General features: G+C 37.3%; 4 protein-coding genes across 4 annotated transcripts; 3 read left to right on the top strand and 1 right to left on the bottom strand.

The window, feature by feature from the left end:
• Positions 1–549: 549 nt before the first annotated feature.
• LOC115924693 (cholinesterase 1-like) lies at positions 550–15,375 on the bottom strand. Its single transcript, XM_030987440.1, has 10 exons — positions 14,899–15,375; positions 13,952–14,111; positions 13,424–13,501; positions 12,787–12,905; positions 11,827–11,994; positions 11,217–11,351; positions 10,538–10,702; positions 2,017–2,354; positions 1,430–1,617; positions 550–713 (listed from the first exon to the last, which is right to left on the bottom strand). Exons 1-10 carry the CDS (start codon positions 15,289–15,291, stop codon positions 619–621), a joined length of 1,839 nt encoding a protein of 612 aa, XP_030843300.1. The 5' UTR covers positions 15,292–15,375; the 3' UTR covers positions 550–618.
• Positions 15,376–20,674: 5,299 nt separating this feature from the next.
• LOC105444851 (structural maintenance of chromosomes flexible hinge domain-containing protein 1-like) lies at positions 20,675–51,262 on the top strand. The gene is made up of 27 exons (XM_030987330.1): positions 20,675–20,835; positions 23,276–23,357; positions 26,636–26,797; positions 27,214–27,296; positions 28,913–29,058; positions 29,392–29,491; positions 29,786–29,905; positions 30,203–30,381; positions 30,936–31,234; positions 31,661–31,787; positions 32,886–33,069; positions 33,674–33,868; positions 34,381–34,509; positions 35,661–35,764; positions 40,200–40,291; positions 40,832–40,942; positions 42,964–43,041; positions 43,943–44,062; positions 44,792–45,023; positions 45,549–45,724; positions 46,240–46,385; positions 46,706–46,843; positions 47,549–47,729; positions 48,295–48,508; positions 49,227–49,356; positions 49,670–49,909; positions 51,063–51,262. Exons 1-27 carry the CDS (start codon positions 20,722–20,724, stop codon positions 51,234–51,236), a joined length of 4,056 nt encoding a protein of 1,351 aa, XP_030843190.1. The 5' UTR covers positions 20,675–20,721; the 3' UTR covers positions 51,237–51,262.
• A 524-nt stretch (positions 51,263–51,786) lies between these two features.
• LOC115924646 (structural maintenance of chromosomes flexible hinge domain-containing protein 1-like) lies at positions 51,787–56,132 on the top strand. The gene is made up of 5 exons (XM_030987320.1): positions 51,787–51,865; positions 52,534–52,691; positions 53,071–53,257; positions 54,922–54,992; positions 56,119–56,132. The coding sequence occupies exons 2-5, from the start codon at positions 52,559–52,561 to the stop codon at positions 56,130–56,132; spliced, it is 405 nt and encodes a 134-aa protein (XP_030843180.1). The 5' UTR covers positions 51,787–51,865; positions 52,534–52,558.
• A 1,820-nt stretch (positions 56,133–57,952) lies between these two features.
• On the top strand, positions 57,953–69,727 carry LOC105442955 (structural maintenance of chromosomes flexible hinge domain-containing protein 1-like). Its single transcript, XM_030987432.1, has 13 exons — positions 57,953–57,971; positions 58,382–58,513; positions 59,933–60,079; positions 60,512–60,632; positions 61,445–61,564; positions 62,316–62,401; positions 63,786–63,899; positions 64,200–64,393; positions 65,294–65,406; positions 65,954–66,024; positions 67,255–67,420; positions 67,985–68,143; positions 69,110–69,727. The coding sequence occupies exons 1-13, from the start codon at positions 57,954–57,956 to the stop codon at positions 69,259–69,261; spliced, it is 1,593 nt and encodes a 530-aa protein (XP_030843292.1). The 5' UTR covers position 57,953; the 3' UTR covers positions 69,262–69,727.
• The last annotated feature ends 2,362 nt before the right edge of the window (positions 69,728–72,089 follow it).

Below are 72,089 nucleotides of genomic sequence, written 5' to 3'. Positions count from 1 at the left end.
TGAAGATGACGCTGATGTTAAAATTGCTTCCATTCTCATGTAACGCCTGGCTGGAATGCTCCCCAGGGAGTGGAAATTGTGCACATGTTGTGTGCAGGCAAGCACTGAATCCAATGACCGTGGTAATAGTATATTTGTAAAGCGCTTAGAGACATTTATATTAAAGATGAAGTTGAGTTCTGGTCGTGCGATTGCATTGTGAAAGAAACGGTGTAGAATCGACCAAAAAAAGTTGATCATCTAGCATGTAAGAATTTGTGTGTATTGCAAGGTTCTGAAAACATCAAAATGATAAGAAATTTGGCCAAGTCTTGGTAAAGTTACAAACACTGTACACAGAAAGATGGATATGGGACTACACGAACAAATACTACCCCCGAGTTTTACGATGTTACATGACATATTTAGAATATGAAGGCATTTGAAGAGCCATGCTTTTCAGGGAACATATCTTATCTGATGTTCTTCCACACTTGCATAATAAGAATGATACCGCTCACAAATTATTTTTCACCTCTTCCCAGAACTCAACCTTCTCTTTAAGCGCTATATAAACATTAAATATTATAATTATTATTATTATTATGGTGATGACGACGAAGATGTGATCCAATCTTCTCACTGTTCAGGGCAGGATTGAGGGTCGACACACGATGCTTGGCTGGTTTCTTTGACCTTTTCCTCCAAGAGAGACTTTAGGTGCGCCATCTCATCTGTAACAGACAAAAAAAAACCAAGCCAACGTAAGCCAATAAATACACAACTTAAAGTGTTTCTTCAAACATCTTTTTTGCTATAGTGAACCTCTTTCATGTCTCTTCGTCTTGTGCCTTAAATTGGTCTTCTTGGTTTTGTTCTTCCCTCTTTCGAATCTAATTCCTTACTCTTCTTCTCGTTTTTAATCTCAGTAAGAACAGCATAGTTGATCATGAGGCTTCCGTGGATTAATTTTTTTTTTTAATTTCTATTGCTGCTATTATTATTATCAGTGTAATTATTATTACCACTATCATTGTTTAAATTGTTATTATTGTTGTTAGTTAATATTTACCCCTTTTTCTTATACTTCCATCTCCCCATTCTTTCTTTCATCTCCCTCATCTACATCCTCTCCCTTTGATAACTAATTTTAACATTATTGCCCGTAGTTTATTCTCCTCAGTTTTCTATTCTCATAATCTCCAATCTTTTCTTTTCATGTATTCAAATGTCCTATTTTTGTTCTTGAAGTTTATAAAGTGATTATTATAAGTTCAAGAGAAAGTTAGTCAACGTCTTAAAATCACATAATATGTGTTAATGCTCATTAAGTTGTACACAAGCAGCTTCACTTGTTACGTGTGTGTGACAACTATACCGAGATTTTAATTTTAATTTTCAACACACCTAGTTCACCGATTGTGCAAATGAATAAAAATGGATTACAAACCTGCATTTTTAAGGAGGGATGGGACCAATTTATTCAGGAAATAGCACTCCTTTGCATTGGCCGTTCCTGCACGGCTTTCAAAAGATGGAGAGAGTTCCTTGTAACTTGGGTCCGACGGGGTAGATTTGGACCAGAAAGTGTACTTAGAACCAGCGGCATCTTCAAGATTTGAAGACAAATTTGGATCTCTAAACAGGCAAAAGGAACAGAAAAGAAGCCTTGGTAAACTAGAGAAGATGTATAACTTCTGACGAAATTTAAACGGTTTATGACGGGATCAGAGAGCAACAAAATATGACCATTTCAGAATAATCTTTGTTAAAAGGTTTATTTGATATTGTATAAAGATACTGAGCGCATCTTGATACCACATTATTTGCAACTGACAACGCAGCATAGTCTATTTAAAAGTAACTGATGGACATCAGTCAGGATGCAAGGCGAAACTCCGGCAAACCCACAGTTCATTTTGTCCTCGTTTTTCCTTCTTTCTTTCTTTGTCTGAGATTTTAAAGTGTGTGTCCTCCACCCTACCCCAGCAGGAGAAACCTGGATCCGCCATTGGTATACACTTGTCTTAACCTCACCCGGTCTTGGCAAAGTTGGACCAGTATTTCATGGTCTGAAGGGACATCTGGACCTCCTGTTCGTTTCCGAATTTACCAGCCCACTCTGGTGGGTCCTCTGGCAGTCGAAGGAAAGGAGCGCCGAAGACATACGGAATATCCTCAGTATGGGAGGCACCTAACCAGTCGTACTGGCTACCCCAAACAGAGATTGCGGGGTTGTGAGTCATTACGTATGAATAAACGTTTCGGCCAGCCCGCGAAAGGTCCTCGGACATGCCAAATGTAGGACACAACATCATCTTATCACCGATGAGTTTGTTGACCGAAGAAAGGTAGTCTGCATCAGGATCAGCAAGCTAAAAGGAAAAAGTCCAGAAACGCAGAAAATAAGTTAGGCCAAGCATCTGTTAGCACTTAATGAAATTGTTAATTTTGTTTAATGAAATTTGGCGGGGTGGGGGAAGCCCCCGAGGTAGAGAAGGTGAGACTCCCTCATATTAAATTCTCTATAGTGGGGAGAAAACACAACGCACACCCACTGAAGTCCACATACCCAATTCCACACGTCCATACATTATCGTGCATGAATTCGAAAACCAAAATACAACTAGACATATAATACTTGTTTGGAACAAGTATAGGTGGGCTGGTCAAACTGAACTTTGAGACAAAATAGAGCAAAAATAAGCGAGATACTGCTAAAAAAAACAATGTCATGTAGATTAAAGATGTACGAAATTCACCTTCAATAGGCATAACACGCTACTTAAGACATTTCTGATATGTGCCCTTTAATCGTAATTTTCACTATGATGACGTCATCAAAATGAAAAATGGTGATGACTAAGCTTGTAGAAAATTGTCTAAGCTACATCATATCGAAATTTGGAAGAAAATCGATAAATATTTCCAGAGATACAATCAATTTTACATAAATATGCTGACTTCATAATATGCAAATTCCTATTTTGAGATCCAAGGCCATTATGATGATGTCACGATACACTTAATGGCCAAATGAGACATGGAATCATATCTTCGACTCATACTCTATCTAAATATGAAAAAAATTGAAGGTCACGGTTCATTCCAAAGAGCTATAATGGATTTTGTATAGGCATGTTTTTGCCCATATATGCTATGTATTAAAAGAGCTCGCGCGCACGGGCATTTTTCTTGAATTGACGCTCATCTTGTTGTTAATGGACATAAAGAGATAAACATGGTATCAAATTCCTCGAAAAAATATGAGAAATATCATGAAAGAAAAAAAAATGGCGATTCTATGTTGTGTAATGGTGTAACGCGCGAAAACGCGCGCGCATGCTCGTGCGCGCGATTTTTTTATAAAATGCTTAAAATGACCTGAAACGTATGCAAAAAAAATTTAAGACGATTTCGAGCATTTAAAATTTTTGCGCGCGTAATGACGCGCGGACGTACGCGCACGCGCGCGTTTTTTGACCTGAATTTGACCGGACTGATATTGACCTTGATCATGATAAATATGAATGAGATATTACTTTTGGTTATGAAGATATGATCATAAGTTGATTTTCAAAATTTTTCACAAAATGGCGCCTAGATGACGTCATCAGTCAAGGTCAAGGTCGAAAAATTTGCTGTGTTTTGTGAATATGCCTATACATATGTGTGTTAAATTTTAAGATATTTGATTGAGCCATTTTCAAATTATCTTGAACACAAAAAAGTGGGTCGAAATAAGAAAAATAAATAATAAACTAGACATATAATACTTGTTTGGAACAAGTATAGGTGGGCTGGTCAACTTAAATTTGAGACAAAATAGAGCAAAAATAAGCGAGATACTGCTTAAATATTCTTGAAAAACAATATCATGTAGTTTCATGACGTGAACGAAATTCACCTTCTATAGGGATAACGCAAATTATGAAGGCCTTTTGACATGAGGCCTTTAATCGAGATTTTCAGTATGATGACGTCATCAAAATGAAAAATGGTTTTTACGTAGCTGATAGAGAATTGTCTTAGCTACAACATATCGAAATTTTGAAGAAAATCGATCAATATTTACAGAGATACAATCAATTTTCCATAAATATGCTGACGTCATAATATGCAAATTCGTATTTTGAGTTCCAAGGCCATTATGATGATGTCACGATACACCTAATGTCCAAATGAGACATGGAATCATATCTCCCACTCATACTCTATCTAAATATGAAAAAAAATTGAAGGTCACGGTTCATTCCAAAGAGCTATAATGAATTTTGTATAGGCATGTTTTTGCCCATATATGCTATGTATTAAAAGAGCTCGCGCGCACTGACATTTATCTTGAATTGACGCTCATCTTGTTATTAATGGTCATAAAGAGATAAACATGGTATCAAATTCCTTGAAAAAATATAATAAATATCATGAAGAAAAAAAAATGGCGATTCTATGTTTTGTAATGGTGTTACGCGCGAAAACGCGCGCGCATGTGCTTACGCGCGATTTTTTATAAAATGCTTAAAATGACCTGAAACGTATGCAAAAAAAATTTAAGACGATTTCGAGCATTTAAAATTTTTGCGCGCGTAATGACGCGCGGACGTACGCGCACGCGCGCGTTTTTTGACCTGAATTTGACCGGACTGATATTGACCTTGATCATGATAAATATGAATGAGATATTACTTTTGGTTATGAAGATATGATCATAAGTTGATTTTCAAAATTTTTCACAAAATGGCGCCTAGATGACGTCATCAGTCAAGGTCAAGGTCGAAAAATTTGCTGTGTTTTGTGAATATGCCTATACATATGTGTGTTAAATTTTAAGATATTTGATAGAGCCATTTTCAAATTATCTTGAACACAAAAAAGTGGGTCGAAATAAGAAAAATAAATAATAAATAATAATAATAATAATAAAGGCAATTTTAACAAAATTATAAGGTGGTCTGTATTAGATACAGCCCACCTAATAATAACTAGACATATAATACTTGTTTGGAACAAGTATAGGTGGGCTGGTCAACTTAAATTTTAAACAAAATAGAGCAAAAATAAGCGAGATACTGCTTTAAAATTCTTAAAAACAATATCATGTAGTTTCATGACGTAAACAAAATTCACCTTCTATAGGGATAACGCAAATTATGAAATTTTTGGCATGAGGCCTTTAATCGAGATTTTCACTATGATGACGTCATCAAAATGAAAAATGATTATTACTGAGCTTGTAGAGAATTGTCTTAGCTACATCATAACGAAATTTTGAAGAAAATTTATCAATATTTACAGAGATACAATCAATTTTACATAAATATGCTGACATCATAATATGCAAATTCATTTGAGTTCCAAGGCCATTATGATGATGTCACAATATACCTAATGGCCAAATGAGACATGGAATCATATCTCCGACTCATACTCTATCTAAATATGAAAAAAAATTGAAGGTCACTGTTCATTCCAAAGAGCTATATTGGATTTTGTATAGGCATGTTTTTGCCCATATATGCTATGTATTAAAAGAGCTCGCGCGCACTGACATTTATCTTTAATTGACGCTCATCTTGTTATTAATGGTCATAAAGAGATAAACATGGTATCAAATTCCTTGAAAAAATATAAGAAATATCATCAAAGAAAAAAAAATGGCGATTCTATGTTTTGTAATGGTGTTACGCGCGAAAACGCGCGCGAATGCGCGTACGTGCGATTTTTTATAAAATGCTTAAAATGACCTAAAACGTATGCAAAAAAATTTGAGACGATTTTGAGCATTTAACAATTTTGCTCGCGCACTGACGCGCGAACGTACGCGGACGCGCGCGTTTTTTGACCTGAAATTGACCGGACACATATTGACCTTGATCATGATAAATATGAATGAGAAATGAATTACCGTTATGAAAATATGATCATGAGTAAATTTTCAGAAAATTTCACGAAATGGCGCCTAGATGACGTCATCAATCAAGGTCAAGGTTGAAAACTTTGCTGTGCCTTGTTCATATGCCTATACATATGTGTACCAAATTTTAAGATATTTGATTGAGCCATTTTCAAATTATCTTGAACACAAAAAAGTGGGTCGAAATAAGAAAAATAAATAATAAATAATAATAATAACTAGACATATAATACTTGTTTGGAACAAGTATAGGTGGGCTGGTCAAACTGAACTTTGAGACAAAATAGAGCAAAAATAAGCGAGATACTGCTAAAAAAAACAATGTCATGTAGATTAAAGATGTACGAAATTCACCTTCAATAGGCATAACACGCTACTTAAGACATTTCTGATATGTGCCCTTTAATCGTAATTTTCACTATGATGACGTCATCAAAATGAAAAATGGTGATGACTAAGCTTGTAGAAAATTGTCTAAGCTACATCATATCGAAATTTGGAAGAAAATCGATAAATATTTCCAGAGATACAATCAATTTTACATAAATATGCTGACTTCATAATATGCAAATTCCTATTTTGAGATCCAAGGCCATTATGATGATGTCACGATACACTTAATGGCCAAATGAGACATGGAATCATATCTTCGACTCATACTCTATCTAAATATGAAAAAAATTGAAGGTCACGGTTCATTCCAAAGAGCTATAATGGATTTTGTATAGGCATGTTTTTGCCCATATATGCTATGTATTAAAAGAGCTCGCGCGCACGGGCATTTTTCTTGAATTGACGCTCATCTTGTTGTTAATGGACATAAAGAGATAAACATGGTATCAAATTCCTCGAAAAAATATGAGAAATATCATGAAAGAAAAAAAAATGGCGATTCTATGTTGTGTAATGGTGTAACGCGCGAAAACGCGCGCGCATGCTCGTGCGCGCGATTTTTTTATAAAATGCTTAAAATGACCTGAAACGTATGCAAAAAAAATTTAAGACGATTTCGAGCATTTAAAATTTTTGCGCGCGTAATGACGCGCGGACGTACGCGCACGCGCGCGTTTTTTGACCTGAATTTGACCGGACTGATATTGACCTTGATCATGATAAATATGAATGAGATATTACTTTTGGTTATGAAGATATGATCATAAGTTGATTTTCAAAATTTTTCACAAAATGGCGCCTAGATGACGTCATCAGTCAAGGTCAAGGTCGAAAAATTTGCTGTGTTTTGTGAATATGCCTATACATATGTGTTTTAAATTTTAAGATATTTGATTGAGCCATTTTCAAATTATCTTGAACACAAAAAAGTGGGTCGAAATAAGAAAAATAAATAATAAATAATAATAACTAGAAATTTAATTCGTCACGAAGACGAATAAGGTGGTCTGTCTAAGTCTTATGATAGATTTGAGAATGGGAGAAGTTATAAAGACATGTAAACAATGAGGATCGTGATGAACATGATGATGATCATGATAGTAAAGGTGATGATGATGAAGATAATGATAATGTTATATGACGATAAAAACGATAATTTTTTATGATGATGATAATGATCATGATCATAATGATGTTGATGATGATCATCTTCAGACCATGATGATGATGGTGACATTGATGATAATGATGATGATGATATTGATGATGATGATGATGAGCATGCATGAGCATGATCCTGACATCTGATTGAAGAAAATGGAAGTATTTAGATAGCAAATAGTCCCAGCTACAACATACTAAAATTTGGGAGAAAACTGTTGAATAATAACCGAGATACTGGTCAAAACACATTGTCATGCAGATACATGTTTTGACAAAAGTGACCTCCCATAGACGTGACACGCAAATATGACAAATTATGCATTGTCGACTTTAATCGAATATTTCACTATGATGACGTCATTCAAATGAAAAATAAATGGCTATTTCTGGTAGAGAATTAACTCAGCTACAACATATCGAAATCTGGGAGAAAATCGATCACTGATACGCGAGATAATCTCAATTAAACAAAGACAAAAATGACGTCATCAACAAAATACATTTTCTTTAGTTTAGATGCAAATATGAAGATTTTGTTTCACTTTGTACGAGTCAGGGTGGTATGAAATCATATTTCCAACTCATGCTCTTTCCAACCATGATATAAACATTGGGGGTCGACGGACTATCTGAAGAGCTATCTCGATTTTTAAAATGGCATGTTTGTGATGAAATTTGCATTATATTGCCTATAGCAGCACGCGCGGATTTTGAACTTTGACGCACGCTCACGGCCTTATGAAATATGAAGAGTGACTGAAATTAATGTAAATTGTCAATTACGTTAAGAGGAATCCAAATCATGTAAACATTTTGAATTTGACTTTTTCCGCGCGTCATGAGCGCGCGCAACGCGCGCGGGGACATGTACGGACGGAAATTTTTGAAATGCTTAAAATGTCCTGATTCGTACTCTCCTTAAGTAGTTAAGTGATTTTGAGCTTTTTAAAATTTTGACGCACACGTACGTGCGCGTCATGACCTTTATGTGACCTTTGATGACATGACCTGTTGACCCTTGACCTAAAGTATATGTGATATGAATATGAATAACCTTTGCTGATGCATCATGAAGATATGATGGATAACGTGATTTCACAAAATGGCGCCTGGATGACGTCACGATAACCTAATGACCTTGGAAATGTTCCTGTCACGTCTCATTACAACGACCTATAATTGTGCCGAAATTTAATGAAATTAACTAAACCAAACTTGAGTTATCCGGGGCACAAAAAACGGGAAGAAATAAAAGGTAAAATTTAGTTGTTAATTACATTATTTGCGATTATATGTGTTTTAATATTCAAAGGAGATGGTACAGTGAAAGGTCAAAAATAAAAAAAAAAGTGAAGAAAAAAATTGTTGGAGACGCCCGGACTCGAACCAGGTACCTCGAGGTCGGAAGTCAAGTGCGTTACCGATATACCAAAACATTTCCCATAGCGATTACACGTAAACGGAAAATAGAATTCTCAAATCCCATTTCGCAAGTGAAATATGAGCATTATCCCGGCATCTGATTGAAAAATAAAGGGCACACTTGTGATAGCTTATTGTCTCAGCTACAACATACTCCAAGCTCAGCGAAAACGAAGCTGAAACGAAGGAGATATTGCTTGCAAATCACGGGAATGTAGAATCCAGTTTTGAGAAAAAGTCATGTCCTATAGAGAATACACACAAAATGTGAAAAATTGACATGCCTCCTTTAATCGCAAAATTACGCCATGATGCCTTTGTCAAAATGAAATATCGTGGTAACTGCATTTGTAGAAAATATTCTCAGGTAGAACATATCAAAATTTGAAAGAAAATTGATCAACATTTACAGAGTTACAATCAATTTTCCAAAAATCTGCTGACGTCATAATATGAAAATTACAATTTTGAGTTCGAAGGCCATTATGATGACGTCATGAGTTAATTGAGGGTCAAATGAGACATGAAATCATATTTCCAACTCATGCTTTTTCCAACCATGATATAAAAGTTGGGGTCAATTGACTCTCTGAAGAGCTATTTTGATTTTTAAAATGGGATGTTTTTGATCAAATTTGCATTATATTGCCCATAGCAGCCCGCGCGGATTTTGAACTTTGACGCGCGCTCACGGCCTTATAAAAGGTCAAGAGTGACTGAAATTAATGTAAGTTGTCATTTACGGTAAGAGGAATCTAAATCATGTAAAAAAAAAGGAATTTGACCTTTTCCGCGCGTTGTGAGCGCGCGCAACGCGCGCGTGGACACTTACGGACGGAAAATTTTGAAATGCTTAAAATGACCTGATTCGTACTCTACTTTGATAGTTAAGTGATTTTGAGCATTTTTAAATTTTGACGCGCACGTACGCGCGCGTCGTGACCTTTATGTAACCTTTGATGACATGACCTTTAGACCCTTGACCTGAAATATATGTGATATGGATATGAATGACCTTTGCCTATGCATCATGAAGATATGATGGATAATGGGATTTCACAAAATGGCGCCTGGATGACGTCACGATGACTTGATGACCTTGAAAATGTTCCTGTCACGTCTCATGACAATGACCTATGACTGTGCCAAAATTGAATGAAATTGACGAAACCGAACTTGAGTTATCCTAGGCACAAAAAAGTGTAGGAAATAAATAAAAATAAAGAATAATAATAATAATAAAGAAAATTCTGACGAAAACAATAGGTGATCTGTTTTCAACAGACCACCTAATAATAATAAAGGCAATTTTAACAAAATTATAAGGTGGTCTGTATTAGATACAGCCCACCTAATAATAAAGGCAATTTTAACAAAATTATAAGGTGGTCTGTATTAGATACAGCCCACCTAATAATAATAATAAAGGCAATTTTAACAAAATTATAAGGTGGTCTGTATTAGATACAGCCCACCTAATTATCTAGAATTCTTAGGTTCTTTAAAGGAAATTATAGAATGATGTCTGAATGGTTCTTCCGAGGCCAGATGTCTTAGGGTATAGTCGTCCAATGGGATGATTATCTCATTGCGTTGTTTTCTATAGGGGTAGCTGAGCAGTAAACAAAAATATTTTAAAAAATGAAGAAAAAGGGGATCCTTTACCTGTTCTGGGGTGGCAAACATGTTTTGAGCAAGGTCCAGTGTGAGAGGGTCTTGGGTCCTGAGATTCATTGCAATCATCTGGCGGAAGGTTGACAGGTTCATTGAGGGTGGCTCGATCAGGCCCCCACCTGTTACCATGGGCAGCGTAAACACCGATCCCTCGTCCTGCGATTGAAATGGAAGGCGTAAATTTGAATTTGCAAAGTCCAGAGTTTACTATTCCATTTTATACCCTTGAATGTTGTGCACATTAACTTTCACCTATCTTAATTGAATAATTTGTGTACAGTTGATTGGTTAGCTCCAAGCACTCTTGAAAGAAGTTTCAGGGGGGGGGGGAAGATGTGAACATAGGATCTTTAAAAAATGTGAAATTATTTTTCACCTTTCCCGTTTTTCCCCCTCCCCGTTTTCAACCCCTCTAATTTTCCTCTAAACGGGAGCAATGGGGCTACGTGAATTTCGCCCCCTAAGATTCCCTAATGAACCTCATATTTAGACGTACGTTCTTCAAAAATTGATGATACTTTCAATAATAATAATAATAATAATAATAATAATAATAATAATAATAATAATAATAACAATAATAAAAATAACGGTGCTTATAAAGCGCTCACCACCGAAGTCTCTAAGCGCTAACGAAGCACTATTTTGTTAGTAATTTAGATTGTCTCACCTTCGTGCAGCCAACCATGACGTTAACTTGATTGAACGATCCCTCCGATGCCATCTTGATCGGGTCATCGGACAGAAACTGCCCATCAGCCACGGGATGAAAGTAAAATGGAGCAGATAAGACACCCGGTGATTCCTGAAATAATTGATGATTAAAAATGTTGGGTTTAGCTTCAAAAACATTTATTGCCGTGAATAATGTTGGATATATCCAATTTCAAATGATGGATTTGCATACTATGTATTGATATATTTCTTATATTCATTCGTAGATGATGATGATTATGATGGAGATGATGATGATGATGAAGATAGTGATGATGGTGGTGATGGTGATTGTGATGATGATGATGATGATAATGATAATAACTATATTGGCGACGATGAGGATGATGATAGTGATGATGTCAATGATGACGATGATAAAGATGATGATTATGATTATAATGGTTATAATACTGATGATGGTGATGATAATGATGATAAAGATCATGATCATGATGATAGTGATGGTGGTGATTCTGATGATGATGCTGCTACTGCTGCTGATGATTATGATTTATGATTTTCGTCATTTTATTTTGAAAGTCTAATGTGAAAGATAAACGTACCCCTTCGTAAATAGTGATGAAATCTTCAACCGGTTTGGCTCGAAGACATCGTACCAAAGCACTTGATGTTGTGACGTCACATCCCAGTGTCTTGCCCATGTCATAGGTCATCTTGACGACTTCAAACATGGTAGCGTGATGGGTCCAGGTATCGGTTAGGGCTCCACTCTTAAAAGATGTAATATATAATCTTGATGTATTAATCACTTCGCTTTCATATTTTACAGACAATAGATCACAGTGTTTACGAATCGTGTTCGTGGGTCGTTTCGTGTATTATATTGTCCGTTGTAAAGCGTTTACGATGATGATTTTTAAAGAGAAGTTGCGATCTTCTTGATATTAAACTTTCTAATTTACTAAACATTATTGGAGTGTGCTATACATTCGTAATGTTTATCCTGTCACTAATTCAATGGATGATAAAGAATTAGGTTAACAATCAAACAGCAAAAACAATACTCCACCGGGCGAATTTGGTGCGCTTGACGAAATAAAGGATAACCGTCAATAAATGCCCAGGCCACTTTGTGACAGTATCTGCCAAGGAGTCTAATCTACCGTCATAGCTGGAAAGACCAAGTCATTTTGTGTGGCATAAGCCTAATGCCGCTTTTACATGAGGCGTCATTGCCAATGCGTCATTGTACCAGGCGCTATTCATACCTGACACAGCGATAAGCTTATTAGTATATTACTTCCTCACGGCGCGTCAAAGCAAAATGACGCGCGCCCGATGTGCAACGGGCATTAGACCATGGCACACGAGGAATCATTTGCCTGACGAAGGGCGGCATCATTGACTGAAGCGATCTTTGACTCACCATGTGAAAGTGAGATAATCGTACAAAGATTGATAGCAATGGGCAGAGCAAACAATGTGTCGAGCCTATTGCTTGATTGCTCAATAAGCACAGTTAATGACGCAATCGAAAAGACGCCTAATATTAAGATATCAACCTGCATAATTGCTCGAGAGAAGAGACCAGCACTCATGGTAGATAGAAGGTGTAAGTTGACGCTTGCCGACCCGGCGCTCTCCCCGAAGATCGTCACCCTGTTAGGGTCACCTCCGAATGCTGACAGGTAATAAACAACCAAGGTTTCCATTAAAGTTGTTTTGTTTCATAATATGCCTTTTCTGATATTGGTAAATGAATTCTTTTAAATAATACTTTATTGATCTTATCATGTTTCACATTTGACCCACAATATGTGTAGTATCATTTCCTCTTGAATTTTCTTTCTTCGTCTTCTTTTAACATATTAATTTCTTCAAATACCATTTAGTTATTTTGAGTTGAATTTCATAATTTTCTCGTATTTTGCACCAAACACTCACAACATCCCTGAGTTGGGAAATAGTTATTTACATCGTAAATTGCCAAGCAAACATATTTTTGTTTAATAAGCAAAATGTGTAATAAGAGAACTCTTGCATTGTGTTCTAAATTCGATTTCGAAATGTATTAAGTATCCACAAGTCTGGTAACATCAAACTCGAGTTTCCGAACAATCTTGGCTAATATATAATATAACAATAATAACAAGTTTCAAACAAGATTGTAGACAATCTATGTAGGTTTTTTTGTTTCACCTTCAATATTATCTTGAATCCAGATAAGAGCTTGTCGTTGATCTAACATTCCAATGTTTGCTGGTATCGAACCGTCACCTGTTAGATAACAATCCAATCATAATATCATTGTAACATTACTCTTGATAATGTGTTATTACAGAATATCGCATATAGTGAGTGCGTGCCTATTCAATATGCTGAAACATTTAAAGTAACATGTTATTGTCAGCCATTTTTCTCATTTCCCAAAGTAATCAATAAGGGTATAAAGTATATCAATAAGATAATTTAGTATAAATTTATATAAATCTGTTGTAATTCACGGAAGAAGGAGTAATATCTCCACACGCCAGGAGCTTAGATTGGTTGAGGCTTAATACAAACAAAACGTGGGGGGGGGGGGGGCGTGTTTCATTAACAGACTTTTTAACTACAACTTAAGTGCTATAAAACTCCTCCCCATTCCTATGAAAGATGAGAGAAACTTAATTGGTGGACTTGTGGAAAAATAATCGCTGTTTTTATTTCGCAGCGTAAATCTCTTACCAGTGGCAAGGAACCCTAAAGGTCCAAGTCTGTAATTGATGGTGACCACAATGACGTCATTGTATGCAGCCAATGGTGCAGGAAGCAGCTCAGGAATGGAGCCCGCCCCCAAATGATATCCACCACCATGTATCCACATCATCACGGCTGCATCTTTCGGCTTTAAATTTACCAAACGAAACGAATTTCATCAAACAATTGCTATATTGAGGGAGTAGCAAGTTTACTAAATCTAATTTCAATCGAAATTATTGTACAGGCCTATCACGTATAAAGTGCTGTTTATCGATATATGAACAGAGGCGTATCTAGAGATTATGGCACCTCAGGCCAACAATGATAATGCCCCTACGCCCACCCAAACTTATTTTCTAAATAATTTTAAAGTAGCGGAGCAAAGCGACCGAGCGTTTCTTTTCTTCTCACTTTAACAAAAACGCAATTTCTATGTATTTTACCTCGGATGATTTTGTTAGGGAGCACTTCGTAGAATTTCAAATTCTGAACAAGGATAAACAATCTTCTCTTCACATCTGGACAAACATGTTTGTTTAAAATGAGCAAAGAATGTAATTTTCTCATGCGTGTTTGCGCCTCATTATAAGGTTTGCCGACCTTCGTGGGAACATCGGACATTGATCTCCGACCAGTTTTTTTTTTATTTTTTTATTAACGGTGATCATTTGCCTGATAACTGCCAACTATTCGCCGATATTTCTACGAGCGGTCGCAAATTAGTTTACAAAAATGTATGCAATTCAGAGAATTTTCGTACGACATTCGGCAAACGAACGTCAACTGATCGTCCACTATGAATTCTTGCAAAGTAGTTGTCAATATTCGCAGCTTTTTTGTTTCTTGGTTGTCAGAAGTCGGCAATCGGTCGTACACCTTGAAGAAGAGGAGAAGAAGAAGAAGACTAAATATGCAAAAAGGAATACGTGTACCTTTGGCTCAGGAACGAATACATCCAGTGTGAGACAATCTTCCGAGAAATCGAGTTCGATTTTCCAAAAGTCATGATCCGTCTTCTGCGGACATGCTACAGGTGTTTGAGTTGCGTCGAACTCCCCCTTGACAACTCTCGCGACGGGGCTTGTGAACCTGAGTTGGCCTACGGGCGGCTCGGCGTAGGGGATCCGCGTGAAGGCTGATACACTACGATGGTAGTCGTTCGGAAGCTGATGAGGTCGAATATCGAGTCGCTTTCCCAGGAAGGTCGCGGTCGACGTCTTCACGATGGGCTGCTCGATGTCGACAGGCGACACGGAACTCCGAATGATGAACACCATGACGACTAACACCCAGCAAGACAATACTTTCGGAGACATTTTTAGCATTGATGGTTATAGTTCTCACAGACTTAGACAACGGCAATCCTCGGGCGTCCAGTCTTCCTATTTACATCTGATAATATAAAGGCTATATTCATATTGGGGTGGTGTTACGGGTGAGTGGGTGAGAGAGAATGATTCCCTCCCATCATTTGCTAGACATGAAAACAATTACAAAAAAATCTGAGCCACTTTGAAACCCCCGCCCCCTCCCGAGGCCGCCCTTTGTATGCCTGGGTAAAGGTCTTCGCAATGTCTATATGCCTATTACGACCTTAGTGGTGTGGATAATGGCCTTATGTTTTTCAAGCAAACGGATACGAGCAAAGGTCGTGGAATTTGTAGATTCCCTATCATACCAGTTATACCGACGAATAGAATCGAGTTATACTGATGCTTTCTATATCTGAGTGCAGGTAGTAGGTATACTGACTCAGCATCTATATTTAAGTCACGACATGGCTAGGGAGTATCACTCTGTTAATTTCTTTATTTCTCCCTCCACATATACACACACACACACTCTCTCTCTATTTATCTCTCTCTCTTCACACACACACACACACACACACACACGCACATACTCCTTCCTTACCCCCTCTCCATCCCTTTCCCTCGATCTCTATCCCTCTATTTAGCTAATAGTCTCTCCCCTCCCTCTCTCTCTCTCTCTTCCACTCCCCTCTTCCTTCTCTCTTCTCCCTTGTCTCCCTTTCTCTCTCGTTTAGTACACTTACATAAAATAACATCATCAAAACTCAGATTATGGAACATGCAGTCCATCTCCTGGCTCTAATAGTTTTGAAAGTTTTGAAGCCATATTGTACTAGAAGCACAACCGCAAAATCCGCTCCAGCACGGTAGCGCCAACTCAATCTGGGCTCACTAGGGTACGAAAAAATAAGACGCGTCCTGTACGTATTTTACAGTGCGTCCCAGAAAGAACAAAACCGAGAATTATCGATGTTTTATCATAGCTCAATGACAATTATAACTAATAAATGATACATATTTGTAAAGCTTAGAGCCTCCTCTTTTATTCGATGCAACTCATATGATGAATATTTTTACGCATGAGTGATTAAAATCAATTCGAAGAGAGGAAACCAAAAAGTTATTTGGCGGAGAGTATCTAAATTTTAAAGAGAAAACTACGTGTCTAGAAAGTTGAGTTTCTGCCCTTTCATATGACACCTCAATCAGGAAAAATGAGAAAGGAATGGCAAAGTTCTGTTTGTTTAAAGTAGTGCTTGCATTTCCATAATTTTATCAAACGAATTCGTTTTCACTAGCTGAAACTCCGTTTGTTGCTACGGCAAGCAGCCAGTGAAAACGAATTCGTTTTATCAAATTATGGAAATGCAAGCATTGCTTTTAAAAAGTACAAATATCAAATAGCACAAACAATCTGTTATTAACTATATATTTAGACTTACTGCTGAAGAAAGGACTTTTAGTCGCATATTGAGAGCATTTCTTTATATTTTAAAGAAAAGAATCAAACACATTTTTGTATTAACACACATTCACTTGTATTGTAATTGCATGTTAAGGAGGCTGTTAAAAATGCAGAAACTTCATATATTAAAACAATATTTCCTAAGTAAATTCCTCTGTTTACCTTGGGTGACCTCAGTACACAGGTTTGACTGTAGGCCTATATGATTTCTTAGTTAAAAAAATACACATCAATGAATAAATCAATATAGGCCTACGAAGTCCTCCTTGATTTTTCCTCTCTTTGGCTCTGCTTGTTCATATCACCAACTGAGAGCAAGAAGGGCTATGTATAAGATGGTATCAGCTATCACCCTTCTGGCTCCAAGCAGACATATCATAGTTTCGAAGCAAGAAGGGTGTTAATTCTAAAGGTGTCTGAAGTATAATTATGAGTGACGTGTTGTGACATCATTGTATTGAGCATTGCTTGCACTTTTAGATTTGCGTGGACGTGGACATAATTATGACGCCCTTTTAAGGCTAAAATACCAAACTAATACTAAAATGATTCCAAACTGATCCCAAGCTGATCCCAAGCTGATCCCAAGCTGACCCCAAGCTGATCCCAAGCTGATTCCAAACTAATACCAAACTGATACCAAACTGATCCCAAACTAATACCAAACTAATACCAAAATGATTCCAAATTGATCCCAAGCTGTTCCTAAGCTGATCCCAAGCTGATTCCAAACTAATAGCAAACTGATCCCAAGCTGATCCCAAACTGATTCCAAACTAATACAAACTGATCCCAAGTTGATTCCAAACTGGTCCCAAGCTGATCCCAAACTGATTCCAAACTGATTCCAAACTGATTCCAAACTAATACCAAAATGATTCCAAATTGATTCCAAGCTGATCCCAAGCTGATCACAAGCTGATCCCAAGCTGATTCCAAACTAATACCAAACTGATACCAAACTGATTCCAAACTAATACCAAACTAATACCAAAATGATTCCAAACTGATCCCAAGCTGATCCCAAGCTGATCCCAAACTAATCCAAACTAATACCAAACTGATCCCAAGCCGATTCCAAACTAATACCAAACTGATTTCAAACTAATACCAAACTAATACCAAACTGATCCCAAGCTGATTCAAGGCAATGACAGTCACATGTGGCGTCCTTTAAAGGCACTGACTTAAAGGTTATTTCAAAGTTTTGGTATGGGGTCATGAATTTGGTTCTAATGAACATATTGGAAGCAAATGGGATCCTATAATATTCGGTGATCGTTGTCGCGGTTGAAATCGAGTCTAAAGTGATGAAATTGTAAGTACTAAAGTCTTTATGTTGTATATCTCCCTCTCAAGGTCAAGATATTAGATAGCTTTAAAACATTGTTTCTTGACTAAAATCGACCAATTGCTATTCCCGTTTGGAAATCATATATCACAATTGCATATTCTGAGATTTTCATGGTCGCAGCTACCGTATAAGCTATTTGAAATTCATCAAAATTTACTACCGGGAGCACCAGTAAATTTTTATATTCAATTTTTCTCGAAAGCATCATTGTTTTAGGGGCTAATTTTTCTAGTGCGTATAATACATCCTCAGGGGCATCCACATGTATCAAAATTATAAAGAATCGCTATCCGGCTATTTTCAAAAATCAGTAAGGGATCAGTACGTCCTTTTTTGTTGTCCCTTGAAAATTTAAAAATTTGTACGCCCCCCCACTTAAGGCCAAACAAAAAAAATTGTTTGGTTGTCTTCGATTGCTATTTTGGAGTAGGGGCGGACGGGCGGATTTTTTTTTCCTTATTTTCCTTAAACCTCATTTTTTTTTTTTTTTTTTTTGGATTTTTGGATTTTTTTTTTCATAAAAAAAAATATATCATTGGGATTGTCAAGGATTTAAACAAACAATGTCTATAAAACACTTTAATATGGTAAAAGACTAATTTAATGTACAATGAATATCAAGACCAACACAGAAAGTATTTTAGGCTTTGAATTACAGCACCTTTTAAATCTCCACTGTACTACTTATAGCTACTTGCGCCCTCTATGTAGCAAACAATGCCTAATCGGTGACCATTGGTCCCCCATTATCCACTTTAGCTTATATTAAAGAGGGATGTTCCCCGTATTCCAGAGGGCGTTCAAAATACGTACCCGCTGGCGGACGGTGCTAGCTGCCTATTGACACCAACAAAATACGGCTCTTTACGCAGATGGCATGTTCCGAATGCCCGGACAATACCGATTATCGCATACATGTGCCGAAGTAATGCCAATCGCAGTTCGGCTCTAAGATTCGGCTGCTGTTTCCGCTCACTTTCGTGACGTCGCGATCGTCAGCGATCAGCTGGCTTGGCGAAGGCAGGCCAGGCCGCGCGTACTTTGATTGACAGCTGTATGCAAATTAGAAGTCGATCTTCGGAACCAAGATGGCGATGACTAGAGCAGCGATAACTACACTGGCGGGAAGCGTTATTTTTTTATGCGGCACAGATTGGAGTTTTTTTTTTAAAAGGGGTCTTGATTTACAGACTAATACTGGTCGTGTGCGTACTAGACAGTATAAGTAGTAGAGGTCAGTTTTTAATAGTGTTATATTTAATCCACTACCGCATGGAAAATCATTACATCAACAATTAAAATCAAATTGGAAATCTGAAGAGGAGGCAGCACGTCAATAAGGAGAACATCACAATAATTAGTCAATAAAACTTAACTAATTTAAACGAAGAGGAATGTTATCTAAACACATAGTTCGCGATGGATATACAAACTTCTTCGCAGCGCTAATGCGCTAGCTATAAACATCACTAGTCTCACGTACGTGCAGACACTATTCAGAAGGGAAAGAACGTACTTCCCATAGGTTTAACACGCGCCATGCCCCAATCTGTGCCGCATAAAAAAATAACGCTGGCGGGAACGTGCCACTTTAACTGAGAGCTGATTTGATGAGATAACGACCTGTCCAATGACATTGCAGGGTGGTCTAATCCTCCCTGTAAACTAGTAGAGATGGGCTTTAAAATGAGTTTAAGAACACTCAGAACCTGATTTGAATGAACGGCATTTTGACATAGAAAAATAAAAATGGCAAGTTTAATAAATAACTAATTGCGTACTGAAAAGACCAAACTGGCAACGGGACGCGTTTTGATCCTTGCAAATGCATAAAATGGTATGTTTGGCATTTAAGATTGCTCCCCCCCCCCAAAAAAAAAATATGAATTAGAAAAAAAAAAATACGAGCGGCCCGAAAATGATGAGCGGGCGGTCGAGGACAACCAAATGATTTTTTGTTTGGCCTAAGCGCCAGGTGGGGGGGGGGGGGGGGGGGGGGGGGGGGGGGGGGGATCGCTTCAAAAAGGTAAAAATCACGTTTTTACACGTTTTTTTCCCAGGGGTGGGGGGGGGGCGGGCCACCGCCCCCCCCCCCCTGGATCCGCCACTGGAGACTATAGGCCCCCAGCAGAGCGGGTAGCTAGCTACATATATATTAGTCCAGATTCTGTCCTATTTTTAATATTTGTTATTCTTCAATAATCTGTGTCCTCATCTCTTACACGCATCCACTACAGATCGCGCCACCTCCGAAAGACACCGTCGTAGAAAGAGCGGGAATAAGGACTTTTAGATTTGCACGAAGACAATGGGGATTGCTACGGTCGACCTCCTTTTCATGCACTGCCATAGAGATATATACTTAAGTATATATCTCTATGTGCACTGCCTTGAATGGACGTCCCACGTTTCAGTCCACGCAAATCTAAAAGTCCCTAATGAAGGTAGAGAACGGCAAAGGCTGTCTCCGGTTTAGCGTTGAGGGTGTGTTATTTTCTCAGCTGATTGGGCGCGAGAAACGGAAACAGTTCAGGCATGCAGTGGACTAGTGTAGAGAGAGCGAGAGATCGCTTAATATTAGTCTATATCGCCATAATTTGCAAAGAACAACTTGACGACGACCATGGCAGGCTCAACGGTGTACGTTTTCGACCGTCGCAAAGGCTCTGGACCAGCACGGGAAATCACTCTTGATGATGTCTTCAGTTTTGCTGATTTTAAAGAGTTAATCAAGAAAGTAAGCACGCCAATACGTAGCATGTATTTAAACCTAAATCAGTAAATGTGCGTTAGTGCGTACGTATGATATTGAGGGGTGTTTTATAAAGGCTTAAACTTGATATGACGAAACAGCTCACAAGTATCATTGTAGGCTAAAAATGATTCGGCCTTAAAACTATTTTTAAAAATCTAAATCAATTTTAGTTCATGAAACAGCCCCTGGAGATGTTTGGTCGATGTGTGTTTGTTGTGTGTGTGTATGTGTGTGTGCATGTGGATGTTCAGGTTCGCTGCGCTGATTTCTACTCTCATATTCAACTGCAAGAGCAAAATCAATAACAATATATCTGTTTAATATCCGTTCGGAACTAACTACTGGGAATCATAAGTTCTGTACAAATATGGTTGAATATTTACGTGTAGGACCTATCAGTCTTCTGACTGGCCGATCAAGTAGAAGACAGTGGTGTGGATTGAATCAAAGCTCATTCAAATAAAAGGTATATCGAAATGCTACATATTTTTGAATGAATCCTACTATTGTCTCCTTTCATTTGAAAGATTATACTGACGTCTTTGTAATGTCGAAAGATAACATGACATGGAGGAGAAGAGTGAGGGAGAGGCAGAGGTTTCCCAAAGTTGACAGCCCTGGTTATAGCAATGATTAGGGTTAGGGTAATACACCAGTTTTTATGATGTCCGTCCGGTTAATGTACCATTTGGGGATATATTTAGATGTCCTGTTAATACAACATGTAGGGTTATTTGGGTCAGAGAGAGAGAGAGAGAGAGAGAGAAGGGGGAGAGGGGGAGGGAGAGAGAAAGAAAGAGAAAACAATGTATATTGTTTTACACATTTCTCAAAACTCAACCTATACTTAAAGACCCAATGCAACTTGAAAGCCTAACAATCGCACGTAAAGAGCCTGTGAGGTAGACTACAACGCCTACGCATGTGGGAATCCCCAGTTTCTAGAAATAGATGCACGCCGTCTAAATATTACAAACAATGATCCCAACGTGTGAATGTAGTGGTGTATATGTATGTGTGTGTTTGTCAGTACACATGTATATTTGTATTTTTTCCCGGCCAATATGCCTGAACGATAACATGACACGAGGGGGAAGTGTGTGAGAGACAATTAAAGGACAGAGAGAGAGAGAGAGAGAGTGAGAGATAGAGAGAGAGAGAGAGAGAGAGAGAAAGGGAGAGAGAGAGAGAGAGAGAGAGAGAGAAAGGGAGAGAGAGAGAGAGAGAAAAAAAAAAGATAAAATATATTAGTTTACACATTTCCCAAAACTCAACCTTTTAGAATGCAATGCAACTTGATAGCCCAGGGGGTAGTTATCCTTTAACATAACATTGCTGCACCAAGAGAGATCAGGCCAGGTTAAGGTAGTAGGCAGTTTGTAACCAGGCACACTGTGAAAAAAAGCAACTAGGGAGGCCACCTGACACGTACCTGTGGGGTCTGCTCGCTGTTCATGAGGACTGCTATTTATAAAAGATCGCTATTCATTTAGTCCCGCGTGCGCGTAGATAGCGGTCCTTTTGAATAGTGAGGTAAATTGTGTGTGGTTTACTCAATATTGAAGAGGGCCGCTATTCATAAAGGACCGCTATTTATTTTGTCACGCGTTATGCCTCAGTCACACCTTTGCGTGTCGGTGAAGGTCTTTTTATACGCCAATGCTAGCGACCACGTTACCTAATGGTTCCTATATAAAATCGACCCATTGAGTACCAAGAGTTAACAAAAAGTCCCAAACATTAAAAAATAATGGCAGAGGATTGGCAAATAGTTGCTAGTCTTTGCTTGCAGTCGCTTATATTCGCCAACTGCCTTTCGCCATGGACCTTAGTAGGTCCATGCTTTCGCCAACTGCCTTTCGCAAACGCTTTCGCAAACATTCGCTCTAATATTGCTAATTGTCGTCAAACATCGCTAAAAGTCGCTAAATGTCGCAAAGGCGAACCTTGAAAAGTTAGCGAATCCAAATTCGCAACGTTCGTAGGCATTTGCCGTTCAGTGAGATACCCCCTTTTTATGGATAGCGAGCTTGACCCGTATATGTCATGTGGTATGTGCCACGCCCTATTTCAGTTCTTGCATAATTATGTAGGTCTATTGTTGCTGGTGATGTACTGGACACAAAATTCTTGCTCAAAACCTTATATTTTCAGACTATATCTGAATTTTGTCGTCCTTATTTCTTGTCACATGGGTGTGAGCGCTTTTTAGATTTTCGCACCACTATTGCATATTTCATGGCAGAATATGTTTTTTCTTTAATGTGACTGCATGTTCAAAGGGTTAATTTGTGTTTGTTTAACTTTACAATTCTTTTCGTTTAATTTTTAACATTTTGATTTTTATACGAAAATTGGTGCTGTTCGAAATAAGGGCACTTTAATCTTGAATTATCTTTTCATACCAATTGTATAATTGTAGGAGTTTGGAATCACAGACGAAGAACAGTTTGTCATTACTACCACGAACAACAGAGCTGAGATCAATACATATAAGACTTATGGTAAGCTGTTTCACGCAACCTACATCAATACCCCCTGTTAGTTAGGTGCACTGTTACAGGGAAATGGTGTTCACCTAAATTCTTTGTGTGTATTCCTTAGTAAAATGTGATACTCTAACCAATACCATCGTCTGATTTTTGAAAAGATTGTTGCCCAAAGTGCCCACATTTTATGTTTAAGGGACCCACCAGTACTTGTATCCATTTGAGAACAAATTTTGTAGCTGAAAATGTTCGTTTTGTGTTAAAAACAAATAAAAACACCATTAACAATACAGTGAAATAATTATGGTTTATTTAAAGATACATAAGACCACAGGAGCCGTATAGTTGCTCCGAAAAGGGCCCAAAGGACCAGCAACTCTAGACTGTCAAGAGAATGTTTGAATGGAGATTAAAGCTTGAAAAATAAATGAGTTCATTGCAACCAGCCATTAAGTTACAGACACTATACTATTCCTTTCATATTATGGAAAGACATTCAAATATTGTCAATAAGTGAAACAAATAGTACAACTTCATTCAAACGTATTTCATTATTTAATCGAATTTTGTTATTTTGTGGCGTTCACCTTAAAAACTCTATGTCCCTTTCTGTAGAACTTTGCAGGGATTATGAATATATCATGTATGTCCTATATCAGTGAAATTTAAACATTAGCAGTGTCCTAGTATTCAAATTATGCAAGGAAACCCGTTTACCTTCTAAACTTCTCTGTCAGACACTATTGAGTGACGTGACTGATATTTTTTTTTCTTTGGTAATAACATACATAAAATGAGCTGTATCAGTTTCATTATTTTTTGTTTACATCAATAACTCATTACTTGTATGGGCCACAATTAAACTGATAGAATCTGTGCAGCACAAAACGTACGACCATTCGGTAAAAGGGTCTAAAAATTAGACTATTACTTGCAATATGTGATTGCAATGTGATTGCAATCACATAAGTCGATTCGACAACTAATGATCGTTATTTTCCCACATTATCCCACTAAAGGCCATTTTCAAGCCCTTTCGTTTTGAGGGAAGTTCTAATGCCGTTGGAAATTATCCTTTTCATTTTTGGCCTGCAAATGGGATATAGTACCTTTGATAGCTTCCTTTCATATTGAGATAAAACAGATGCCAATTAACCATGAGAGAACATTTAAAAAAATACAGTAGTTCATTTGTTTGTATCTTAAAGAGATAGCTGGGTTTTGGTATAGAGGGCGCTGCACATTTTTGTTTTGTTTTTGTGAGATAATGACTGACTGTCAAATTTGAAGGAGCATACAATTCAAATGACAAAGTCATCTTTATTTGATCTAAATCAGTTGAAAGATGGCTGAAATCTCCATAAATATAACCATTTCTAATAGTTGTGGGGCCTCATAAATATTCGATAATTTTGAACTAGCCGTTGAAATAAAAACGAGATAGCGCCTGTTTTATTCAAGCCAAAGCCAATGTTGGATTTTTGTTGGCTTTTTGGTGTTGATTATAATACGCACAACCAGCTGGCCTGTGTACTGTTATTATAAATCAAGTAATTAATTAACGATCACCGTAATTTTTGAAAGTGGGGGTGAATTGGTATAATTGGATTTAATCTAAATTTCATAAATTTTTGGGCTTACAGGCCAAGTCCACTCCAAAAAAATTACTTCCAATAGAAGCAAAAAAATCAGACAAACCAATCAAAAAAAGTTTGAGCAAAATCGGATATCTAATAAGAAAGTCCTGCATGAATTTTTGAAAAAGTCCGTAAAACTATGGAACAATGAAAATCACGAGACAAATTGGAAATTTACTCATTAGTCTGTGATGTCATGTCCTCACTATCTACTAATTGTTTTCTTTATATTGATAATTTAACTTTCCTATTTCCCCCCTAAGAATCTAATTTCTTCACACAAGGCATCCAAGTTAGATTGATGAGAATATGTTTTTGTGTGGATACACTAATATAGAGTTATTTTTTTTCAGTTAAATCATGAGAAATGTGACTTTTGATAAACTATTTAGATAAAAATCAATGATTATGAATATACAATATTCAAAGTTCATAAAAGTTTCAGTGGAATGTCATGCACACAATACGATACAAATCATATAACCTGGGCAAAGGCATGGGGAAATCAAATTTTTGAGGATAAAAAGATAAATTAATGGGATTAAACTATGTAAAGCAATTGATAAATAGTGAGGACATGACGTCACAAACTGATAACCAAATTGGCAATTTGTGTAGTGATTTCCATTGTTCGATAGTTTTACAAACTTTTTCAAAAATTCATAACTTTCTTATTAGTTATCCAATTTTACTCAAACTTTTTTTGATTGGTTTGTCTGGTTTTTCTGCTTCTAATGAAAAAAAAATATTTTGGGGGTGGACTTGTACTTTAAGATTACCTTCATAGCAATTTTAGGTCCTAAAAGGGCACTAGAAATATCATAAATAAGAAAAAGAGCAATAATCATGCATAAAATAGAACTCAAACGTCCCTTTAAATCAACGAATTCATCATTTATTTATTGACAAAAACTTACTAAAAGTCATGTGACTCCACAAGTAAAGTGTAAACTTTCAAGAAGATTGGAACTTATCTTAAGGCTTTAAGCTACAGTCCCATATACGTCCCGGACCGTCCCGGACCATCCCGGACCCCATCCGGGGTGATCCGGGATTCGGTCCGTGTTGACACCGTGTTGGCACCGGGGTGGTCCTGGATGGTCCTGGATGGTCCTGGATGGTCCTGGATGGTCCTGGGCGGTCCGGGAGTCGACCCCGGATGTTTTTGACGGTCAAAAACTGCCGGGGTGGTCCGGGACGGTCCGGGACAATAGTTTGATCCGGGGTGATCCGTGTAGCCACCGTGCTGGGTCCGGGGTCATCCGTAGTGGCGCCGGGGCGGTCCGTGTTGATCCGTGGCAGTCCGGGAGTGAGTTATTGACCGCCCAGGACCATCCAGGACCATCCAGGACCACCCCGGTGCCAACACGGTGTCAACACGGACCGAATCCCGGATCACCCCGGATGGGGTCCGGGATGGTCCGGGACGGTCCGGGACGTATATGGGACCGTAGCTTAAAAGCATCACACTTTTTTGAACAAAACATCCCGGACCATCCCGGATCACCCCAGACCATGGTCCGGGATGGTCCGGAGTGGTCCGTGCTCGTCCGTGCTGGTCCGGCTTTATATGGGACTGGGGCTTTAGTTGTATTTACCTTGTAAATTTATACCTGTCTTCAGGAGTATAATGCTATTTCCTTTTTACCGGTTCAGAGGAGCTTGTTAAGGATAAAGTCACTCTCCAGCTGCTGGTGGACCGCAAACAGGCTTTGCAGGCCTCTACCCAGGAAAGGGTGGAGTACCAACCCCACTTTGACACCCTCATCAAGGGTGGCATATATGAGTACTATGCCAGCGAAGGACAGAATCCATTACGTAAGCCTTGAAATCTTTTATTATAGGAACAGTGGTATTGGTATTTAATTCTTTACTTTCATTTATTAAGCTTTATCACTTTTACTTCTAAACAAGTTGTTCAAATTCACAGTTCTTACACTTTTAAGAGCCATTTTTGTTTCTTTCTGTTTAGCTTTAGGTTTCAGTAATGAAGACATTTATTTAATGTAATTCAATATTAAATTACAGACGTAGTGTGTCAGGCCAATAAATATTTGTGTGTGACACTGACACACTTTGATGCCATTAATGATATTTTTTGGGGTTTTCTATTTTATATCTAAATATGTCATGGGAAATTTCAATTTGTAATTAACATATCTTCTACATGAATAAATGTATCATGTCATGCTATCATAACACCTGTCAGTTCTATTTGTTACTATACCCAACAGCTTTTGCAATTGCAGAACTGATAGACAACTCACTAGCAGCCACTGTGAATAATGTCGGAACCCAACAAATAGAAATCCGATTGGTATGTGCCTACAGTTATTTACATTTCTTTTAAATGTTGTTGGAGATTCAAATGTACCCAGTTTGTATCTTGATGGTAATGCTTTTGCAGGTGCTGAAAAACCACACTTAGTTCTACATACTTTTTCAAAAATTCACAACTTTCTTATTAGTTATCCGATTTTGCTCAAAATTGTTTGGTTTGTCTGAGTGGTTTTTTTGGAGTGGACTTGTACTTTAAGGTATCTATAAGGTTATTTTCTAACATTCTAAATTCTAAATAAAATTCTAAAAATTCTGAAATTCAATTGTATAATTACCGTTCCTTTTAATGGCTATTATTTGTAACATTCAGGACTAATTTCCCCGTTAATTTTTGGGCAGTGATGAGTTTCTGACTGATGATGTGGCCTTCTGCATGAAGCCTTGCTCACACTTGATGTGAATCAACTGCTATGCAAAAAAAAAAAACATGTCACATTTTAATGAAAGGCTAAGTGAGGATGGGGACAAAAAGCTGCATGCAACAAAGGCCTGTTAGAGTACTCACTAACATGTGTACTATAAGATACATAAATGTGGAAAATGCTCCTCTTGATTAATTTATTTTACGGCAGCGTTTTTGTCTCGCCTGCATAGCAAAAAAGCGAGACATAGGCGCCGCTTTTCCGGTGACGGCGACGGCGGCGGCGTCAACATCAAAAACCTAACCTAAGGTTAAGTTTTTGAATATTTAGTATAATTTTGAAAGTATAAGTTCTCATTCAATGAAAATTGGACTAAAGGGTTTTCAAGTATTCCCAATCGTGTGAGCAGAATTTCGGGTCACAAAATTAAAGTCAAAGGTCATTTCAGTTCAACAGACTTAGACTATGTAATGGCATCATCATCGAAAACTTGACTTCAGGTTAAGTTTTGAATTTTTAATATAATTTTGAAAGTGTAAGTTCTTATTCAATGAAACTTACACTAAAAGGTTATCAAGTATCCCCAATCATGTGAGTAGAATTTCATGTCACTAAATTAAGTTCAAAGGTCATTTCAGGTCAACAAACTAAGACTCTTTTGTGGCATCAATATCAACATTTTAAATTTTAAAATAATTTCAAAAGTGTTATTTTTCAAATTCCATGAAACTTGTACACAAGGGTTATCACAAATCTTATTCCGCAATTTCCTGGTTAAAAATTCAAGGTCAAAGGTCATTTTAGGTCAAAATGTGAGGATTAAAAAAAAAAATTGTTATTTTTTCTTATTCCATTAAAGGTATTAATCTTGGTACAAATTATAATAAATAATTCTTCCAATGACTCTTGGTCAATATTCACTTCAAAATGCTGATTATATTCAGAGGATTTCATGGGGGGGGGGGGGGCTGTTAATGAGCCACTCTACCTATGAATAATGTCCCAACCTCAATTTTTCATCATATTGAATTGCGTAATGCAGGCGAGACCGCCGATAGCGTTTCCCTTGTTTTGCTTTAGGGAGATATCTGCTTTATATCGTCTGTTTAGAGCAAAAAGGATGTTATCTCTGTGTTCAAGTATATGAGTATATGCCCTTCCGGCTCCAAACAGATAATATGGGCTTATCATCCCATTAATTATCCTGCTATTTTATTTCACTTTCAATCAGTACCTGGATGAAACAGGAGATAAGAGCATGGTTTGTGTCCTTGACAATGGCAAAGGCATGACCACCACAGAACTCAACAACTGGGCCATTTATCGACTCTCTAAATTCAATCGCAAGAGACAGAGACTAAATCCAGAGAACAACAGGTAACATCTCTTCATTAAACAAACTGATTCACAAGGAAAGGAGAGATATTTTCATTATCATATTTGATGGTTAAGTGGTAGAGTAGTCATCTTGGAACTGCACGTTCGCTGTATGAAACCAAGTCAAGGATCTTTGCACAAAGCCCCTGAGCTTTAAAGCCAGATGTCCATGGGTTGTTTATCTACATGTACCTGAATTTTGAAGTCCTTTTAACAGTAAACTCATGTTGTCTCCGGCCACAGATTCAGTGATAAATGTACTTGAGTGAAGTCTCAGACCAATTCAATTTAATTTAATTCTTTTTATTTGATCAACCATTGTTCTTATGAAAGTGATGAAGAGAGAGACATTCCCAGATCGTTAAACAGTGACATCTCTTACTTTGGAGTAGGAGGAAAACAAGCAGTGTTTTTCATTGGTGATTCAGCCAGGGTGAGTTATAAGCTTTTTGCCTGTACCCTTTGACATTTTCTATCAAAACTTCGATTGCTTTCTTCGCATCTCTGCACAGCCGGTTGTTTGCCACACGTGCTATTTTGCCCACAACTGTAGACACCAATCGACAGAAGGGCTGCTTTGTGCAACATAATGGCCGTGCAAGATAACTCATTTCTGGTCATGATTTACTCCATGACAACTTCTTTAACACTGTTATAGATTAATCTTACTATTGAACAGATAAATAATCTTGAAGCCTTAATACATCCATCCCATGATTTCTTACAGATGATCACTAAACCCAAAGATTCTAAGGATGTTCACGAGATGACGGTATCAAAGAAAAAGTTTGAAAGGAGAGAGAAGAACAAAGAAGACATATACAGCGACATCATCACACACAGGCAGGTGGGTGGTTGATTATGATAATGCTTGTTTCTTTCATAATTATTGTTGCTGCTCCTATGATACCTAACAAGGACAGCTATCTATCAATAGAGGATTATACGAAGTATCAGCAGAAGATGAGAAATTGAAGCTGTAATACTTTCAGTAACATTTCTTTTCGTCATCTTTTTTTAATGCAATTCACACTTGAAGCCTGGCGAGGGCAGTTACGTATTACCAGAACATGAGAAAGAGCAGTTGTACTTCTTGCACTTACGTTTATTTTCTCCATCTCTTTCATGCAACTCACACCTGAAGCCTGGCCTGAAGCCTGGCGAGTGCAGTCACGTATCACCACCAGGAGATGTCATTCTGCACAAACTGATCAAGGAAGAGGAAGGCAAAGAGAACTTTACCCACGTCGTCATCACCAGTATCAAGTCACACCACATCAAGTTCCTAAAAGATGACTTCAGCAGTTGGAGCAGAAAACTGGCGTAAGTCTCTCACGTATTGTGTACCCTCAGCCCCCCCCCCATCCCCCTTCAAATTTTTTAAGTGAGTTAGTGTATTTAAATAGACCTTGGAAATTATAAGCCTGGACTCTCTGTAAAGAGAGAAAATAGTTTAGAGCCGTTTTTATGTACGATTTCTATATACATGTAAAAAGGTAGAGAACACTGTGTAGAAAAATTCGAGCTAGGTTGTGGTACATATTACTTGAAAAATAATATAACAATGTTCAGTTCATGCACTGCTTTTAGAGAACGATACTAATTGTTTCCCCTTTCTGAAGAAGATGATCATAGAAATTAAGATTTGTCCATTTCAACATTCAACCAATAATCAACTAAAAAAAAACTGAATCAAATATAATCCGTTAAAAATGATTAGGCATCATGTGATAAAGGAGACTGAAAAATATATTCAGAGTGTATTGAAAATTGTGGCTTGGTATTAAAAGGTTGCAATGTTATAGGACGTCATTTGCCTCCATTTCATAAAGCTCTTTAATATGTCTCCATTATGTCTTCCCTGATTGTCATCACAGAAACATCTACCACTACTACATCCATGGTCCACAAGGCAACCAGTCCCACCTGTCCAACTCCATGTACCGTCCGCCAAGCCCCTACAAGAACATTGACATCAGTATCACTATGTACATGAAGGGCCATACGCCTCAGCATCTCAACCTCAGAGACATTAAAGATGATCCCCAATCAAACTTCATAAGGTTTGCCAAGGACACGTTTGAATTCCAAGTTTCGGTAGGAACTGGACTGGTAGAGGGCGTGCTTCGATATCATCCATTCCTCTTTGACAAGGAGTCGTATCCAGTTGATCCAGGTGGGGAGAATTTTTAAAGGTTTTTTTATGTCTAATTTGACTTTGTGATTTTTAAAGAAATTGGAGATCTAAAGTACGCTGAACTTTACAAAGTGCTATAACATTTCAATTTAACGCTGCAAACAACTCCAATTTGTTTTTGTTGACATTTGCATTGTCCTAATTGGCATGTTTTGAAGGACATGTTAAATTCTGGTAGACCAGTGAGAGAGAGAGAAAGAACGAAAAAAGAGCGAAAGGGAGAGAGTGGAAAAAAAGAAAGAGAGAAAGAGAATGAGAGAGAGAGAGAGGGAAGGAGGAAGAGAGAGAAAGAAAGTAAAACCATTTCCATTTACTGATCGAAATAGTGGTTCCTGAAAAGTGATCAGATTACTTTATTACAGCTCGAAATTCACTTCTATATAATTTTGTTCTGCTAAATTTCAGAATCTGCAGAACCTAAGGAAAATGATGTCGAGAGTGATTACAACAAGGAAAAACCTGCGAGGGGTAACAAAGCCATATTTGAGTGCTACTGGAATGGAAGGCTTATTCCATATACAACGATCGAACAGTGAGTTGTAGAGAGTAGCAAGTCTAATTTGATTGATTGTGGGAGTAATTTTACTTTTAGAGTTATTTGGTTAAATGAATGATTAATTGGGTAAGTAACATGCAGCTGTAAATTAATATGTGAAGGCACAATCTATTTAATACAAAATTGTTCTGTTTGCTTCATTACTCTTGCATCATATATGATGTTGGTATTATTCCTTTATCTTTTATTCAACGAATGGTGATGTGAGTGAATGCAGATGTAACTGATCGGATGATTGTATGCTTGAATGAATTACGAATTAAGTTTATTTATTTATTTATTTGAACATCTTTATTCAGGATAAACATGATCAGCAAAGTTTTTTTTTTATCATGGTCCTGATTAAAATACAATAAAAAACACACCACAATATAAAGTGTATGTAACATCAAAATACATTTCAAAGGTTTAAAAGAAAAAGTTCATGATACACATGTATATAAATATTAATTGAATAATACAAAGATACTTCTTAAATTGTAAATATATAAACAAGTCTAGATGAGGATGGATACAATAAAATCGTTACAATATCAAGTGAAAAAAAGAGAAGTAGACAGAGAGATAAGGGCAAACAGATGTATGGATGGCGAACAAAATATGAAGTATATTTACGGAGAGTACTAAAAGTATGTAAGGCACACATGATGGAATGAGTGGAAAACACAATATGGAGTGAGGAATGGATTAATAATGACATTAAGTCTGAGATCAGCCGACCAAGCTCTCCCGACAGAAACTCTTTAATAGTCGCACAACTTGGGGGTGACAGAGCCTTCTACTTCTCTGGACCCGAGCCGTGGAATAATCTTCTACAATCTATCAGGAGCGCCGAGTCTATGTCGAGGTCTATGTCAGCCCTCACGACTTTCCTCTTCCCAATTACGACATCTCAATAATGATACTAATATTTAAAACATATACCAAGTACTTAAGATTTGTGATACATTGTAGGACAAGCGCCATAATGCTATACTTTTGTATTTTAAAGTTATATATTAAAGTGAAAGGCAACAAATTTGCTACAATTAGGTTTTAACCTCTTGAACCTATCCATTGTATTTTGACCATCAGCTTTGACTGGTGTGCCATGCCAAAGAAACGAGGCAACATTCCTGTTGAGTGCTACAACAGGGTATCTGGCGTCCTCTTTGCCAACAGCAAGTTCGAGGTCAGCACTAACAAACTGACCTTTATTGACCTTGATATGAAGCTGAGGGATAAGGACGCACTCTTTAAGAGAGTTGTTGGAGGTCAGGTAAGAAAACAGAACAGTTAAAACAATTATGTGTCTAGTTTATAGAGACTGCATGCTCAGTTCAAATAGCTAATGTGTTGTACTGCGAACATTCAGAATGTAAGAAGTCATAATTTCATTGAATTGTGATAAGGAATGTTCAGTATCATGCTGAAGAAATCAAAAAGGATTTGAGCTGTTTCTTTTCTTAAAAATGGGAAAATTAATACTTTTTTTTCTAATCATATTTTTTGAAAGCGATTATTAGGGAAAATGTATATTTTCGGAGCATATCATAGTAATATTTATTCGATAGTATCACAGGCCCAAATTAGAGGAACTTACCCCAGAATCCAATAGTATCTGTACATGTTTTTAAAAGAAAATTTGTGTCATTTTTTGCCTTTATAATTATATAATGACATCAAGAAAAACAATTTTCAAAGTTACCTATGATGTCACTCAATACAGGAGAAATGAGGAAATATAAGGGACATTCAACATTTAAAGCTCGGCATTCAGTTCTGTCGTACATGAAGATCCGTGGTTTGAATCCTGGATTGGGACCCATTGTAGATTGGGACCCCATGGAGATAAATGAAGGACATCTTTGTCTTGTTTTCAGTCCCTCAGAGGGATTATGGACAAACAGTTCTCTGAATGGCTGCACAAGTGTCACGAGACGCATGACAAACAGATCTACTTCGGAGACTACGTGGGTAACATCACAAGGCCAGATCAACCCAAGAACAAACAAGAACCCTGGGCTGTGTTTAATAGTGTGGAATGGGATGGAAAGGTGTATACCACAGGGCAACAGGTATGATGACACAAGTGATATTGTGATGTAGAGAACATTATGAATGGAAAAAAATGGACAACTATCCATCTTTTGGACAGATGGATAATTATTTGTGTCTATATAAATGAGATAAGAAGAAAAAAAGGAGCATAGCCATACTAATTTAATTCCTTTCTTAAACAAGGAGAAGTGAGATAATAAGTTAAAGTATATCTAATGGGTAGGGGAGGCTGAATGGAATTCACTACAAGAAGTTTAGTTAGATAATCTCAGTTTAATTCTTATGATGAAAAAGAAAAGAAAATCAAGAGATATGTAAGATGTCACAGAGAAGGAAAATCAGTTCACGAGTAATATAAGCTATTCATTCATTTAATTTTTACATTTTAGGCTGAATCAAACATGTGGTAATTTATATTGACCACGCATGTACATAATCGGTAATATATACCTATAATATTCATAACAAAGTAATAATGTGCCGCAAGACAATACCTTAACCGATATATTTTTATCTTATTCTTTGTTAGGTGCGGACTTTGCGGACAAGTCCAATTCTTTATGGTTCAGTAGAACGGTTCTTGTTGTTTGGATACCATGAGAATGAGATCCAGAATGGAACACTGTTTGCGACGGGAGGAGAGTTCGAACTTACGCAGGTATGACAAACTCAGTGACACCATTCATATCATATTTCTCTGTATTTATCGTGCCATAACTAATGTAACAAGATAATTGATCTACCAAAGATTGGCATCGTAATACGGGGGAAAGGATCAAATTTACAAATCAAAATAAATTGTTTGGATTTTGCGGTAGCAATAATAATGCACTCAACTGTGTTCTGATGGTTGTAAGACAAGAAAATATTTTGAGAGTATTGAAAATGTGCTAACACAAACATGATCATGTATTTTATGTTTGGTATTTTTATATATATATTTAAAATAGTAATTTTGTCATAAATGTTTGTTGTTATCTGCCACAAGGTTTTCGGCCGTGATGATTATTATCTGTGTTAAGCCATTATGTATGGAAATTATTTCTTTAACTATTTGTATATAGCATATGGATATACTGTAGAAACAACTTTGTCCATATTCTTAGAAAGCATTCAAATCTAAACCTGGTACTATTCCGCTGGTTGATGGAAAGTCAAACGATAACCTCTCAGTTTTGTATAAATCACTATACATATTTAACTAAATGCAAAAGAAACAAAACGTCGGGAACTGATGAAGAGAAATCAATATCATATAGAAAAGTTTTGTATTTTCTTTTAGTAATAATACAACGGTGATTTATACAGAGAGAGAAGAAAGACATAGAAGTTGTTGTTTGGCAATCCATGATCGGCGAACAAACTCTTTTAAAGCACTCAACAATTGTGTAAAACCTGTCATTACCAATCATGTGAAAGAATATGTCTTGACTAATACGTGATGATACAAATTTTGCCTGGAAACCGCCTACTAATACTAATGGATATATTTGGTAAATTATCATATCTATCCGGCCTGGATAGATGTCGCGTAATCCCATATGCGTCTTTCAGTGTTCAGTGCTTGTAACTTTACCAGGACTGGGCCAAATTTGTTATCATTTTGATTATTCCAGAACCTTGCAGTACAGACCAATACTTATATGCTAGATGATCAACCTTTTCTGATCGATTCCACAACGTTTCTTTCACGATGGAATCGCATGACCATAACTAGTCTTTACCTTTAAGTTAAGACGGCTTTTGAGATTATGGAGCATTGTTTCTTTTAACTTATTTTCATCTCTCCTCTCTTCTTCTACTTGATAGGAGCCTAGATTGTACAACGAGACCAAGATCCACCCTCTCAGGAAGCTGGACAGGTCAGCTGATGAGGGACAGATACAAAAAGCTATCGATGATGAAGAAGAAAAGTAAGTACTGATGGGATGCAGACAATTCAGGTTTCATGCATGTCAATGCATTCTCTATGTTTCCTCAGCTATATTGAAGATGAATATTTCTCTCCTCTTAAAGCCTCTCTGCACTAGTTTGGCCAGGAGGAATTAGACCACCCTGCAACACACTGGCAGGTTGTTATCTCACCAAATCAGCTCTCAATGAACATGAGAAAAGGGGGATTATGGGGACCAACAGGTACCGCTTAGGCATTGTGCTATATAGAGGGCGCAAGTAAATACAAGTAGCGCAGTCCCGCTTTAATTCTTTGATTTTACCTCGTAGTCGGGTCAAAATACGGAAAAATACCCAACCCCAAAAATTGCAACAAAAGGGCTTTCAACGGATTGCGTTAGTGTTTTACATAAAAAACAACATACTAAAAGTCTAAAAAAAAGTCAGACCCCTGGAAAATGGTTATTTTCGAAATGGCTTCCAAGATGGCCTCCAATACCTTAAAATGACCATAAATCAATAAATATCCATCTTTGATATGTGATTTCGGTGCTTATAGTTATACTTATGTTAGAGGGGTCCAAGAATCCATTCATACAACTTTCAATGGGTTATGGCCGCCAGGACACCTGAAAATCAAAAATGGCTGAGAGTCTCCTTAATATTTACAGTAAGCTATGATTAGCAAGATCAAAATATGTTTTAGATCTCAGGATATCACTGGTAAGCTTGGAATCATTATAAAGATTCAGAGTAGCCTAATAATCATAACAGTACAAACTATGGCTGTCATTTTTAAAATCCAAAAAGGGTGCCGGAAACCGAAACAAGCGATAATTCTATCCTAAAGCTGTTATTTTGGTGTCTTTACCTAGGTTTCATGGGTAAACAAATCCATTCATAACACTTACAAAGGGTAATGGCCACCAGAAAACCTGTAAATCCAAGATGGCATCCAAAATGACCGCCATTCTCCTAAAAATGACCGGCAGTAATACTTTACTTCCCAAGAATAAATGTATGTTTTACAGGCCCGGGTCAGGTTAATCACCTGTGTACTTTAAACTATGAAGTTTTAGAGTAGCCCTATATACTAAAAAAAATTCAACAAATTGCAGCCGAAAACTGAAATTAGCTACAAATCGTGACATATCCATATTAGAGATGTAACGTTGGTGTTTATGCTTGGGTTTCAGGGGTCGAAAATCCATGTAGCCTGTTTAAAACGTGTAATGACCATAAAAAAAAACAGAAATCCAAGATGGTATCATAAAATGGCAGCCAGTATCCTAACGAAATTGGGTAGGGTTTTTTTTTAAATGTAAAAATGTTCATTGATCCACGATATATTATCAAGTATAAGTGAAGCCAGAATCTCAAAACATTCCTTACAAAATTAATCATGCATGTCACACATATCAAATATCAAAGAACATTTGTGGGCGCGTGTGTGTGTGCGTGCGTGCGTGTGTGCATGTGTGTGTGTGTGTGTGTGTGACTTTGCTTCTGCTAAAAGCATATGCAATGCATATCATTTGATACATTCGATTCATTCTCTCACTTTAATACTTTTGCGCATTTCCAAGTCGATTTTTGCATATGCTTTACCTTCTGGTCTTTAATAATAACACAGAGTTTAGTGAATACGTGCCTCATTTGGGTTGTAACGTCACTTGTCATTCTTTTCAAACGTCAAAAACAAATAATAACCACGGCGGTTTTTTGTTTTGTTGGGGGGGGGGGGGGTGGTGGTGTGAACGAGCCTTAAAAATAGGTTTCTCAGAGCCATCTTTACACAGAGTGGCTTGGTTTCAGTTCGTCACTCATAACAAGGCGCAATTTTTGTTTTCTGTGCTTTTTTTAGGTCGTTAAATGGTACATTGTCCGCCCCCTCCCTCCCATCCCCCACCTTTAACACAGTCGTGAACAAAAAGCATTATCACCCCATCATCAACAAGGCTTAGCGTGAATTATTGAAATTTGAACGGATCAAGCATCACATAATAAGCAAGTTTAGCGCAAGTCGATTTTTGCACTCTCGCAAACATTGCCTCCTGTTAATCCAAGCGTGAACACATACCACACAAAAATGATACTAAATGATTTGGGATAAAACACTCTTTCATAACATGTATAATAATTTACTGTTCTTAGATGATTATTAAAATTATTAGCAATTTTCTAGGTGTAAACTTTTGTTTGACTCACACGGTACATTCTTAAAGTTTGTTATGTCCCTACATTAAGATTCTTAAAGGGACTTGGTAACATTGTTCAGATGAGAGATAGTGGTTCTAAGGTAGTGACTTCAATGCTAGATGTATAATTAAAGATAATCTGAAAATTTGAGTGAAAACGGACCATTATTCATGGTACAAATTGGGAAAAACTGATCTGATCGATTCCTTAATTCTCCCAACTAGGTCTAGATCTAGATCTATAGAACAATTTAATTACATTTTAGGTGAATGGAAATCTCACAAAGCAATAAAATGGCTCTTCATTTCATTCCAGACATTTAAGTGTTGACAGATTTTTTATAGCCTGTTTTATGTCTTTTTTTCATGGAAAAACGGTTGGGAAAATTCAAAAATGGTTGGGAGAATTTACTGTTAATCACTGTTAGAGGGTGCCTCACATCGACGCCTTCAACGAAAACCATAGATATCTTCGTGGTTTGAGAATTTTTTCAGGATTTTTTTGCCTGTCAGAGGGTTAGTACAGTAGAAGGAATATAGTAAGTAACATTTTATACAAAAATTAAGCATTTTTTTTCATTAACCTTCAACAATGTTACCAAGTCACTTTAAAGTACCATACGGTGGCAAATTTAAATCTACGCAACATTTGTATCTAGTGTGATCGATATCATCAATACCATATACTTTCGCAGTATTAGCTGCACATGGCTTTAATAGTTTACTAATTATTTTTGCTTGTTTAGTATAGATGTCACCAATTTGATTGTGCCATCAGGTATACAGTAGTGTAGAAGTAGTGTTGCGGCTCTGGGTATCCTATCCATAATGGCTTATAGAATCATAATTTAAGAAATGGGTTTACCAGCAGATATTCACAAGAGGGGGGGGGGGGGGATCTTCGTATGCTTTTAAAGATTTAGTAAAACTATTCGATTCAATATCCTGTAATCTGAGGCACACAGGAGACCGGTTCTAAAGCGTTTGTTTTCTTCAATCGCTTTACCTATCTCTTATCTGATGCAATATACAAGCGTGCAATAAATGACTCAAATATTTCTATGTTCTGTGAAAGGCTTCTTATGACAAACTGGAGTGAGATTTTAAAGTTTGATTATGTTAACAGTGTTTTTTATGTGTTTTTTTTTAAAACAGATGCTTTCCATTAAAAAAAATGAAAATAAAACAGAGACAACAAAAGCCTTGGTTTGATGCTGAACTTAAAAAAATGTGCAAAAAGAAAAATGTTTTATTTCGGAAATACATCAATAATCCAACTTCTTATCGGTTTTATGTGATTTGAACGTATAGCAGACGGCGATCGGCGGAGCAGACGACACTTGATAATGATTTTGTATGTGAGATTGCTTTGCTAAATATAAACTACAAGAACCTTTTCCATATCTTTAAACTATCATTGATATCTGATAATTAAACAGTTAGTAAAATAAACCTACCAAACTACGTAATACAATGAAATACTTGACTGAAAGTAGGGGAGTTTGATATGGTGCACAATTGCACCCCTCTGTAAATAATAAAGTAGTCAATGGTGTGTCATGAATATTCATGTTTTTTGCTTACCTCGGCAAAATGTTTGCCTATACTAAATGGAAAAATTACGGTGGGGGTTGGCTGAAGTGGACATAATGAACTAAGCAGAACTGATCTATGATAATTCATGCTTGTTATCCTTCGTGTGCTTGACCTATAATCTTACAATCGCGTGGTAAATTGCGTCCAAAGTTTGATTTGTTACACATGTGTTATATATGCAATGGCGAGCTTGCGACCTATTTTGATCAAATTACGGTGGGGGAACTTTCAAAAGTCAATGGGACATGAGGGTTTCAATGAAAGAGCTAGTGATAACGTACGTCGGGGTGGATGTGCTTTTCGTTTAAACAAAAACAAAAAAGAATTTTAAACGATTTTTTTTTTTTTTTTTTTTGGGGGGGGGGGGGGGGGGGTAAAAGTCTATATGCTAACACACGGTTAGGCTGCTGGACTCTGACGATAGGGGGCTTTGTCAAATGAGACTAATCGGAGCTATATGAGCCTACTATCTATAAACCCGATTTCATTTTGTTTCAGCAAGATTGTTTATTGCACTTCAAAGCAGCATTAAAGTAAAGAAGGTAACAAGAAATTGTTGCACTATATAGACAGAAAGGTAAACAATTATGATAATGTACTATAAGTGAGCCTGTAAAAACAATTGAATAAAAAATGGTTCTTTGTACCTTCTCTTTACCAGACTGCCAGGGAAACTTGTCATCTCATGGCCTGATTTGCCTGAATCAAACGAGCTTCATGAAGGAGAGAAACGACCAGCTGGGAAACGAATAGGTCAGTGCATAATGTCATGGCCGCATTGCCAGAGACTGCCAAGAATCGCAAAATCGATTTAGTGCAAATTCACTTGATGTTGGACAAATATATTGATAATAATATTCCATTCTTGTGTGGTGCTCACTTGCTCATTTTGTTTTAATGTTGCATGAGAAGTTATATAATATAGGAAATACCTGAATTTCTAAGGAATTTAAATTTAATAAAGGTTACGAAGATTTAGGGACAAAGAACCAGTTTTTCGTAATTGTCTTCGAAACGTGCTTTTTGGAATTAGTGCGTGTTTTAGGAAATGACCTTGAAATCAAAGGATCAACGCATGTTTCGATGGGATATTTACAAAACCATACCTAGTTACACAAACGAGGTTAACAAGAGGCTAAACAAAAATTTCAGCCATGATTTTAACAGTCATTGGTCATGCAGTTTGGAGTTGGTTTGGCATTGTGACTAGGATATTAGACTTATGGAAACTGGCCTCTGGTTCGTTTGTACCTTTCATACCTTATTGCCCATTTTTGTTTGTTTTGTATACAGGTGCAATCAAAGCTGAGATCCACGACATGAAAGGTCAGTCCATGTCAAGACTTCCTGGAGCTCAGCATAACTCTAATAAACTCATGGTGGAGATGAAGATAATTTGGCATTGTGAGTAGATGCAATCAGAAACGCAAACCACATCCAATAAATTACCTTAATCTATATGATTGCATTTAGTTTATACACAAGGTTACAAATGCCTTTGATAATAAAGAAACAATGATTGGCCTGTTTCAATATCCTAGTTAGGATTTTGATTCGCTTGATCACACAATTTTTTTAAACAAATGAATGATATGGTTAAAGAATGAATAACATTGGAATGGTTTAAAAAATGTTTAAAGGTAATACAAAGTTTTGGGAAATTTTGAAAATTGGGTGGATAGTGATTCTCACAATTTTGATATATTTGGATGTCCCTGTGGATGTGTTAAAAGAACTAGAAAATTTAGCCCCTAAAACACTTCTGCTTTCGATACAAATTTAATATAAAAATTTACCGGTGCTCCAGGTAAATTTTGATAAACTTCAAATAGCGCCTACGGCCGTACAATGGTAGCTGCGACCATGAAAATCTCAGAATATGTAGTTGTGATATATAATTTCCAAACAGGAATAGCTCATTGGTCAATTTTAGTCAAGAAACATTGTTTCATAGCTTAATTCGTATCTTGACCTTGAGAGGGAGCTATACAACATAAAGAGTTGTAGGAATAGTATAGGATCGCATATGCTTCTAATAAGTTCATTTGATCCAAATTCATGACCCCTTACCACAACTTTGTATTACCTTTAAGTAATCGAGAACTATATGTTGTACTAAAAAATGTGAATCACAAACAATGGAAGATGTGGAGTGCCCCAAGGCTCAATTATAGGACCATTATTATATCTTTTACATGTGAATGATATTTGGAATGTTTTAAAAGTGCTAGAACTGATATTATTTGCAGATGACACTTGTGTGTCTATGTCTCATCAAGATATCGTATTCCTTCAAAATATGTTTAATGCAGAATTCGATAAACTGGTTGATTGGTTATATAAAATCAAACTTGTATTCAATATTTAAACAAAATTCATGATGATTACCAACAAAAACACATCGCTGTTATTCAAATACTTTTTTTTATGTTCAGGGTTCTTTTATTAAACAAGTCACACATTTAACATTTTTAGGAGTCACAATCGATAATGATTGAATTGGAAGGGGTCCCAAACTTTGGAATGATATACCAATATAAATTAGACTGAGCCCATCACTGAATAGCTTTTAAAGAAAATTTAAATTGTATTTGAAACAACAATACTCACTATTGTAATAACCAATAACTTTAATCTTCATCAGACAGATCGATAAATTTGCGTTTGTGTGTATGGCACAGAGTTAGTTGTTCCTTTTTCCTCTTTCTATTGATGAACAATATATTGAAATAATGTATATAGTTATTTTGATCCAATCAATGGAGACAGTCTTTGACATAAAGCCCGAAATTCCTGTCTTGTCTCCGAATATTTTCATTAATGTACATTTTTAAAATTTTTGTCTTTCTTGTTCCTTCCGTCTATGTTATTCGCATGTTATATAGTGATATTATTTCTTAAAACTTGTATATGTTTGATTTCCTTATTGTAGATTTATATAATGAGAGTATTGAATCATAGTTATGAGGCTACCCTAGGTAAACAAGACATATTATTATTATTTGATTTAAGTTAATTTGATTTGATTTATTGGTTTCTGCATCTTACTTTTTCTTTTTCATCATACATTTTCATGAACATAATATAGCTTGATACAATATTTCAAGGGTACATAATTTTATACAGATAATATACGAAATTAAATAAATATATTGAATGCATAATTCACATACATTAGATGCAGGAGGGCTACAGAATAAGTAGCTTGACGTGCCCGCAGCCCTCAACTTAAATACAACAATAATTATTATTATGGTTTTATCGATGATCTGAAAGTGATCAGTAAGGTTTTGACAATCGATTTTGAGTGAAAATGTGTATGCATTACACATTATGGTAGATTAGTTCCTCAAATAATAAAATACGAACAATTAAAGTTTACTCTGAAAAGTAATTTTGCTATATTGTTGTTTCCATCCTTGCAGCCAATGACGGTGACAAGGAGATAGTAACCTTCGTGAGTCAACATTCCAGGACATGGGCATTCTGGTTCAAACCAATGGGTAAGACAATCACATAGATACATACCTGCAGAGGAACAGTGATTTGTTGTTAGAAAACGAACACAACAACGAGAGGACTGAGTAAAAAGTCCAAGCTATACAGGGCTATATAATACAATTTTTATACCTTAGTTCCACCACCTAACCGACTCCACACCGACCCAATACTGACCGATTCTTGGCCATTCAGGGTGACATCATTTTTGTTTGGTCAGCTGTCAGTCTATTTTTCGTCTCGTTGATTCGACCAGGGCCCTGTTTCATAAAACTTATTATCATTTGCAAATTACAATAACTGTTTTAAGCTACTGAAATTGCGGCATCTAATGGACTGAAAGTTAATTTGTAAGAGTAGTTTAGTATTTATTACTGATCCGATTTAAAAAAGAAAAAGAAAAAAAAGAAATCCAGATTTTTTTTTTATTTTTTTTTACCAGATTTTTTTTTCTTCCCGATCTTATCCTGATTTTCCGGATTTCCCCGTATTTTCTCTATTCTTCCCTATTTTGCCCTATTTTTTCCCCCAATTTTCCCCCAATTTTCTTAGTCGAAAGGGGGGAATGTTGTTAGATGCCATTCTCCCCCCCGCGAATCCTCTTCTTTTTTCTTTTTTTTTACTCAAGGGGGCCGTGGTTGAGGGGAAAACAAAAAAACTATTTTTTTTAGTGCTCACTATCACCCCTGCTGATCACAATTATTAGGAAACAGAGCCCAGGTTGAAAATGTTAAAAGTCTATAAATATGCCAACAAGGTTTGGGGGTCTTGATATAAAATTGTTGGGCTCATGTGCACAGCGACCTTACATTACTTGGACTTGCATACAGATAAACCTATTTAACTTGAAGCAAATGAGCGACATTTCAAAGATTAAAAATGCAACTCTGTTCTTAATTGGTTAAGAAATTGTCAGGAACATTGGCCGTCATACCTTGATCCTGCAGACAGTACTCAGGGAGGAAGGAGCCACTGAATTCGGAGGACGCCCTCTACCAAGTCACAAGATCAAGTTCACAAGTACAGGTGAGTTTGAAGGGTTATATCCTATCATACTTTTATTTCATCTGATGACTTCCGGAAAGGGTGTTAAGTCACATGAACCTATTGACAGGTCCAAGCCATTTAGTCACATACATTTCCCCACCACATTATGAGAGCTTTAATCAGACAACACATCAAATAAAGAGCTTATTTTTGTGCTTATTATTGTAATTGTACACGATTTCATGATATATTTCAATAATATTTGGCTAAAATTCGGGGCATACCTTTCGCTTGCTTTTATACATACTTAATGTACCACCCTTCTCACTTTCAGGGGATGATTTATTCTTAGACCAAGCTTTCAGACACCCTTAATTCTTTTAAATTGAAGATGCTGTAAACAACTAAAAATATTTAATTTTAGTTCAGTGATATTGTAATCCCCAGTTGTCATATGCTGTGTGGAAAATGTTGGAAATGCATTCAAAGTGACAGAGGATGGAGACAAAAGACAAGTTTATATTACAGAGCAAAAATTACAAGACCAGCTATGCACACGATTTTTTCCCCTTTGTTGTAGTTGTTGTTGTTGGTGGGTGTTATCTTGAACTATCTGGTACATTGCTCTTCTATTATTTAACAAATATTGATGGTAATTATTTCTGGAATGAAATTAGGATTGGTACACAAAGTTAATCAAATATTATACTATATAGGCATTAAGTATTTGGACTAATATGAATGCTTGTTCATTCTGCTTTTTTATAGAGGGCCCGGCAAGAAAATTTCAAGTTAGCTTTGATAGCCTGGATCCGACATTCAGGGTAGACATCCCATTCAACATCCCTCTTCAGCTACAAGACGAGTTCAATAATCCCACCAAGCCAACGCCTAACCTCAAACCAGTACTCGAAGCGAGGTATACAATTTTAGATAGATTTCTTCCTCAGCATTTAGGATTCAGTATTGTAATTATCCAATATGATTATTTATCCACCAAGCCAACACCCAACCTCAAACCAATCCAAAAAGCAATTTAAATTGATCAGGTTTTTTCCCCCAAGAATTTTAAAATCTGATTTGTCATTTTGCAATCAAATACACTGTCAGATTCTCAGACAAAAGTTCTGTACACGCACTAGTCTTACGGATGAAATCAATTTCGGGGAATTGCCATTTATTATTTAACTCTATTACTTGAATATCAACAGTTCATAATATAGAGAAACACGAATAAGAAAACGGTGAAATGTAGAATAAAGTCGAATTTGGTAAGATAATAAGGAAATGAAAAGAAGGAAAGGCAACAGATAAAATGACAGAGCAATGAAATGCTAATAGAGACATTAATAGATGTAGTAGGCAAACAACGAAGAAATGGAGGCAGTTTAAGAAAAATAAGAAGACCTATTTGTAGAAAATGTAAAAGGAAGAATAACATCATGCAGATTATGAATGGTGATGTTAAAGCAGATAAAGAAGGAATAAGGATGGAAGCTAAACGATTTCTCTTTTTTTTCTGTAGTGGCCTGCATGATGTGAGCTATAAGAAGCTGAAAACCAAGGGCACCTCTCTTATAGTGAAAGGAGTGAAAGCATCCGGGGACGTTGGATCGGCTCAAGGAAAGATCTTCAACATGACCGTAATGATACCTGGACTGGAGATCCCCACTCAACAACTAAAGATCAGAATCTTTCCTGGTAAGCAAGGGCAGGTCACATGTTCAGGTGTGGACTTGCTCGGAGAGAAAGTTTAGCTGGTATACGATAGACTGCTGGTGATGTTTGATTCGGTGAAGATGCAATTGGAATGATGATGATGTTGATGATGATGATGATAATGATCTTGTTCATGATCATGACAATGATAATCTTTGATAATAATACAAATAATAGTCACGTTTGTATAGCCCCTCATACTAGGTTACTAATATCTTTACATTGTTGGATTCAATTGCTAATCTGCACATGTTCCGCTCCATGGAGAGTATTTCTCAATGCTTTCAGCCCTCCGAGTCAGCTTGAATAAAGCAAGGCTTAGATTAGTACTTTAGAGGTGTCTTGAGCGTGATAATGCACTTTATTAAGTTAGAGCTATCTAATCCTTGGGCTGTTGTTGATGCTGTTGGAGTGATTGTTGTTGTTATTGTTGCTCTTCTTGTCAATATAATTATTATTATCATTTTAGAGCAATACAATCCTATTCTTTTCTACAGGTGAGCCACACAAGATCACTGTGCCAACGTTTGAAGAAACTGATAACCTCTGCATAGAGAACCGCAAAGCGCTTCCTATATCGGTGGAGATCAGAGACAGTGCAGGGAACTTCTCAGTGCACCCAAAACTTGTAGTCCAGTGCAAGGTATGGGAAATTATTTCTTTCCATCACAATCTAATATGGTGAAAGGTGTTCTTAAGTTCTACTGGGAAGAAATTTGACATAGGAAATGTCTTAATCAGTACATGTTTTTATGTGCCGGGAATAGGTCATATACATGTAGGTTAGTAAGGTTAATTCGGGCTTGTGTTTGATAAAGATTGGTGATTGTTCCATTCATACCCCTTCACATACACAGATTTTTTTAACGATTAGGGCCTTTGCGATACGAACATAAAGGGCAATTGCAAAACTTGTGCAAATCACTAATCCTACGTCCAACTCTCTGTCTTTTATTTCATTAGTTTCATGGTGCGGCTGGGTTGCCTTTGTACAAAGCAGACTGCAGTAACTCAGGGAAGGTTACTCTTACTGGAAACCCTATCTTCATCAAGAACATCTCCAAGAAATCTCACGAGATCACTGCCAAAATTGAACTACTGGTAAGATGGAAATTCCGTATTAAACTGATCCTTTGAATGCAACGCCTTTCCTTTAAATGATTTCAACCTTATTATTCTCCAATGCATTAGAGTTTGGTCAATTATTTCCTGTCCATGGTATGGAAACGTTCCTTCTAACATGTTTTATAAGATTGTGATAATTAAAAAGATCGTAATGGATTAAAATGAATTGATTGGTCAAGGAGCAAGTTATCTTTTTAAGGAGTTTCAGTGGAAAAACAACTTAAGATCACATTTGAAGGACTACGTGTAGGTCTTTAAGAATGTTTGTTCGTTGAAGAGTATTGTACACCTATATTTGGTTAGAATCTTACTTATCCTGCTCTGTTCTCTAAGCCATTGTACCTCCTATTAATGTATATTAAAATATGCATGTACAAATTTTGTGCTTATTTTAAACAAAAAACCAAACTGGACTACCGTAGTCAATTTCAATATATGAAACATTTGCAATGCACATTTCAACATTAAGTCAGAAACTCTTGCGAAATCTTTTTTTGCAAATTGTTAATAAGAGTAAACTGCACGGCAAGAAACTATCATAAATTGAAACAACAACAGCAAATGGTATTTGTATTAATTTATTTTGTAGCATGAATCTATCGCGAATCTGGACCAATCCCAATCTCTGACAAAGTCTCTTGACACGTGAGAATAGTCATCTCTGTTTTAATCTTCCCTTAGCACATCAAAGGAGTCAGCTCTGTAGAGAAAGTCATCACTGTCAAACCCAGCACCAGCGCCTGTAAGATCAAGGTATTCTTCTGCCAACACCAGTACCTTGATGACCCAAAGAAAAAACCTGTCGAGGTGAAACCCAAAGGAGATATTGAGTGGACGGCCGGAGAGGATACATCACAGATCAGTGAGTAGAGAACAGTCATATATTTCAAGGGATATATTCTATTATCAATTAGAAACGCTGTTAAATCGAGTAATTAAAAAAATAAGGCATGTTCACAATAAACAAGATTTTATGTGTTCAAAAAAGGGGAATGGGAAAAAGAAAGAAACATCCCCTTCAAGTATACTCACTTATCTGTGTATGAGACTTTCGTGAGATTTTTAAAGGTAGCCTAGCACATCATGTGGATTCAAGGCTTTGATCCCTCTCTTACGATCTGTACAAAGTATACTTGTTTTATATTTATTATCTCATGATTTGTCTTATGCTTCTTCTTGATATTGTATAGTGTATAATATCTTATTTAATTATATATATTTATGTACTATACCTTCAGCTAATATAATTTTTTTTTTGTAATCCACAGGAATTAGTTGATGGTTTCTTTTCTTTTGTTATTGTATTTACTCTTGTACTTTGTTTTCATGTATACTTGTTTATTGATATACTCCTTATGTTCTTGGAAATGAAATGAAATAGAAAACAGAATAACATGAAACTGTACGTTTGATTCTTTGTCTATCAGGTTTCGCTCTGTTTGATGAGGGAGATAACCACATGAAGATTACCAAGGAGCTGGCAAACAAATTCAAGTTCAGCTGGTTAGCCAGCTTCAACTCCTCCACCCTCATGGAGGGGTACTTGCCCCCTATTAAGGTCCCCAATACGGTGGGATATTCCAAATTCTGTCGTATAAGCTTCACTGATAGATCGGGCCTCGATTTTTCCTTCAACATCAAGTGAGTATTGAGTAAAACAGATGCACATACTTCAACGACGTGGAGGTGCACTCTGTATTACAAAAGCTTTAAGTGATGACCTATTTGTGGTTATATTCGGCTACATTAACAAAATACTATTATTTCAGCTACCTATATAATAGGTATGTGGGCAATCCAAAAACATCCCTGAAGCCACTGCTATAACTACCCTGTAAATAACAATTGTGTATCCTAAGTAAATGAGAAGAAAAAAAACTAATAATTAAATTGACACAAGTGTTAAAAAAAACCCAGCAACAACAATCTTTCCAAAGAAAAGGAGACATGATGAGTCAACGATAGAGCAGTGGTCTTGAAACCAGGAGGTCCAGGGTTCGAAACCGAGTCGATGCCCTAGTGCCCTTTTTATTAAGGAGATAGTCTTCAATGATTACCAACTCCCTCTGAGAGGACTTAAAGTCGTCCGTCCACTGGTTGCTTACCTTCAAGCATGTACTTGCTTTTTAGTAGTCGGGTCAAACAAACAAACATGAATGTTTAAAATCTTTATAATTGTTATTTTTGCGCTATTACCCTTTGGTAGGGCATTAATCCTCATTACCGAGTCCCTTGGAGAGGACTTAAAGGTGTCGGTCCCCTGATTGCTTACTTACAAGCGTGTATATGCTTTCTTAACAGTCAAGTAAAACAAAAAACATAAATGTTTTAAATCCTTACACTTGTAAACAAATTTCAGGCCAATCCCTGGCGAGGCCACAAAGATCAAGTGTCAATGCAAAAAAAGTGTAAAGGTGAAGCTTGGAGAGATCTTGGATGGTGATATTGTCGTCCATGTCATTGATGAAAATGGGAACACTATACAGGAGGTAAGAGAATAAAGACTTAAGTCCCAAGGAAAATGTTCAATTCATAAAGTTTTTACCATAGGCCTACTGCTTTATACATGAGCTATAGAACCACTTGAAACATGGATGCTTTAAAGGTACCTATTTTCAAAGAAATTCTGTAGCATCATCACTATTCACAACAAATTATGTGTCCCATAATTTATTTTGACTACTTTTTTAATTTCAAAATTTATTTTCAAAGTTGAGGTAATGCCCCTTCGATCGCAATCAACAGTTCTAAATCGACATGCATCAATATCATATCTCTAAGAGTCTCTTGTTCCTTCTACAGCTCCCTCATGATTGCCTGAGCAACCTCAGTGTGAAGGCAGAGGATCTAGACACCGAAGTCCTGCAGAAAACCCTTCTACCTAACGTGGGCTTTTGCCTTCAGAACATCATGTTTGAGGGTTCAACGGTAGGGGTCAGGGAGGTCTTGGTGACGTACAACGACTTCACGGATCACATCAGATTAGAGGTGCTTCCTGGCCGACCTGCGAAGCTGCTTGCGATGGGCTGGAAGGCAAAGGAGGTATGGTTGCTAGGGGGAGGGGGTAAATAACACATGCTCCGGTGGGTTGTACAACACTTGCTCCAGCCACGATTTGTCAGTTTTGTTTACTGACCAAATTCAAAATGTCAACCCTGGACCGAATACCTAGTAAACCTAACCCTACTCCTCGCCCTAAACCCAACCTAAAACCCAACCTAAAACCCATTTACAACCTAAACCCAAAGCCTAACCCTATACCTTTGATGAAATAAAGCCAGGAGCAATTGTCACTGCAGCATATATCAGAGAACCACTACGATGAAAACTGAACAGGAGGCCATATCCTACACTTACTTGAATGTATAACTTCACCCCTGGACTAAACACTATACCTAACCCTAACCCTATCCATAGTCCTAGCCCTTACACGTACCCTAAACCTGACCTGAAAGGTATAGACCAGTTTTGGAAACGCCCCCTCTCAAAAACTAACATAGAAGCTCTTATTACCAATCATGTGCAAGGATATGTTTTGACTCATACGTGACGATACAAATTTTACTGGGAAACCTCCTACTAATTGATTTACTTGGTAAATTATTATATCTATCCGGACTGGATAGAAATAGGGTAGTCCCATATACATCTTTCTGTGAACCGTGCTTGTAATTTTACCAAGACGGGGCCACATTTCTCATCATTTTGCAGTACACACCAATACTAATATGCTAGATGATCAACCTTTTATTATCGATTCCACAACGTTTCTTGCACAATGCAATCGCATGACCAAAACTATACCTATATACCTCTAAACCCAAGTACAACCCTTACCATGTATCTTTGATAAATATAGCCCGGATCAATTTGTGTGGGAGCATTTATCAGAGCAACAGGTAGGGGAAAAGTTTGAGTGGGTGGGGAGGAAATTGGGATGCTAGGTAGGAAACATTGGTTTGTATGGGGAGTTGAAGGTGCTAAGAAATATGTATTGAACTGTGAAAGGATGGAGATATGTGTGCTTGGTGCTTTTAGTGGTTCGCAGAGTTGAATCATTGAAGAATTATGTTGGTGGAGTAGATGATGTTTATGTAGTTAGTGGTAATAATTTGTTCGTCATGGTGATCTTGTAGTACATTGACAATGCTGAGAATGATAATAATGGTGACAATCATGCACCTCTTCTTTTTAGACACTGATAGCATATGATGGCGTCCAGATCAGCAATCCATTGGATTTTCAAGTTCGGGATGAATCTGGCAATCTAATCTCCGATGTAAACACAACTATCTCACTGCAATATGACAAGACATTAAAGGCGAGTGTTGCATTTCACCATCTTTTAACATCTTCTCAATTTTCTTAGACGTGAAATATACAATAAATGAGTGGTTCCCTAATCTCTTTGGCCGTAGGATCTACGTCAGACATTGTAGATCACCATTGTAATAATAAAGTGTAGTGATTGAGGCTATAGCTCACAAATCCGCCATGATGCCTCTGGCGCTTTCATATTATAACATCAATCATATCTGAGCGGCTAATTATGGAACGATCTAGCATTCCAGGTAACAAATTACACCTGGACAGAGAGTGACAAATAGTGATTAATGCCTGCCACAGGATGTTAGCTAGTGCTAGGCAGGGAACCCTTGGATTTAGAGTCAAGTGAATGAGCCACTATACCGCACCATTTCCATACGACTCTGAAAATACAAAACTTGAAGGGCGCTGGGCTGCTTTTCATTTCTGAAACATTCTTTTTCAGTTCTTGATCATTATGATGGGTGGAAACATTAATCAAACTACTTAGTTTTAGTTCTATGAAATATAGAGGTTTTTGTTGTTGTTTTTTTCTTTTTCATGAGTGTATGAAGTCACGTCACTATGCTCCATTTTTTTCTGCATGCAGGTATCGTCAACTGAACCTCTAAAAGCAAGGTCATTTAGTGGTGGTAAAGTTACCTTTGGGAAGCTGACCTTATCCGGTCCCTGGTGAGTTGATTCATGTTATCTGTCAGGAAGAGTGGTGGATTTCAGCCTTCAATTTGATGATTACCTTTGATTAAAGTTATGCTAAAAAGGCAATTATGCACAATGTTTGCAGACCACTCATTAAAAAAAAAAGATTATTACTGAAACTGCTGTGTTTGGGATCGTTTGCATGATCTTCATGTGAATGAAAGATGGAGTCAAAAATAAATCTTTAAAATAGGAGGGGCCTTTGACTAAATTCAGATTCAGATTCAGATTCAGATTAATTCTACAGCCTAGATCTACTGATCTGCTAATGATCATCTACAACTTACAATACAGCACAAACAATTTTGAAGAAGTGATCAATATTTGCGCATATCAAACACATAGTGATGACATCATCGCATGCATGTGCCTTCAACAGTGGATAAATGCCAATTTATGACATCATGATACACTATGCATTTGTTTTGTTTGATATCGTATGCCATGTACAGTATTTATGAATAGTACATTTGATTCTAATCATGGCTCGTCACAACTGCTTTTAGCTTATGATAACTTGTGAATTGTATTTCATCACATGATGCACAATGGACCGATTACGCAGATTCTTTGTATGGCGGATATAAGATGAATTTAGAAACAAACATCTCAGCTGTCTCCGTTATCTTGTTACCTAACAGTGGGAAGTACAAACTACATGCGAAAATGTCCATGGAGTGGTCATCCCTCTTGAGTTCTGATCTTGCTGTTGAACTCAAGCCAGATCCCAAGAAGGCACAAAAACTTCAGGTGGACTACAAAGAGGAGTGTGTCTACATTGCTGGGGATCTTTTTCCAGGTTAGTGTAGGGGTGAAGCACGATATGCCAACGCTGATATTGATGATGATGATGGTTATGATGATGTTAATGATGATGATGATGATGATGATGGCGATGATGAAGACGATGATGAAGACGATGGTGATAATGATTGTGACGTTCATGGTGACGATGATGGTGACGATGACGATGTTGATGATGATGATGATGATGATGATGGTGATTATACTTATGAAAAGGATTAAAAGAAAAGTGGGAACAGCAAGATGGTAGGGATAGCAATCATAATAATGATGATGAAACTATTTTAGTTGTCAATTGTCTGTTAGTACTCAATTTGGTTTGCCTAAACATCTTTCCAATGTAGCAAATCAAGTGCTCTCTTTCAATCTCCTAGATTTTGACATATCAGTAATTGCTGCTGATGAGAGCACCATGACCAACATCCCTCACAAGAAGATCTCCATGAGTCTATGGAAGTCCACTACCAACGATCAACACCCTGGTCCGCCACCACCGACCGCGCTAATGACAGACATGGACAAGCCCAGTGAAGAGGATAGGGAAGGACATTTCTACTGCAGGTGAGAAACACAAGTGGAAACTCTAAAGATAACTTCTACAACATCAACTTCTTGCAAACCTAGGGCAGGCCTCCACACCCATAGGAAAGAAATGAGCCTGCCGCATACTCCTGCAGCAGACCTGCCGCAGACAGTCATCTTTTTCAAATACAAATTAGTTTTGCCGCAGAATTGCCGCAGATTATTCATTATGGATATTCATAAAAAAGGCTATGACAAAGAGTCTGCGGCAGATCTGCCGCAGACTCTTCATCATGAATATTCATATCCCATATAGACCTGTTGCAGACCTGCCGCATACTCTTTCATATCCACCCCAGTGGATGTGGCATTAAGTATGCAGTCTTGCAGGAAGGCTAGCTGGAGAGCCATGCATTGCATCATTACATTCTAGCAACTTGAATTAGGAGAAACAGCTAGAACAGGTGCTGGACTTGCTTCAAAAATTCTACAAATGTGGGTTTAACACAATGCAGAAGTAGAGGTAGAGGTATAGGAATACACTGCATACACATATAGTCCAGAGTACTATGAGTCACAGAACCATGTGCTACTGTGCACACATTACACAAGAGTTACAACAAAAAAGTGAGTTAGTGGGGCTGATGATAAGATCACATATGACACAACAAAAAAGTTTGAAACAGTCTGTTAATTCCTCAGTCTCCTCTTATGTAACAAATTCCTCTTATGGTACCAGCTAGAACTTGAAGCAAATTGTTTGGTTTAATTGACAGAAGCTAACAAGACAATTAACAGTGCTAACTCAGGATTTAACAAGATCATGCTGGGCTCACCTGGGCCTGCAACCTCACGGTCCTCCAAAATGACCGCCTATAGCCTTGCTGCAGACTGTATAATTTCCCACTTTTCTGTGGCAGATCTGCCGCAGACTGTTCCTGTGGCATACTGGTATGCGGCAAGTCTGCAGAAAAAATTCTTTCTGCCGCATACTTCGGCAGACATTTTTTCCCGCAGACTAGACTAAAAGTCTGATCTGTTGCAGATCTGCGGCAGGTCTGCGGCATACTTTTCACTTTCCTATGGGCCTTTACGTTTTTGTAGGTGGTCTGTCTTTGAAGGGGCTGTTTTTTGTTGAACTATTTCTTAAAATTTAAAATTCATGGTCTTGACTGACTTTAAATGTTATATGCCCATGTGCCCAAGCTGCCTGATGGTGTGAATCCGTGCCTAGGGGGAATGTAAATGTGTTATCAAGTTTACAAGGTAAGACTTAGTTTTTTAAAGAGGCAGAGAACAAATTATTACATTATTGGATATTCGCTTTTAGAATTGACTGAAAGAGACTCTTGCCTCTTGCCCAGTCAGATTAGATCATTTTGAATCATACATCAAATGTTGTAGTATGTACCTTTGTATTTATACATATATTTGTTTTATATCAATTATTATCTATATATCATTTTACATCAATATATTAAAGCATTTTGGACCACAATTTGAATGTAAATCTGAGGGAAAAACTTTATTAAAAGCTGAATTATCCCCTTAAAAAAGAATAAGTGATAAATTATGTGAAGGTAATGAAAAGTAGCCTTAGAGGTGTACACATCTCTCCCATACCACCAAACAATAACTGAAAATTAAGAATTTTTATAGATAATGATAAGGTAGTACCTCCATCAATTGTTTTTACTTTGTAGAAAACGAAAACTACCCGAAGAGGCACGCATGCACTCGATAATCTTTCAAGCTTCCGTGGATCAACAGACAGGCGCGGATCCAGGATTTCTTAGGGGGGGGGGCCCACTTTTTTTTTTTGGTCCGAAAAAAAATCGTAACGACTCAGCCAGCCGCTAAATAAACGGGGGGGGGGGGGGGGGGGGGGGGGGGGGGGGAGAGGACACTTTTTTTTTTTTGGTCTCGAGATTTGAAAATTTGACATTTTGTTCCGTTGGGAGGGGGTGAGGTCACCTTTTTTAGGTCAGCCATTGGCATATTTTTTTTTTTTTTTTTTTTAAATTAAAAAAAAAAAAAAAAAAAAAAATCACAGAAAGGGGGGGGGGGGGGTTTGCTCCAAAATACACAAATAAAAAACCGAAGGGGGGAGGGTCAACCCCCTAACCCCCTCCCCCCCTTCCGTACGTGCCTACTCGTCTGAAAATAGTTTTTCCCCTCCCGCGCGAAGCGCGGAAGCTTTTACGTTTTATTAAATTATTAGAAAAAGAAGACGATTCGTTGTACAGTTTTTTACTCTTAATCCTCGTCTTAATTCATCCCCCTCTCCCGCGCAAAGCTCGGAAGCTTTTACGTTTCATTAAATCATTAGAGAAAGAAGACGATTCGTTGTACCGTTCTCGAAAATAATGCTCGTCTGAATACAGCTTTTACGTCTCATTAAATCATTAGCGAAATAAGACGATTCGTTGTACCGTTATGACTTTTAATCCTTGTCTAAATTCAGTTCCCCCTCCCTCCCACGCGAAGCGCGGAAGCTTTTACGTTTCATTAAATCATTAAAGAAAGAAGACGTTTCGTTGTACCGTTCTCGACTCTTAATCCTTGTCTAAATTCAGTTTTCCCCCTGCTTCGACGTTTCATTAAATTTTTAGAGAATGAAGACGATTCGTTGTTCCGCTCTCGAAAATAATTTAGTTTCCCCCACCCGCGCAAAGCGCGGAAGCTTTTACTTTTCATTAAATCATTAGAGAAAGAGGAAGATTCGTCGTACCGTTCTTGACTCTTAATCCATGTCCAAATCAATTCCCCCCCCCTTTCGCCCGAAGCGCGGAAGCTTCGACGTTTCATTAAATTATTATAGAAAGAAGACGATTCGTTGTACCGTACCCGAAAATTATCCTCGTCTGAATTAAGTTCCCCCTGTCCTCCCCCGCGCGTAGGGCGGAAGCTTTGACGTTTCATTAATTCATTAGAGAAAGAAGACGATTCGTTGTACCGTTCTCGACTTTTAATCCTTGTCTGAATTTCAAATATGTTCTTTGTCTATTCCATTTTCTTCCTACGTTCTCTTCCTTTACACTCCTCTCTTTTTTGGCCGGCGTTTATGGGGGGACCACCCCACCGCCCCCCCCTGGCTACGCGCCTGCTGTCAGATGAACATTATGTTGATACCTTGTCCGCCCCGGAAGCTCAGGGGTTTAAGGTTTTAATTTACGGTCAGATTAGCATTCAGGGGTCCGCCTTAGCGCCCTAGACGGGGTCCAGGGGGCAGAGCCCCGGAAGTTCAGGAGTTTAGGCATTTAATTACGGTCAGATGAGCATTATTTTGATACCTAATTGTTACAATCTCAGGTCACTAATTGGCTTGGGGTTCAGGGGGCGGAGCCCCGGAATCTCAAGGGTTTTAGGCACTCAATTACGGTCAGATGAGTATCGAGGGGCCCGCCTAAGGGCTCTTGGTTGGGTCCAGGGGCAGAGCCCCCAGAAGCTCAGGGGTTTTAGGCGTTTAATTACGGTCAGATGAGCATTTTTGATACCTTATTATTTGTGACACTAGCAGAACACTATTTGGCGTGGGGTCCAGGGGGCAGAACCCCCAGAAATCAGGGTTTAAGGCATTAAATGACCGTCATATGAGCATCTAAGGGCCCGCCTTAGGGCCCTAGGTGGAATCCAGGGGGCAGAGCCCTTAGGATTTTAGGCATTAATTTTAATCATGGTCAGATGAGCATATTTTGATACCCCATAATAATGTGACACTGGCAGTTAACTATTTTTTCTTTCTCGCTCTCTTTCTTTCTATTTCTCTTTAATATACTTTTTCAAAGAAAGTGTGGGGGAGGGGCTCGAGGATCCCGATTCCCGCTGCTCCGCGGGCCCTGATATGTAGGCACCTCAAGAAGCATTTTCTTGCCTGGCTGTAAATTTAGGAATTTGTCATTTTCCAACAAACGCATGAAGTGAGGAAAATTATCTCATTTCAGCATTATCTGTTAACAACCGTTATGGAATTATAAATAAACCACGTTTGAATTTTACTTCTCCAACCCCCCCCCCCCCCTCCCCTATCAGTATGCCAGTGCCCCCCCCCCCCCCCCCTCCGATCTACACCTTGTTGGCGGGAAAATTGCAACTGATATCCCTTACCTTTCTTCATTCTCTTTTTTTTCCTTTCCCTTTCTCTCCTCTTTCAATTTCCCTTCCCTTCCTTATCTCTCTTTTAGGTTTGCTGGGGGGGGGGGGGGGGAGGGGCAAGGTCATTTTGGTCCCCAACCCGCTCCACACATTGTTGGCGGGATTAACCGCAACTGATCTCCGCTTCTTTTCTCCCTTTTCTTTTTTTCTTCCTCTTTTTGTTCCCTTTTAGCTCTCCTCTTTTCCTTTTCCTTCCTTCTCTCTTTTTTTAGCGGGGACGGGGGGGGGGGGGGGAGGCTAGGGTCTTTTGCCCCCCCCCCCCTCGATCCACAACTTGTTGGCGGGAAAATTGCAAATGATATCCCCCTTCTTTCTTTTCTTTTCTTCTTCCTATTTTTTCTTTCCCTTTCCTTCCTTCTCTTTTATTTTTTTATTGGGGGGGGGGGGGGGGAAGGGGGAGGCAAGTCCTTCCCCCCAATCGCCTTTTCCCTCTTTTCTTTTCTTCTTCCTCTTCTTTTTCCCTTTCTCTCCTTCTTTTCCTTCTCTCTCTCTCCTTTTTTTTTTTTTTTTTTTTGCGGGGGGGGGGGGGGGGGGCCAAGGCACGCTCGGCCCCCCCCCCTGGATCCGCGCCTGTCAACAGATGCTCTACTCTGAACCGGTGAGTAGGGGAAAGGATAGGGAGGAAGGGGTGTATTGAAGGGTAACCCCACCAAGGTAGGTTACTAGACACATGCACTGGCAGCAATTGTTCCACAGAGAATTTCCTACACTAACCAAATTCCTCAGATCAGGGTTGTTGTGCGGCAGTCATCGGTTTCGCTCGTACAGAGTATCTCAAATTAGACCCCCCATCCCTTCATCCCTCGTTCAAGTTGTTATCAATGCTCAATTCCAGCAAAGTTATATGTCTTTTGTATAAACCCCTATAATGGGGCTTTCGATTAAAGTGGCATCTCGGTCTATAAAGCAATAGACTTGTAGAGATCACACAAGATGTTCCCCATCCTCAATACCTCTGTTCGTATTTGTGAGTGTGTTTTTTCCGTGGTTTTTCTTGAACCCATTCAGATCGGGTTTGATATCCAGCCTGGTCCACCAGTGAAACTGATCCCAGATATAGCCCCACCAACTCCAACTGTATGCAATACACCTCAAGCACATAGCAGGACTCTCAGCGAAGCGCTCAGGCTACAGCTTGTGGTAAGTATCTTCTTTCTTCTGACCAAGCTGCCCCATATTTGGGGGTAACTCATTGAAAATGGGCTGGTGTCAATTGAAACTGTGTGTTATATCAAAATTAAATCGAATGGGTTAAACATGGATGTAATAACAAAAAAGATTTTGTCAGATTTCAAGCCCTTGGCCCGTATTCAATTCCATACTCAAGCTTGAAATATGAGTATTTTACTTAGTCTTCGGCTTAGATAAAATACTTAGCCAATTTTGGTATTCAGTTCAAGCTTTTGGCCAAGTATTTTCCCCTAAATTAAAGACAGCTCCCTACCAGACTTAAGCCAATTATGTGAAGACCTTGATTGCGATGGCAGGCATATGGTTTTCTAACGCAATATCATAACAATGAATCATAACAATTATATTAGCGCGCATTATTTTATTGTTCTTTTGTCAGTTTTAAACTTCATGGTTTCAGTTTACCTACTCTAGACATTTTATGAAATAGTTTTTAAGCCAGACTTAATTCCTCATGTTAATGTTCAGTATATAAATTTGATTTCCTCCTCGTGCTTTGTTTTTGTTAGCTGCTTTGTTTATGAAATGTTATACATTTTAATTACCTTCATGCCATATTTTGCAGGTCTTCTGGGTGCACCAGTTGGTCGGGAAGAGGGACCATTACGGTTACAGTGATTTAGTTTGCTTTCCTCTTCTCCGGCAGCCAACTGATGCACTCAGAGGACCTCCAGGAAGATTGTGCATTTATAATTGACATTCTCTAAATGTTTGTTTACCTATATTTATATTGTTATATTTGTTGTGAATTGCCGAATAAATAATAAATAATAAATAAATTGCGACGCGTTGATTGCGCATTACTTTTGATTGACCGTTTGATGTCGCAATACTTATCAGAAAGTATTCTACTTAGATGTTGTCTTACGTATGCAAAAGTCTAAAATGTGATTTAAATACGAGATAAGAAAAGTTCTTAGCTATTAAAGCAATTTACTTAGTAAATGTCTTACTTATTCTAAGTATCGAAGTGAATACTGGCCCAGGTACGCGTGTCTGTTTTAGGCATTTTGCTGTTTTTGTTTGTTGGCCTATTTGGATTTTTTAACACATGAGGAGGTGCAATGGCTCAGTAGTATATATAGCAGTTGTCTCACAACCGGGAGGGCCCGGGTTCAAAACTAAGTCAATGTACGTGTGCTTCAGCCCTTTGGTAATACATTCTCACTACCAAGTCCCTTGGAGGGGGATCGTTCCCCTGAGGATAACAAGCTAGTTGCGTGAAACTAATTTATATCATTATAAATATTTAACCTTCACCTTCTTTGATCTCTAGACTTCCTTTGTCAATAAGTTTATTTGAAATTGGCAAGCAAATCATCCAAAGAACAATTGGATGTTAACCACTTTGTTTGATGGTACTTGTAGGATGACTTTGGGAATGTGACCGGCAAAGATTTGACGGATAACATTGAAGTTCATGTGAAAGGCAACAATGGAGCTGAGCTGCCTAAACTCCAGGGCAATAAGAGTATGATGCAGTTCCCGTTGAATAAAGGCATTTGCTTCATACAGGTCAGTCTCGTACAATTCATTTCTCTCCCTAATTTCTCCACCCATCCACTTCCCCATTCCCCTCCCTCTTCTCCCTTCTCTTTCTTTTTCTCTCTCCCTTCCCTTCCTCCCCTCCTTCTGCTCCTCCTGTTCTCTCCCCTCTCCCCTTATCTTCCTTCCTCATCCCCTCCCCGCTTCCTTTCCCACCCCTTACTTCCCCCTTCCAATCATTTATTTCTCCTTCCACCCCCTCCCCTTCCTCCCCCTTCCTTCCCCTCCAAGTCCTTCCTCTCCCCTAGAAAGTTGCCAACAAATGATAATTACAAACAAGTAAACAATATGTTTGATGAATTAAGTTTTAGAGGTTTGGTCATGAAATAGTTGAAATTTACTGATAGAATATACTTCAAGGAAAAGAATTCGTTGACTAGAAATTAGTTTATTTCATTTTAGAACATCTCAATTCAAGAGAATTCGCCAGGACATGATGGAAGTGAGTACAATTTACACTTCTCATTGAAGAGCAAGGGACCTGAAGTGAAGCCGTACATTCAGCCATTTCTGTTTTGTAATGGTAAGCACAACACGAATATGACAACACGTGCCTTTGCCGTTGCTTCTTATATAGCGCGTCTCCATTACCTGACCAAATTGCTTTCATTGTTATATTATCCCGGTCATGATTATGGTGCACATTACAGTGCACAATCTCCAGTCCCTGGGGAGCACTCTAGCTAGTCACCTTCTTGCAAATGCTAATCCAACCAAAATGACATTCGCATCCTACCAGGTACCCAATTCAAACCTGGGTGGAGAGGAGCAATGTAGATAAAATGCCTTGCTCAAGGAAATAGTACCCTGCAAGGGATCTATTAAAGCAAAGACCTTTACATTTATCATTCAATTAATATATTCATTATTATATGAAACCATGTAATACTACTACTACTTATACTTTCTAAAGTAGAAATCATAGTAGTAGTAGTAATACTAGCATTTTTGTTAGTACAGATTTAGGGAAAACTGAAAGGTTTTCTTTGTGATCGAGTTTTCCACAAGTTTTAACCTTTCACACAACATTTGATACTTAATCACACACCAGAAAATGGTATTTTTTATTTTTTTAATGTTGGCTCCTACAGTGGTAACATGTGTTAACTGTTTATGTGTTATGATGGTTTATGATTTATAAATTGTACTCCTCTTGGGATGAAAATGCCACCCCTCCCCCAAAAGTATTGTTTTGATTTTAGGAATGTAAAATATTGTGCTCGTGATACAAAGTAAGGCATTTCTTACTGATTTTCTTCTGATTTGTGATTTAAAAAAAAAAAAAAATTCTTGGATGTTTAATCCATGAAATTAAATTTCTATTCCTGTACCCAGATCCCGCGAAGCAGCAGGAGATGTCTCAGCTGTTGAAGGAGAGAGACACACTCACTGCTTCTATCAAGGCGCACAAAGAGCTGTTTAAAAAGGAACAGCAGCATCTACAGATGCTCGAAGGTAACGGCTCACAGGAGCATGTCTAGGATATTTTCAAGAGATTCGAGGGAGGCGGATCAGGGCCCTGTTTCATAAAACTTGGTATCAATAACAAGTTACAAGCTACTGTTATAAGCTACTGAAATCGTGGCATCTGATTGGCTGAGAGCAAATTTGTCATAGCAATTTAGCATTTGTCATTGATAAAAAGTTTTATGAAACAGGGCCCAGATGTGATTCTGTGGAGAGAGGAAATGAAAAGCACAAGGATTAAAGAAAAGCTTCATCCAGACCTTTTGCTTACTGCAATATAGCCATTTTTTCTCCGTATAAAAATGATAACCACTCCTTCCTCCAGAACTATCGCCTCTGAATAACCACCACAGGAAAGAGTCCCCCCCCCCCAAAAAAAAAAAAAAAAAAAAAAAAAACAACCAACAGACCATTACCCCTCTCCCTCTCTCATTGTATATGTATTCATCCGATATTAACAAGTTAAGAAATGTGTTATTCTGTTAATCTATTATGGGACAATCGTTTGCAAAACTTGAATGGAACTTTCCATTATCAAACAATTTCTTAGTTTGTATGCGTGCACTTAATTTGGAAACAAAGTTATTTTGTTTACATACTTTTCTTACAATAAGAATTTTAAAAAAATTTAAGAAGTGTTGTGTACCTCATTTGTGATATGTGTCGTTGTTTTTTAAATGTACTCGTAGGGAATTGCGTATTTAGCGTTTCATTCAATTTTTGTTTGTTTTTTGGACAGAATCTGTTAAGGATGCTGCAAAGAATGAGCTCGAGTTACAAAAAGAGTTGAAACTATTTGGAGTCCAGGATGCACAGATAGCAACGGTGAGAACACAATGTACTTCACAGGCAGGAATTACCATTAAAGAATTCGCAACATTTTCTTCCCACAACTGGTATCATAAGACTGAATTATTGCACTCCAAGATTCAAGATTCAAATGTTATTGTCCACGTTAAACAAAAATTTTGTTGACCTCCACTGGCATAAGATAACAATAACTAGCATAAAAATACAAGAATATGCACACAACAATATCATCAATTAGATTTACAAACAAATTTGAATACATTACTACAAAGGTATAAAATCAGGCGCTAAAGAAGAGTAGATAGCAGAGTAAGATGATAGACAAATGCCAGAAAGATTGTAATTGAAACAGGAGTGAAGGGTGTGGGTGGGGTCATGCACATTATTGTGAACTTTTAGAAGTCATGCATTTCTCATCTAGCGTACTGATGGGGGGGGGGGAGGTCTTTTTGGATTACTCGTTGAGAAATTTTCCTTGGTTTTTCTAGCTTTTAGGTGTTTTGCTTTGAGAGAATTCCATACATGCACAGAAAGTTGAATGTAAGAATACTTTGAATGAGCGACTGGTAGAAGAGAACTAGAATGCTGTTATCAACTCTGAACTCCTTTAGTTTCCTCAGAAAGTACAATCTTTGGTTTGCTTTACTAACTATAATCTGTGAGTTTTTTCCTTCAATTTAGCTTCTTGTGAACAACTGTTCCAAAGTATTTATGTTCTAAAACCTGTTCAATACAATGATCATGGATAACCAAAGATTCATGTAATTGGGGTTGGGGTGAACGGCGCGACGCGGCGGAATTAAAAAAAAAAAATTGTCTTGATTTTCTTTACATTCAGGACCGAATGACGACTATCGCACCAGTCAACAAACTGTTTGACTTGCTCAAAATTAACCCAAGTATCATTCAGTAGAAATCCACTTATGACAGTATCATCTGCATATTTGATTAAATACAATTGGATTATGAAATTTTACATTCACTTGTGTATATTAAAAACAAAATGGGGGAAATTACACACCCTTGTGGAGAATGAACGCTCTGCTCACGTCTTATTACTAATATCTTAATGTGTGTGCGTGCTACTCAGCTACATTGTATGTATTAGACATTTTCAAAAAAATGTCTTTTGCACATTTTGAAATATAGCAAATTTCAAAATGGGCAGGTGGAAGAATTGAAATAAATTGAAGTGGTAATAATTATAATGCAAAGAAAGTTGGAAGGGGATTGAAAGCATAGATATATGTAGATGGCCACTTGAATAAAGCAAATCTTCTTCATACAACAGAAAACTTAATAAAATGAGTAGTTCATGTCAGATTTAGAGGAATAAGAAACTTATGTCATTTAGAGGAATAAGAAACTTATGTCAGTTTGCTTCTGTTTCATGTTGAAGAGAAAAGGAGTGGAAGAATTAATGACATCTACTAAAAAAAAAATTGAAGAGAGACCAAGAAGGAAATGCGGGATGCCGCCATACGAGACACGGGATGGTGAAATACTTGGAAAGGTAAGCAAATTAGCATTTATTTACCAATGTGTAGTTTCTGATGTTAGTCTTTTACCTTTTTTTCATTTATATTAGCCTATTTACTTGTATTATGAATGTTCAGTAACTGTTTAGTAGTGAAATGGAAAAGTGATAACTTGCGTTTTTTGAAGGATGAAATTGCTTGAAAGTCCATTATTCATGTCTTGGTAGCAAGAAGAAAGCTTGATCAAAATAAAGTTTGATGTTACATGTCTCTAATTATCAGTATATAGTCCCACATGTTTATTTAACTGTTATTAACTCTCCCATACTCCACAGGTAGCACACCTGGTTGAGGTAGAAGAAGAGAATGTTGCCTTTGTGTTATCATGGCATATGTCCTTTGATATGAACTGCGTCCTCACCACCACAGACGCCAAGGCTGAAGAGGTCTTTGAAAACACAGGAGGGCGTCAACAGGTTCTCTCCATTGAGTCAATCCACAAAAAGGACCTGATGACTGAGTGGGACAAGTGAGTGTGCAAACCAGCCTTCAATTCTCATTTTAGTTTCTCCAATATTGCAAGAATGAAGAAGGGTTTGATTTGTATGTATAATACAAATTATAATTAATATTTGTAAAGATAGTCATCTCATTGGTAGATAGACAGGTAAAACATACCCTCATTCCGTATCATCTATGCTATTACTTTTATTAGCCTTTTTGTTTTAAAGTTACCTGGTGTAATTATGCATGCTTACCCATATGCTGTAGTGGATATATCCTCCCCGAACTCTGTATGAGCTTGTTTTTGATGGGATCTGAATTGTTAAGGCTTGTTAAGATATGACGCGGTAGACCACTGCAAAAAATATGAAGAGTATGACATTTACATAAGTTTGTTTAAAGTCACCGTTAACCGTCTCATATTTGAACGAGGCTTAATAACAACAATATAATAATATCCCAAATGTAGCAATAAGAAATAAATCTATTTCTATCAATTTACTTAAGTGTAACAAATAAGTTTCTTAATAGTAAAAAATCCGTTGGAAAGGTTTTCTGTTTTACGTGCTTTAGGCCAAGGCTGTAGATCCAATTCTGAACAATCCTCTCTGGGGAAAATGTCTTAATATTGTTCCCGCGCTGACCTTTCATATCGCGCATTCAGATATGATGCGGCAAAACCTTTGTAGATATATTTATGACTATAAAAGGTTTGATAAGCTTCACTTTTATGTATTTTATAACATGGCTAAGTAAATATGCATAGTACATTTATTGCGCGCAATTACATTTATATAAACGTTTAAAAATATGCAGCAGATTTTCTTTTAAACGTGGTTCACAACGTCATGTGAACAAGCTTTTACTCCCCAAAGTATTTCTTTTAAACTTTTTTGGTTAACTTACTTTTTGTGTTTTTGGACAGGCCTCTACCGCACATGGGAGTACCCACCCAGCATCGTCGAACCCCATCAGGCAACCCTGTGTATGCAAGGCACCTTTTAAGGTTCACAGGTCATGAAGCCTATTGTAGGATAGGTGAGTAGAGATCACAATAGATGGTCTATTCTATGAAAAGAAATCTCTTTCCAAAAAGATATTATGATAGTTTCAATAGCAGGGACATTGCAATAATGTAAGCATTAACTGTGCACAAAACAGAATATAATACCTTGATTAATGCATTTGCCTCCTCCTCCACCAACCCAGTCCTAGAGATAGATGGATGCCGAGTGTATTATTCTTGAACTAGTAGAAGTAGTATTGACAGTTGCATTTATTGTAGTGATAGCAGTAGCAGAGCCTATTTCATACTTCAGGGGTTAGGGTAACTGAATGACATTTACGTGTACCTCAAATGACTGAGAGGTTTAGCAAATTTTGGTTTAAGTTCGGAATTTGACAAAATAGTAATCGCCTGCAGAGTAATTGTCCCCCAAGCATGTGTCATAGAAGTCAATTTTTTTTTTATGGAGCTTTAACGTAGAGATGGGTTTAAAGCAGCTGTGTCTTCATATACCATGACAATTGTTTAATCATTTTTTTTTACAATGCAATTTATATATTTCCTATTTTTTTTGTACAGCCTTCAGTCTCTTGCTACACGATACCGTACTCTTAGATACACTGATAGACGCAAAAGCATACAGACAGTCAGTAAGTGTTTAGGGATGTTTTATTCTTCATTCTGATGTTTTTGATCGTGTTTAGGGTGGTATGACAGTAGGCTAAGGAATCTCATCACATTGCAAGAATAAAACAGTAAATGCCTGTTATTTCTGAAGATATCACTGTAAAAAATTGTCCTACGTCACCTTATTCCAGTGCAAAAAATGATACTGACTTTGCTTTGAAATGCTTAAGAATAAGAGTAATTAATTACTATATACACTGTCCGACTTGGTCATAAAGGTGGAATAATTATTTTTACCTCAATTTATGGAATGATTTTGACAATGATTTATTCCTAACAGATCTAGACAATAGTATACATTCTCAGATTTTATTAAATAATAATTTGTGAGTGTTTGTTTTGCGTAACTGCTAAAGATTGTGTGTGCTACTATGCTAATCAACTAGGGGACCTACGTCCTTAAATTAAAACTGACAGTAATGAGGACAAATGCATCACATCGGCACGGTCTTGGTCCTAGGGCCTCACAGTAACGAGGCCATTGCTTAGCCACTGAATCATGACTGTACGCAGCGGGGGCTAGGGTAAAAAAATGCAATAAACTATCAATAATTCATTGTATTTTGCCCCGACCCCCCCCCCCCCCCAAAAAAAAAAAAAAAAAAAAAAAAAAAATCCTCTGTATGGCCATGCCTTGAACCATAATGCATGGCCCTACAGAGGATTTTTTCCTGTTGGGGACCGGGGGAAAATACAATCATATTTTGATAATTTATTGCATTTTCTTTGTTTTTTTGTATTTGTGGGGGCAGCCCCGCACCCTAGCCCCCGCTGCGTACAGTCATGATTCAATGGCTTAGCAATGGCCTTATTTCTGAGAGGCCCCAGGATCGAAACCGTGTCGATCAGCTATATTAGTGCCCTTTTGTGAGGCATTAATCCGCATTACTGTCAGTTATGACTTATGAACGTACATGTACGTACATGAAAATTATATAAGAATGTATATTATTTTCTAGATCTATTAGGAATAAATTGTTGTCAAAATCATTCCATAAATTGGAGTAAAAAACAATTATTCCACCTTTTTGACCAACAGTGTATATTTTCTGTAAATCCTAGCTGCATCAAACATGCATGCAATATATGTAGCTAAATACATGTTTATTTGAATGAAGATCAAAAATTGTTATGGATCTCAAAGTGTAAACCATGTTTCATACCATAAGGTTCTCTGTCTTCTCTCTCTTCAGATTGTGAATTACATCCCCTGCCCCACGCTCCTCACTCGCGAAGGCGACTGTATTCGTGCCAACGGAAAGTTCGGAGGACTTGAGAACCATTGTCCGTTAGACCTTCGGGGACGCGTCTTTGGTGAACCTCCTCCCACACAGTTAAAATCACTGGAGAAGCAGATGGGTGAGTCCTCATAGAGAGCTAGAGTGTACAGTCTCAACTGATCGATTAATTGTCTTTTTGACAAGATCACCTGTCTAACAGGGCTTAGGCCGATGCCTTTGAGAGATAAAATTTATCCTAATTGATTTTCAAACTACATTTGGGTTCTTAATCATTTGTGACACTGTATAATTATGAGAGGCAATGTCAACGTTGTGATTGCTTAATTGGAGGATTTGTAATCATTGTGGATCAGTTGCAACTCTTTGATAAGACGGGCCCAGGCATGTTGACTTGCAAAATCCTTTTCCTAGACAGTTGAAACACAGGATAAGACTAATTTTGAGCCTAAAACCTTTCAGAAAATATTGTATATCTGCATGTATGTTTTTCCATTATTTTACAGGACTTATAACGCAACTCTAGTACTCGTTATGTGGCCATTTCCCTATAGCTCTTAAAGATTTTATTGCAAATTAATTCAGAATTTCAATCAGATTCAGATAAAGTATCAACTGCATAAAATATCCTTTGGAAATTTTGAATCATGAGCAAATTTACAATTTTGCTCTTAATATGATACAGAAATCCTGGAGCAGATCATGCATGCCATGGAGAGTCGTGAGCTGATTCAAGTCGAATACAATGACCAGGAGGCAGCCCTGAGATCAGGGGATATGGTTACCAAGCAACGGGATTGCCAGGAGGATGAGGAACAGCTTGCCCTCATCAACGAGAAAATAAGTAAGTCCGAATATTTCAGAATTGACATCAGTAGATCAGTTCGTAGTTGGTGCATGTCTTCTGGAATTTCAGCAGTAGAGGTGTCGTAGTCTAGTGGATACGTCGTCGGACTGTCGATCACGCGGTCCGTGGTTCACATCCCGCAGCAGCACTGATGTCCTTTGGCAATCTGTTAATCTACATTTGCCACTCTCCACCTAGGTGTTAAATGCCTACCGATAGGAAATATTTCCTTGGATACTGGGAGCATCAAAAACGGTAGCAGAGCCGGGGTAATTTTTGGAACACCTTGAGCACATTGTGTGATGGATAAATGCGCTATATCAACATTTATTATTATTGTAATCATTATTTTGTCATAAAGGACCAAAAATGTTCATAGATTTGTTCAATAGATTCAAATTAGTACTTTTTTTAATAATCACACGGAAAGTGATGAAGGTGGAACAGAACTTCTGCGCTTGCTTGGAATTTCTGGAACTGAGCGCGCCAAGTACTTGCTCATACACTTAACTGTGGAAGTGGCAACAGTCACACGTCACATGGTTAAAGTTTAGTGTCACATTTACGTAATTTACTAGAACCGAATTTTTTCACCATTTAATGGAAAAATTTATTGGAAGATTGTAAATCGTTGATGTTTTGAGGAGGTTTGTTGTCACACATGTGAAACTACATGAATAAAAGTCGCAGATCTTTCTTCCAGCATGACCGGTGTGGTCTCAAAGTATTTAAAACCCAATTTTGTCAATGCATCAATTTAGAACATTTAAGTAAAACATTCAGTGAACATTTTTATTTTGTAAGTACATTTGCTCTAGTCAATGCTAAGCAGGGAATATAGCTAACCATGCTAAGTCATTGTATTGATCAGTTAACGTGGCTTATCATTGGTTTATAGACTTGGTGAATATTGTTATTATTTCTGTGTCTCTATTGTCTCTACCCATTCGTCCTCGATCATAGAATCGGCTGAAGCTTCAAGCACAGATCATTCTCCTATTCCAATGTCCATCACATCTTCCAACTCAAGTGGGCATTCCACGTCCAGAGGAACGACAAGACGGTCAGCACCCTCTGTGCCAGAGGCTCCTCCAACCAAAAGAAGGAAACCCTAATTGTATGACCCCCCCTCCTTCAGCTGTGATGTGTTTGCTTCTTACACCCGGCCCCCTCTCCACCATTCCACACTGCCAATGTTTATACTTCAATACCTATATGAAGCACAGTAAACGTCATTTGTGTGTTCAAGATTGTCTATAAGATTTGTATTCGAAACTCAAATTCTTGTAAAAAATTGTGGGCATACCACCTTTATGTAGATTGATATAAAGTAACACTGTTCTGGCTTTGAGCAAACACTGTCTTTTAGTGATCTTTCCAGATATCTGCAGATGGTCGACACTTACCCTTGAGTACGAACAGCCCATGGCAGCCATCTTGTGCTGAATGTTGTTTGGATGTGTGATGATGTATTCTGAAATGTGGAATAAATAAATAGAATAATGATATTACCTCATTTCCTCCTTTCTAACTCATTTTTTTTCTCTCTCTCTCTCTTGCTCTTTTCTTTTATTTTGTTGTTTGTTTATTTTGTTTTGTTCTTTAAAATCTATTTTTTTTATTCAGGATAGACTTTGTGTATGTGTATGTGTGCGATGTAAATACCAATTTATATCGTGAACCTCCATGCGTGCTTCTGTTATATGTACTTTGACTGGGGACTAGGGTCATGGGGATAATATGATAGTGCCTTATCTGTGTACATATCATAGTTAAAGATATTTATAGAAATTAAGTATCCAATAGTCAGAGAGAATTACTTAAATCAAAGTTACAGGCATTGAATAATGATTAGCCATTAAGTTATTGTCAGTTTTATCATCCACTAAACAAATGGACTTTTGAATATGACATGATAAACCAACCATTTTGTCTCTCTGTTTTAGTAGCAACATAGATTTTAGTAGTCACATCCGATACAAATATTTTAAATTGTAGAAGGAAAAAGACTAATTCCCTCATGGATTTTTTTTTTAGGTAAACATTAATTTGTTGTAAAAAAAAAAGATGTATAAAATGTATGGTATTACTTTTTGTCACTTGTCAATATATGCATAGTCGGAGAGCATCTTCGAATTTTAGTGTTACAAATTATAGATGCATATCTTTAATAGATTTTATCTATATTTCAACATTTGACGGATTTTGTTTTGATGTATATATAATTCCTAATCAACACTGTCTGGGTTTTAATTGAACCATTGTTAAACTTACAAGCTAGAGAATGACACATGTTTATGAAATTGTAATCATTCATCTTTTCATACAATTTTAAAACACATGGATGAAATATAAACCTGAAATAACTTATGCAAATAGGCAAATAAGACTGACGTTTAAAACAATAGTCATAATTGAGCTGATAATATGAGCTATCTTGTCATTTTGAACCAAATAATTAAATTTAGACTTTCGTTCCTTTGGTATAAACTTGATAATGCATATTACCAATCTTTGTAATTTGTCATCATTACTAACACAAATGATGCATGTGTAGATGTGTTACTATCATTCCTTTAAAAGAATCACTTATAGGTACATTTCTTTTGTGTACACATGTTATTTTCTTTTTCTTAAAAAATTGAAAACATTCTATGTCGATCGCACCAAAATGGTGTTGTTCTACAAATCAGCAATTGAAAGTATCATCGCGTTTGATTGTGTAGTATGGTACATGTATTGTCGTAAAAGAGACTTCCCCATGTTGATTAAAATCATCAGACAGGTGGAGAAGATAATAAGACGAGAATTAAACCTTAGAGATCTATGCCGAAATAGGAAAGTAGAAAAAGCAAAATCCATCCTAATGAATAATCAGCATCCCTTGAACGAAAACTATGTTTGAGATCAGCTAGCTGTCGGACAAATCCGCTCTAAAACTCATTTGTACCTAGCTCTATACGAATATTAAATGAGCAGGTAATATATAGGGAAATTAAAAAAAAATGATACCTTTACATAACAATAGTAATATTTATACAATAATCAGGGGTGATAGTGAGCACTAAAAGAAAAAAAAAAAGTGTTTTTCCTCAACTACCCCCCCCCCCCTTGAGGAAAAACAAAAAGGATTCGGGGAGTAAAACAAAATGGCATCTAACATCATATACCCCCCCCCCTTTAAATAAGAAAATTGAGAAAAAAGAAAAAATAAGAAAACTCGGGTAAATAAGAAGAAAACGGGAAGATAGGGGTAAAAATCAGGGGGAAATGAAATTTAAAAAAAAAGAGAAAAAAACGGGAAAATAAAACGAAATCGGGTAATTATCAGGCCTGATTAATGATAATAATATAATGATGATGGTATTACTGACGATAATAACAATAAAGCAATTATAATAATGCAATACCCCCGGTACATTATTGTAAAAACTTTTCCTCATTCCACCTCTCGTGTTAAACATGTATATTATTTTCGATGCATGACTATATCTTTGATTGTTAATTGCTATGTTTTTGTTTTCTGTTCACTCAAAAATATTTTATTGAATTTTTGTATGAGTGTATATCTTATATAAATATGTGTTTCGTAATACCATGTACACACTAAGAAAAAATGGTGCAACTATACACCTTTAGGGATTCAAACCGATGCAACAATAGCAGCACCTTAAGGGGTTAAATCCTGCACCCTTTTTAAAGGTGCAATCCTGCACCCTTTAAAAGGGTGCCTGATTGAACCTTTTAGGGGACATGGGTACCCTTTATGGTTCAATCCTGCACCTTTAGGGATTCAAACCGATGAAACAATAGCAGCACCTTTAGGGGTTAAATCCTGCACCCTTTTTAAGGGGACGTAGGTACCCTTAATGGTTCAATCCTGCTCCTTTAGGGTTGCAAACCGATTCAATAGCAGCACCTTAAGGGGTTCAACCCTGCACCC

This window comes from Strongylocentrotus purpuratus, unplaced genomic scaffold, assembly GCF_000002235.5.
Source record: "Strongylocentrotus purpuratus isolate Spur 01 unplaced genomic scaffold, Spur_5.0 spur5_contig_839, whole genome shotgun sequence".
Lineage (NCBI taxonomy): Eukaryota > Metazoa > Echinodermata > Echinoidea > Camarodonta > Strongylocentrotidae > Strongylocentrotus > Strongylocentrotus purpuratus.
The sequence above is the reverse complement of the archived record's forward strand: the minus strand, read 5'-3'. Positions and strand labels throughout refer to the sequence as shown.

Coding starts and splice junctions, on each gene's coding strand:
- LOC115924693 (XM_030987440.1), bottom strand. CDS start 15,291: ATGCTAAAAATGTCTCCGAAAGTATTGTCTTGCTGGGTGTTAGTCGTC. Junction 10,703..11,216: donor TCATGGTTGGCTGCACGAAG/GTGAGACAATCT, acceptor TTTCAATCGCAG/GACGAGGGATCGGTGTTTAC. Junction 2,355..10,537: donor TGTTTGCCACCCCAGAACAG/GTAAAGGATCCC, acceptor TTTTCCTTTTAG/CTTGCTGATCCTGATGCAGA.
- LOC105444851 (XM_030987330.1), top strand. CDS start 20,722: ATGGCAGGCTCAACGGTGTACGTTTTCGACCGTCGCAAAGGCTCTGGA. Junction 30,382..30,935: donor AGTTGGAGCAGAAAACTGGC/GTAAGTCTCTCA, acceptor TTGTCATCACAG/AAACATCTACCACTACTACA. Junction 49,910..51,062: donor TGGGCTGGAAGGCAAAGGAG/GTATGGTTGCTA, acceptor TCTTCTTTTTAG/ACACTGATAGCATATGATGG.
- LOC115924646 (XM_030987320.1), top strand. CDS start 52,559: ATGTCCATGGAGTGGTCATCCCTCTTGAGTTCTGATCTTGCTGTTGAA. Junction 52,692..53,070: donor TGCTGGGGATCTTTTTCCAG/GTTAGTGTAGGG, acceptor TCAATCTCCTAG/ATTTTGACATATCAGTAATT. Junction 53,258..54,921: donor GAAGGACATTTCTACTGCAG/GTGAGAAACACA, acceptor TTTACTTTGTAG/AAAACGAAAACTACCCGAAG.
- LOC105442955 (XM_030987432.1), top strand. Junction 60,633..61,444: donor GCCATTTCTGTTTTGTAATG/GTAAGCACAACA, acceptor TCCTGTACCCAG/ATCCCGCGAAGCAGCAGGAG. Junction 63,900..64,199: donor ATGGTGAAATACTTGGAAAG/GTAAGCAAATTA, acceptor CATACTCCACAG/GTAGCACACCTGGTTGAGGT.